We start from the raw sequence: 72089 nt of genomic DNA, 5'->3' as shown, positions 1-72089 counted from the left end.
TTTGCAGAACATTAATATGTTCACACAATTGTCCCGCCTTCTTTCCAGTTTGATCTAACAGGAAACCGGAAGTGGGAGTATGCTGCTGTCTTTCCGAAACCAATCGGTTCCCACCAAAATAGTGCTTTTCTGCTCAAGCTGTGCCCTGTCACCGGAGGAGGAGTGGAAGTAGACTGGAGTGAATATCATTGCCTTTGCCACAGGACACACGGTCTGTACTCACAACCGAGTAACCAAAGTACCACACACTTCAGTGGCTACAGTGCTACTAGGCCTTTTAATGACACAAGGCACAACATCTCATCCACAGATACACAGCGAGTGCGCATTTAGAATCTGTATTTTGTAGAGTAAAAGTATGTATTGTTCACTGTCTCCTGTTGCTGGTTTGCTTTTGTTAACCAGTCCTACGTTTTATAATGACTTAATTCAACTTCAAAACTAAATAAAATATATCAGTGTGACATCTTAAAAAACAACTCTCACAGATAACCTGCCTCATCCTTCCTGGTTTCAGCAGCTGACAACATGGAGTGTTCGTATGGAGTATATGCATATCTACGCGTTTAGCTGTGCAGTGTGCTCTGAATCTCCTATATGCCATGGAACAGAATCGTGTGGCTTTGGAGACAGTGCACACATAAATGCTGCTCCCTAGTGTCAAGGGCAGTCTGGGAAACATTCAGTTATGCTCACAAACCCCAACACTGTTTACCCTCCTTTGTCAATGTCCTCAGAAACAAACCCGTCATGACCTGGCTACATGGTGTCATTGTAAACAGAAGACACTTTTATTTATCTATGTAAAGAATGTTTTTATGTGTGTCAGATATTTGACATTATGTTTTTTTGTTGTTGTTTTTTGAAAGCGTGACATGGCACATAAAACATCAACATTCAGCTCATTCGTTTCAGACTGGATGCACTGCACAAATGTTAATTTCTAATCTATAATCCGACTTTTCTTTTTGTTTTAACCCATAAGCCTTTTTTTCTTAAGTGTGGGGAAAAAAAGGTGTGACGAGTGGGAAAAGATGCTCAGTCAATTAACTCAAATTAAACTACACGTTTCAATGTATTTTCCATAAAACTGCCGTCTGTTTAGGTTACAAGACACATGGGGAAACCTTGTGGACAATGGCAGTTTACCGCGCGAGTGAAAGCATTTTTGTGGCCATTATGTCCACCCTGCACAAAGGGTTTATACGCTTGTGCTGTGAGGTTAAGAGCTCTTTACGTTCACACATAATTTATAACACTAGAACAAATGCACAGCTGGTCCTGATGTGAATTCTCTGTCAAAGGCAAAGAAACCCATTCACAAAAAATTCCAGCAGATTCCCAGGGAGCTGTGGACAACAGCGAGAGATATAGGTTAGAACAACAGACATAAGGAAACATAGCGTCGTCATACAGACACTGGAGTGGGAAGAATAGGACCGTCCTCTCATATGAGGCTAACATGAGTGAGGTACTTCATCCGGCTTGCTCGTGTGGATGTGGTGTGTGACTTAGCGATGATGATTGGACAGGCCACTGATGCAGATATGGGAGAGATGTTTTGTGAAAAAAGTGATCAAGGACCGAGTTTGAGCATTAAAAATCTTAAAACATGAAGCTTTTGTTGTTTTGTATTTTAGAGCATTAAAATACTCTTTAAAGCTAAGTAACTTGTTTACCATAATAAAGCCTTTTCGTAGTTCCTCTGGGGGTAATACAAGTGTTGATGGGATGATTGGGGGGTTTCATCTCCCCTGGTGTCTGGCCAGAAAACCACAATTGCAACTTTCTTGCCACCGGGTCGGAGTCATCAATACACTCTAATGGAATCATGAAGAAGAAGCTAGCAGGCTAACGGGCAAAGCTAGCTGCGGGCTAGCGCCACTTTAGCAGTGTTTACAGGCAAGTTGGAGTGAATAAAATAAAATGATTGGTGTCACTTTATTTTTTATCAAAACTCTTCCTCACCCTCCGTGTGCGGTCTCTTTTTTCCTCCTGCTCGGGTCCTCTACCAGAGGCCTGGGAGCTTGAGGGTTCTGCGCAGTATCTTTGCTGTTCCTAGAACTGCACTTTTCTGGACCGAGATGTCTGATGTATTTCCTGGGATCTGCTGGAGCCACTCCTCCAGTTTGGGCGTCACTGCCCCGAGTGCCCCAACGACCACGGGCACCACTGATGCCTTCACCCTCCAGGTTTTTTCCAGCTCTTCTCTGAGCCCCTGGTATTTCTCTAGTTTCTCGTGTTCCTTTTTCCTGATGTTGAAGTTGCTTGGTATTGCTATGTCGACCACAACGGCTTTCCTCTGCTCTTTGTCCACCACCACAATGTCCGGTTGGTTCGCCATTACCATTCTGTCCGTCTGTATCTGGAAGTCCCACAGGATCTTGGCTCGGTCATTCTCTACCACCTTTGGAGGTGTTTCCCACTTTGACCTTGGGGTTTCCAGCCCATACTCTGCACAGATGTTCCTGTACACTATCTCAGCCACTTGGTTATGGCGCTCCATGTAAGCTTTCCCTGCCAGCATCTTACACCTTGCAGTTATGTGCTGGATTGTCTCATTGGCCTCTTTACACAGTCTACACCTGGGGTCTTGTCTGGTGTGGTAGATCTGGGCCTCTATTGCTCTGGTGCTCAAGGCCTGCTCCTGTGCAGCCATGATGAGTGCCTCTGTGCTGTCCTTTAGTCCGGCTCTGTCTAGCCATTGGTAGGATTTCTGTATATCCGCCACTTCAGTTTTGTTTCGGTGGTACATCCTGTGTAGGGGTTTGTCCTCCCATGCCGGGACCTCCAGCATCTCATCTTCTGTTCCCCATTGTCTGAGACATTCACTGAGCACGTCATCTGTTGGAGCCTTGTCCTTGATGTACTTATGGATCTTGGATGTTTCATCCTGGATAGTGGCTCTCACGCTCACTAGTCCTCGGCCTCCTTCCTTACAGCTAGCATACAGTCTCAGAGTGCTGGATTTGGGGTGGAACCCTCCGTGCATGGTTAGGACCTTTCGCGTTTTAACATCTGTGGTCTGTATCTCATCCTTTGGCCAGCTTATTATTCCTGCAGGGTATCTGATTACTGGCAGGGCGTAGTTGTTTATTGCCCGGGACTTGTTCTTGCCATTGAGCTGGCTTCTTAGGACCTGCCTTACTTGTTGTAGGTATTTGGCCGTAGCCGCTTTCCTTGTCACCTCTTCGAGGTTGCCATTTGCTTGTGGGATTCCGAGGTACTTGTAACTGTCCTCAATGTCTGCTATTGTTCCTTCTGGGAGTGAGACCCCTTCTGTGTGGACTACCTTCCCTCTCTGAGTCACCATCTGACCACACAATGACATCCAAATGTCTGCACTGTATATCCGGGTGGTATGGATCAGTGAGTCGATGTCTCGCTCATTCTTAGCGTACAGCTTGATGTCATCCATGTAGAGGAGGTGACTGATGGTCGCCCCGTTCCTGAGTCGGTATCCATAGCCAGTCTTGTTGATTATTTGGCTGAGGGGGTTCAGACCTATGCAGAACAGCAGTGGGGACAGGGCGTCTCCTTGGAATATGCCACATTTGATGGAGACTTGTGCAAGTGGCTTGCCATTGGCTTCAAGGGTGGTTTTCCACAACCTCATCGAGTTTGCAATGAAGGCTCTTAGAGTCCTGCTGATGTTGTATGGCTCCAGGCATTCAATGATCCAAGTATGTGGCATTGAGTCGTAGGCTTTCTTGTAATCAATCCAGGCAGTGCTCAGGTTAGTGTGTCGGGTTCTGCAGTCTCGAGCGACTGTTCTGTCTACCAGGAGCTGGTGTTTGGCACCTCTGGTATCTTTGCCGATTCCCTTCTGAGCTGTGCTCATGTATTGATCCATGTGCCTGCTTATCTTAGCCGCTATGGTGCCGGACATGAGCTTCCACGTTGTGGAGAGGCAGGTTATTGGGCGATAGTTGGAATGGGACTTTACCCTTTGAGGGATCCTTCAGGATCAGGATTGTGCGCCCTTCGGTTAACCATTCAGGGTGATTCCCATCTCTCAGCAGTTGGTTCATTTGTGCTGCCAAGCGCTCATGGAGTGCCGTGAGTTTCTTAAGCCAGTAGGCGTATATCATGTCAGGGCCTGGTGCTGTCCAATTTTTCATACCTGAGGCTCTTTCTTGGACGTCTGCCACTGTGATGGTAACTGGATTCTGTTCAGGGAGGTTGCTGTGGTCCTCTCTCAGAGCCACCAGCCACTCTGCATCACTGTTGTGTGCTGCCTCCTTCTCCCATATGCCTTACCAGTACTGTTCAGTTTCCAGCCTTGGTGGGTCTGCTCTTTTATTGCTACCCTTCCACTGAGCGTACATTTTCGCTGGTTGAGTTGCGAACAGACGATTTACTCGTCTGGCTTCGTTGTCTCTCGTGTATCTCAATATATATATACAGTATATATATATTGTACCTCAATTTAGTACGATGTAATGTGCTCTGTTTCAATCTGTAGTAACTTGCACCTATGGGCTACAGACACAATGGAATATCTTGTATTAGTACTTTGTAGGTACATAATGTATTAGGACACAAGACCCTTAGGGTTTGGGCTTACGGTTAGAGTTATGGCTTATATTACATGTACCTACAAACGACAGACATGTTACTCCATTGTGTATCTAACCCATAGGCACAAGCTATTACACATTGTTACAAAGCAGACTACATTGTACTAGATTTAGTTAGGTACAATGTATCAAGGGTACTGTAAAATAAAGTGTTACCAAATTATATCCATTGTGTAATTGGATGTACAACATCTTTTTCTCTCTTTGTCTTTTCTCTCAGTGTAGTATTTACTCTCACGGATTGTTAATGGGTTAAAAAACTGCAACATGCTATGACACCTGCAGTGCCGCTTATGGCCTCTAGAGGCATAAGTTACTTTGTTTTTTTTTTAAAGTGCAATTTTTGTAAAAAATAGTGTGCATCCTTAACTGATTACCAATCAGCAACCAGCAATTGCAAATGTGGCACATATTCCAACAAATTAGTGTGGGTTTGTTATGTATTTGAACTCAAAATAAACAATCACTCAATTATTGATGGGAGAGTGTGACACTGTGCAAAGCCCTCTCCAGCACATCCCAAAGATTCTCAATGGGGTTAAGATCTGGACTCTGTGGCGGTTTGTTTGTTGTCTCACGCTCCCGAACCCCTCTTTCACAATGTGAGTCCGATGAATCCTGGATTCGTCATCTTGAAGAAAGAAGAAATCCATTGATGGAATAACCTGGTCATTCAGGATGTTGTTGTCAGATGATCTCATTCCTTGGGCACATAGTGTTGCTGAAACTAGAAAGGACAAAGTGGAGAAACTCCACATCAGAGCAGTAAGATAAATCCAAGTGGTGACTTTTTTTGGTCAGGCAGTATCCAGATACAGTAGGTTCCATCTACAAGTGGTACATGCACAATTCCAGCTCAATTCGGACCATTTTTATACTTAAGTATTAGGATTTTTGTAGATGGTAAAGAATAGACCATTTGTGATGAACAAGCACCGCAGTAGCACACAGGACACACATGTGCACACAGGCACCCTCTCTCTCTCTCTGCAGGTTCCCACAAAGCTCTGCCCTCCTGAGGGACTGGATACACCTAATCCAGGGCAGCGGATTCTGATGCAGCAATTACACCGCAGCCAGTGGCTTGAGAACGTTCACTCACAAACATCCTTTTATGTGTCACAAAACAAACAGTCGCTTGGCTTTCCCTTTCGCCTATACCAAGACGAAAGGTACATATGCAAGCACATACATGAGAGCAGACCCGGTTCAGATGCACACACATGCAGCGCAGTAGCCATCCACCTGTCAACACCGCAGCAAATGAACTGACATCAAACACCAGCACACAGGCCGGGACATGTGGGACCGCGGAGGGGAGCAAGGAGGAGAGAGTGCACATGTTCAGAAATTATCAAGGGAAATAAATTAACAAACTGTGCTTTAAGGCTTGTGTTTAGTATAAGTGCGAGTAGTCCTATTTCAAAAAGTTACTGTGGTTTTAGGGCAGGGGTCTTCAACTAAAGCCGCTCAGTGCCCAGAAACTTAACCTTCCTTTACCAGGAGTCTGAGCTAAAGCCTCTATACGTCCAGATCTTTAGTCTTTTTTTTTGCTGATTAAAATTAGATTAAAAGTTGTTTGTTAGACAAAATCTATTATGACTAAAATGTCCAGATATTTCCGTCGACTAAAATATGACAAAATAAAAATGATTTTTTTTTTTTTTTTTTCAATGACGCAGTTTGAAAGAGCCTTATAACATTTACATTCACAGCCAAAGCGGGACAGGTCTGTGCTTTGTTCATTTGGGAAAACAAACATTAAGCAGAGGACCTTGATTATGTTATGATGAATATTAAGATAAAGTTGACTAAATTAATCTTGAAGCAGTACAAAGTAACTTGTTTACCTTTATAAATCCTTTTCGTTGTCCCTCTGGGTGTAATACAAGTGTTAATGGGATGATTGGGGTGTCTTTCATCTCCACCCTGGTGTCTCTGGCCAGAAAACTACCCTTGCAACTTTCCCTGCTCCAACCCGGAGGCCCCGATACACACTAATGGAATCACGGAGAAGAAGCTAACAGGCTAACGGGCAAAGCTAACTGCGGGCTAGCGCCACTTAAACAGTATTTACAGCCAAGTTTGAGTGACAAAAATTATCTCCATTGTGTGATTGGATGTACAATATCCCTCTCTCCCTTTGTCTTTTCTGTCAGCGTGTATTTACTCTCACGGACAATTAATAAGTTAAAAAACATGCTACGACACCTGCAATGGCGCTTATGGCCTCTAGGGGCATTCTTGGTTCGGCTTCAAATTTAGTCGACTAGATTTCCATGCAGTTTTAGTTGACTAAAACTAGGCTGGTTTCTTACTGTAAAGCGCTTTGGGCCTGATGAAGGAAAGCGCTATATAAGTTGAGTCCGTTTGTCATTTACCCTTTAAAATTGAAGAGAATTATTTGACTCTAAGATAAAAATATATAAAAAACAAAATAAAAATAATGCGGCAGAGTATAAGATTTTATAGTAGTAGTAGTATAGATAGACACTTGTTTTTTGGTTTTACTTAGTTGGCTGATAGGATTGAACACGCATTCATTTAGTAATTATTTTTCTTCGTTTGTTTTCTTTTTTCTGACAGTGTTTCAGAAGGGGAAAAAAAGGGTGTGTTACTCCTTTCCCTTTTTCACCCCGTAGGCTGACAATAAATCATAATATTGTAAACTTTTGTGCTGCTAAACCCACGCGCACTGATCGAGCCTGAACCGTGCCTGGATAGTGCTACCTGTTAGCGGCAGCGGTCCCAGGACACCAGCAGCCTCACTGTGGTGATTTGTGGAGCTAACAGCGCGCACTGACAGCTTTAATGTGTGTGTGTGTAATTAGCGCTCCTGACAGGTACATATTAGCTCTGTAACTGATCTGTGGGGCAGTTTTCCCTCTGTGTCGGGGGCTGGCTGCCCTCTCAACAAGTATACGGTCGAGCATAGGCTTAGAGCATTCACCCCATGATAAAAAATCAACTCTAAATAACTGTAGTTTTCAGGGCGCCCCTCTTCTCTTGGTGAGTCGATGTTGTTGATAGAGATTTATGAGAAGTGCAGATAAAAAGGAAATTTGGTAATTGTTGGTCTTCGGCAGGAAAGACCTATGTGTTTTCTAAATCATAGTCCTGTGCGTCTTCAAATATAAAGGTTTAAGGTAGTCATCAACTAATCACAGGGCTCTACGGACTCATGCAAAGCTCTCTTACATTAATCCCGTTATTAACATGTGGGGGGTTTCTTTCAAACTCCTTTTTATTGGAAAAAACAAACAAAAATAGACACCTGTGGGACCTTGAATATCAGCATTGGGTAATGTTGCAGTAATACACAGCGCAATGGGAGTTATTTAGATAAACACCAGGCAGCTGTGGAGTGTCTCCTCCTTATTTTCAGCTGAAGCTCTTTCCCACTGTTCCAGGCTGATAGAGGAAATGATTTAATAAGATTCATGGTCTATTCTCTGCTTAAAGGTGCATTATGCAAGTTTTTAATGCGGAGGGGGAAAAAAGTTGATATTTGTGCGTAGTTCCCCTTGTAGTGACCCAGTGGCTGTATAAGTGGTCAGCATGGCGCCTTTACTTTCTATCACTGTGCAAAAAAAAGGTTTTCTTTACACACAGCTTACTTATTATGTGAGATGTGGCCCAGTCATTTACAAGCAAAAAGAGTTTTTTTTTTTTTTTTTTCATCAATAGAAAGTTAACCAAACGCACAGCTGGTGATCAAATGACAACACATGTGAATAGCTGTATCTGTCTCAGACAGGAAAGGGACCCTGCACCACCGGGACAGCTGTAACGCCACTGGCCCTCAACAGCCTCTGATTGTGCCACACGTCTTTCTTCCTTGACAACACTGTCTTCTTGTGCTTCTCATGACAGCCTACGGTCGTGGAGAGAGGTGGCACAGAGGTGGCGAGTGCAGCAGCAGCAGCCCACAGTCGGGTCACCAAAGCCCTGTCTGTCTGTTCAACACCAGCCCAGCCCGTCCCAGCTCGGTACCAGCCAACCGGAAAATCTCCTTGTTGTCTTGATGGCCACTTCGCCTCGGCATGACATCCATTCTGATTATGATACAGCAGCAGAATTAACTAGAAAGGAGGAAAGATTGTGCTCTGGTTTAGACTATCAGTCAACAATCTATATGAATTGAAGGCTGTAAAAGTGAGGTAAAAGTGAAACATGGTGTTTGCATTTTTGGAGCGTTGACACGATCCAACGGCCTCAAAAAACATTTCACACAATGTCAATTCTGTTGTATATTATTCTCTGTCTGATGTGGGAAAGTAGACTAAATTGTTTGAGATAGACAAATGAGAATAATGAAAATCATTTACAAAGTACAAGCGTTTATACAAAATAATGACAGACATATATTTAGGTTTGACTAAAGTTTTTCTGATGTAACACAGAGTCCTTCATGGACTGTTGCCTCCACTTGTTGCTATGCAATTGTACAATACAGACAGGTTCACTTTAAGCCAGGTGTCCACTGCACAGTTATTATTTGATTCATTTATTTTTAGATTTGAAGTCTAGCTTCAGGGACAATGAATCCATGACAGTGATCAATCTATATGTTATACTTTTGACCACATTAACCCCTGTTTTTTGGAGACTCAGTGGAGGTAAAACTGTTGATGCTCTCGCGTCCGGATGTGTCAGTGTCTTAACCCAATTCCCTGAAGAGACAAGTGTTAATGACAGTTTTGCAGTGATGCAGATCTGTTATTAAAGTCAGATATTTTAGCTGAACGGGAAGCACTCACACAGTCACACTATATTACCCTATAGGCTCACAGACATCACAGCCTGGTTACGTGCAGAGGCCACCCGGGGAGCTGCTCTCTCCACAGCCAGGACACAAGTGGAGACTCAGCAGTCAAAACGGACGGATTACAAGAAAGTGCCAAGTACTTCCTGGTTTCTCTTTTTAATCATTTAAATGTTTATTCGCTGGTTAAATAGCGATATTTGAAGTGTGAGTCATTTATAGTACTTATTTACAGAGCACTAGTTTGGTTTAATTCTGTTTTATATTTTTTGTGAGCATCAAACAAAAGGTGAAAGTTGGGTCTGGATGCCTTACGCAGGAGAAGTCAAAAAGTGAGTTTTAGATAATGAAATTTCAAAACAGTGCTTGTTTTCCTTTTAACAGCCCAGAGCTGTTAAAGCTTGTTGTTTGTGAAGTACCGCACACATGTTCATCGGACGGATTACGGAGAGTGGATTTTTTTTCCTTGAAGTTAGACAAAGTTTACCTCTTCAGCAACATCTCCAGCAGCCTGACGATGGACAGATGGAGCCTGTTTATTGAACATGAAGATGAAACGTTGATTGCAGCTCCTCACATCAGGAGAACATCTGAGTGAAATGTTGCACAAAGTCTCCACATGGGGTTTAGAAGAGTCTAGGAAGAGGTTTGTTTTCCTCTTTTGCATGGCTTCTCTAATGATGATATATGATGTATGGTCACAGTAAGATGTGTTAGCATGGATGAACAGCACATTCTTGGAGCTTGTGTCCTCCGTTGCATCCTCTCTCTGACTGCTCTCTGGTCCGATGTGTCGTGCGCTGCATATTGTGGCCCATTAAAGAAAAAGTACCAGGCTCCTGGATAATGTTTTGAGCTGAGCCTGGTCACTCTCTGTCAGCCTGGAAACACTCCCATCATTGAACAAGGCCCGCTAATCCCTGGGCAGCGCATGAGGGCGAGAGACACTCAATCTGTGTGCTCCGTGGGAGAACCAGAGAGTGTGCCTCGGCCTCGGGACCACTGGGATTTCCCTTTTTAATTAATTCAGGATTTGTCGGGCCACAGGGTCAGCAGCGGAGACAGAAGCCAAGACATTTTCTCATGTAAGACCAGAAGAGCAGAGAGTATGTGCGTACAGGTACAGAGTGTTCAAGGCATCAGGGAGCAGCAGGAAGGAAAAGACTATTATTACCGTGTGAGCTGTGACTCGTCAGTACAGGGGCTATTCCTTTACTGTGGCAGTTTTTTTAATTTTTTTATGTACGCCACAGGATACAAAAACAACATCATTTTAACAGTTCAACAGTGTCACCGACTGCACGGTTCATGAAGTCAGTTTCTCATTCATTTCAGCATTGGGATTTAAAAGAAAAATAACATATGATAATTTATTACGTTTAAATCTTGTAAATAAAATAAATGTTTTGCCATGCCTTTCTTGTGTCTTGGGAAGTGACGTAATGTGTATGCGACAGGTCACGTTTTCAGCATGAGAAGCATCCATCCATCCTTTTTCTCCCACTTTTCTGTTTCCGGGTCATGGGGGCAGCTGTTGGAGCTGCCCAAATCACATTGCACCAGCCCCTTATGGCTCCTCCTGCAGGTGGTGGGTCCACGGGAGGACGGCCACATGTTTCTAACCGGGCCTATGGTCTCTCATAAGGGGCTTCTGAACCGCTGTTTGTCTGACCCGTCACCTAGGACCTGTTTGCCATGGGAGACGCTACCAGGGACACGAAGCCCCGGACAACAGAGCTCCCAGGATCATTCAGGTGCTCAAACCCTTCCACCACAATAAGGTGACGGTTCCAAGAGGGGTGTCAGTTCCAGAAGGGGTGCATGTGGACCACTCACAACAATGTCAACAGGAATAGGGGAAGAAAGAGACGTGCATTTTCTCGCTGGAAGTGCTAGTCACTATTTTGAGTTGTAATATTAAGGTCCATTGTACAGTCTGCACATTCAATTTGAAGAAACATTTGGAGTTGCAGCATGGCGCAGACAAACTGAAAGCAGAGAAAGTCTCATCGTTCTCATGCAGCAGGAGGCGGTCGAGGTTTTGTCGTTGTGATGATACGAGGTAAGGGTCATTACTTAGTGGAAGTGGCTTTAATTTAGCCACAGCTCGAGGTGAACATGAGCGACACAATGAACTCACAGGAATCATCAGATTCAATCAATAGCACTAATGTAGTGCCCTCTAGTGGTCACGATTACCAAACAATGATAGCTTCATCTGGACAAAAGACAGCTGCTAAATGTAATTACTAAAGTAACGTGTAATCTAACTTAGTTACTTTTAAAATCAAGGGGTCAGTAAAGTAACTAAAGTTACTTTTAAAGGAGTAATTTTAACTGTGACAACGCTGGTCATAGGACGACACACTGTTCCACGTGATCGTAAAGTTACTTGACAGTATAAACCTCTAATTATTGTTTTATCTTTTCCTCAAGTGACTTGTGACCTGTTATGACTGTATAAATTCCCTGTTAAACTGCCCAAGAGTGATATGTGATATGTTTGTGCGTGCATGTGTGTGTGTGTGTGTGTGTGTGTGTGTGCGTGTGTGCGTGTGTGTGTGTGTGTGTGTGTGTGTGTGTGTGTGTGTGTGTGTGTGTGTGTGCGTGCGTGTGTGTGCGTGTGTATGTGTGTGTGTGTGTGTGTGCGTATGTGTGCGTGTGCTCACTTTATGCTCTGTAACATTTCTTAGACCAACATGACTCACCTAGGAGGAATTCCGAAACTTTTTATGAGCATTCAAGATTCATTTTTACTCGTGCGATGGCTTTGGCGACGAGCGAAAGTGCCTGGTTCAGTTCAAGAGTGTGAGAAAAATGTGACAAGTGGGCTGTTCAAAGTGAAACACGTGAAATATGGAGAGGAGTTCAACAGTCCCTCATGTTTTGACAAAGCTATTTGTAATCTCCCTGACGTAGTGATTTATGGTGGTCTCTTTAATTGTGAGTGATGGTGCTTGAGCAGCAGTTGGGAGGGCCATGCTGGAGGTGACTCGCAGGTGTGCATGTGTGTGCTTAAGAATGTGCTTATAGAGAGATAAGATCAGCAGAAGGCCCAGGCGCTGACAGACAGACAGGAGCGATGAGCCTTAGTGACAATCCTCATATTCCTTCATCTTCACCATCAGCAAAAGTCAGGTGTGCTCCTGCTCAACCACGGGCGGATTTTCACATGCCTTGAACCTAACAGAGCAGACGTGAGGTGCATTTTCTCAAATAGATTTCCTTCCTTTAGAGGGGAAAAAAGGTGATATAAATCAGATTGTTTGTACTTCTAAATTACCGCAAAGATGACGGTTGTAGAAAGTTTGTTTAATCATCACATTATCTTTTTATCATTTTGGGGGAAGTGGTTTGTTTGTGGTACAAGAGTCAGGGTGATCCGGATCAGACAATTTCTTCCAAAACAATCTAGACAAAAACAATGTTCAGGGCAAGGCAACAAAATGTGAAGGCCTATAACCTTACAAGGCAAGGAGCATCAGAAAAAAACAAAAACATGTTCTCTCTAAACACCAATGGTGAGTAATTGAAACAAAATTAACAATAAAAAAAAAAATGGTTTGGGACTGCGCTGGAAAGGTTATGGTGAGTTTGCTGTTGAGCACTCCCCATGTTATTGGACCCACCAGTGTGTCCCGAGTGTGTGGGTGTGTGTAAATGTCCCTTGGAGCTGACCAAGGTCATACAGATTGAGCCTTATGAAACTTAATTCCTCTCATAAAACATCGCTTTCCCAATACAATACAGAACTCACACAAGAGGCAGCGAACGTGGTTATGAAAGAAACAAAAAATGAAGGCACTCTTCCAGTAAGAACGATGGCACGGTGGTACAAAGGCTAGTGCTTGTGCTTCACAGTGAGAAGGTCCTGGGTTCAGTCCTCGGAAGGAGGCGGCCGTTCTGTGTGGAGTCTGCATGTTCTCCCCGTGTCTGTTTTAGTGGTAGGTTTCCCCTACCACTAAAACATGTACAATAGTCCAGAATTTATGTAGTGGGCGTGGTTGGTGGTGGTCGGAAGGGCCTATTGCACAGACTGGTAGCCTCGCTTCAGTCAGTCTACCACAAGGGCAGCTGTGGCGCAGAGAGTTTAGCAAGTCGTCTTGTGATCGGAGGGTCGGCAGTTCGAATCCCGCAGGTGCACACTGTCGTTGTGTCCTTGCACAAGACACTTCACCAACCTTGCCTCCAGTGTCTGCATTCACTGGTGTGTGAATGGATGAGTGGATCCTTGATTTAAAGCGCTTTGAGTGCCTAAAGCAGGTGGAAAGTTGCAATATAAATGTGATAATTTACCATTTATTCATTTGTAACGTGCAACACAAGTGCAAGCCATTATTATTACTATTGATATTCTCTGATTAAATGCGAAAATATTTCAAACATTGCGTGCCTACGTGATGCATCTCAGAGGCAGTGGGAGCAGCGCTGCACATTCACTTCCACTTTGTGTCTTTCTCTCATGAAGTCTGAGTTAACTTCTGCTGATCTGCAGCGCTAAAAATAAACGCTATTGACCAACATTTGGCAGCTTGCTGGGCTCTGCACCTTTTACTAACAGAGCTTAGAGATCCATGCACTGTGGGAAAGAAGAGCTGTGGACTGGGGATACATGTGGGACTGAAATGCACAATCACTCTACACAGCGCACAGATACGGTCACTCTCTGAAGAGAGCGCACAGACAGATGTGTGTGCAGGTCCGACAGACACAGGCGCAGCTCATGTCACTGCCCGGGATGAGGCCGAGGACAGGTTCATTCTCTCTCAGTTGTGGACGCTGAATGATGCCGCGTCAGGCCACGGACAAGATAAAGGCAGCGGGTCCACATGGCGGTGGCATCACAATGTATTTAAGAATAATGCTTAGTGTACAGCAAGAACATCAAATTTTTTTTCATTTCATTTATTTCAAGGATAGCCCCGTTGAGATGAACCATCTCTTTTTCAAGGGGGTCCTGAACACAAAGTAACAAAACAAAACATAGCAAGTATTGACACATACATACAACAGTCACATACACATAACAACATAACATCACATCACAAGGTCTCATGTCTTGTTCCCATCCCCGCCCACCCCACCAGTGCCCCCACTTTCAATATAAAACAATATCTCTATAAAGAGAAAATAAATTAACATAAGAAGAGGGATAATAGAAAAGAAAAGAAATTGGACATTAGGAAAAATGCTAATAACATTGACATTGATATTTTAGATGATTGTACATGGATGTTTTGAATATATGTAAAGATGTCATTGATCTGAGTTCTATTGATAAGTGATTCCAGTCAGATGGGGCTTTATAACGAAAGGTTTTCCTGCCGGCCTCCTTTTTTACATGTGGTACTCGATAGAACGGTTGGTCCAGATCTCTAAGTGCATATGATGACGTGAAAAGAACCAGATGCTGTTTTAAATATGTGGGATAATCATATCGGATACATTTATAAACTAGAATAATCCAGTGGAGCCGTCTTCTGTCTTTGGGTTGTAGCCAGTCAAGTGTGTTATACATAGAACAGTGATGAATACAGAGTTAAAGACAGGTAATGGCAGGAGGAAAATACATAAAGCAGGGTCAGATTCAGGAGAACAAGGTGAGAGAGAGGAAGGCCTATAGACTGAAGAGGAATGCTGCATTAATCCATGGCAGCGGCTCAGTGTCCGGTGTCTGCAGTGAATGGGTCTATGTCACTGCTGCATCAGAGCCACTGGGAAACACGTTAATGAGCATGACCAACAAACACAGGGGAAAGGGCAACATGCGAGAGTCAGAAAGATATAACAAGCCCACATCATCTCAGCTCTAAAAGCAGGAGCCCTGCCTCTCTTTTTGATGCCTGAGGAGTCACAATACCACACACGTTACCATCCACACTAAAGACCCACCATGACTGACGAGTGAACACAACTTTCAACTTTAATTCAATCAGACGGACACCAGAATTCTTCATGTCAAACAGATATTTACGAGCAATTTGAGGAATGATTTGTCCATGATATTTATTCTTTGCGACATAGAGGCCTAGAGTTACTTAGTTCTGCTTTTTTTTAAAAACCTGAAAGAAAATCTTGAGGTCTACGTGAATTAATAATTAACTCAATATATCAAGGCAGAAACAAATCTAGCCTTAATGTTTGATATTTAGCAAATAATTCATGAACACACATTTCTATCTCATCATACTCAAATCAACTACTGGTTTTAATGTTTTAAAACACCAAAACATTTTACATTATGCAAAATACAATCCAAAAGGAGACTTTGGGTTGCAAAATCTGATATTAAAAACCCACTCAGGGACTTTCTCCTACTTCCTGATCAAGTCATTAATAGTGCATCCTCCAGTAGAGCCCTGACTGATCTCCGCAGGTTCTTTCAAATGAGGTATGGCATGTTTACATAAAACGTGTGCTTGTGTCCTATGTAGTTCAGTTGTAGTTATTATTACTATTAGCACATCCTACTACCATTACCTTTAAATATTGTTTTTATATATAGTGTCAATAAACAGTACTTTTTTGCCCTGTGTGTGGGACTCATTGCTCTATGTCAAACATGGTCGCAACTCTTTTACTAGACGCATACAAATTCCCACTTGACATGCATTTCCAGCTCTGTCTATTCTTTTACTAATGTTTTTGTGTCTCACCATAACACAGCGTTGTCCATCCGATCCGCCCGCTGTCTCAGGTGTCCCTCAGCGCTGCTCACAACACATCAGTCATTTTAAATCTGCCCTGGAGCCCCAAAACACACCACACACACAAGCAGCCATTCAATTCTTCATCTCACCAGCGCAGCTCCATGTTGTGTGGACCCCAAACATCCACAGCGCTCAGGGCCCGGGGCAGATTCCTCACTCTACGGGACGTCCTGGGTGGCGGGATGTGCACTGCGCTGGTGTAGATGTAGGTGATAGGGTGTAGAGGTGCAGACACATTGCACTGGGGCCATTAAACTGCAGTGCGAGATGGTAATAGTATCCAGGGTCCTGTTAGACACCCCCAAACACACAGAGAGCCCAGAGCCCGAGGCGCTCTGGACGGGGAATATTCATACATGTCCCTTCTCACCTCTCAAGTATGACGCTTGGTTATGGGTGGTCTCACTCGTGGTGACCTAACTTAGCCTAATAACTTCTATAAGGCCTGAAGTAAAATGGAAATTCTTAGTATTAACAAAGTTCTGTTAAATATTTTTGACATTTTTTTGCTGCTATTTTTTGTTAGAAGTATTGTGGCAGCTATTGACCAGCCATTCTCTTGGACCATGCCGACAGCTGATTTTTAATCAATCCAAGAACAGATGCACATTTGCCTCAATGAAATACGGACTCTCGAACCCTGAAAACTTCATTACATTTAATCCTTTCGTTTTCATGTTTTCATGTTCGGGTGAGCTGCAGAGTTTGTATCGGTATATGGACGGACCATGGGTTTCTCTGATTGGTTGATCCGCTTGTCAATTGCGGTGATAACATCGTGTCCCAAATCACAAGCCTGTGTAAAGAATTGTGCCAATAAGTTTACACACCTTGGTGGTTTATTTTTTTTATTCACTCATGGCCAGTGATGTTTTGTAGACATTTATTGTGAAAATGCGTGAACTCATTTGAAATCACCATAACAAAAAAAAATATCAAAATGACCCTGTTGAAAAGTTTACACACTCCAGTTCCTAATACCGTGTATTGCCCCCTTTAGCATCAATGACAGCTTGGAGTCTTTTGTGGTAGTGGTAGAGAAGGTTCGTTATATAATCTAATTGTAAAGCGGCCCATTCTTTTTGGCAAAAAGCCTCCACTTCCTGCAAGTTCCTGGGCGGTGGATTTGATATCACCAAGTAATTAAGAGTCCATGGCCAATGTAAAGTTGTTTGCCCAAGACAAATGTTACAGGCAGCCTAACCCGAACCCTAACATTGGTCCTGGGCAAACAACTTTGACATTGGCCCTGGACTCTTAATTACCTGGTGATGTCAGATTCGAGGGTTCGATTCCCACCAGGATGGGGCCTTTCTGTGTGGAGTTTGCATGTTCTCCCAGTGTCTGCGTAGGCTTCGTCTCTGGTTTCCCCTATACCACTAAAAACATGTACAATAGGTGAATCCTCCAGCCTGGCTCCACATCATGGAGATGGGTCCCCGGCTGTGCCACTGCCGTCGACCACTGCTCCTTACGGGTTGCCAATTTGGTTTGCAGCAGCAGAACATGTGCATCCAACACATTCACAATAACAATGATGGAAAAAATACAGATATTACAAATAAAATATCAATAGCAAGTTGGAAAAGGGAGTTCTTAAATGTATTTGTGCTACATTTGGGGACAGTGAATCACCGGCCGGATGGGAGCAACTTGAACTCAGTCCGTAGAGGACCGCACGGGTCTGGGGAGAGCTGTCTGGCCCGAGTGGGTGGAAATGGAAGGTAAATCCTGGAGTCAGGTCTGATCCTCGTCTTATTATCAGATAGCATGCAGAGCCACCCAGAGACTCAACTCCACACACACATCTGCGCGGCATATGACTGCACCGCTCTGCCATACTGTACCAAAGCCAGGCACGGCACCCATGCCAGCAGACTTTAGCGAGAAAAATGAGCCGGCGGGGAGGGAAGAGCAGACATGAGCACAGATGATGGTATATGGTGAGGGCGTCGAGAAGAGACAACATCCAGGCATTTATCAACTGTTGATTTGTGAGGAATATGTCTTGTGGGTGCAGTTTTAAGCCCAAACATGTGGTGTATGATGCGTTCCAGATGATGAGATACGAGCTGATCTTCCTGCTTGTTGATCATGTGACTTACAGGACCAGGAGTGGTGACCAAAAGGCCTTTTCACACGTCCCGTCTGGAGAGGTTGGGGAAGTTTTTGAGCATGGTAGGACACGCTACATTGATGAGAGCACTACCGGTGGTAGAAGGAGATCGGTGGAGCTAGTTTTTGGCCGATGGTCTTTGTAGAGTCTTTATCTTCTGTTGTCACACAAGCAGGGCTGAGATTGGCTGCATGCTCCATTCCCAAACTATCACTCTTCTACTGTATAATATACATTTTAATCAAGCAAACCTTACTGCATGCTGCATCTGTGATAATGGTGCACTACAGTGTGCTTGCTTTGGCTTTAGCTGTGTGGAGTTGAAAACATTAAATTCCGCCACTGGAAAACATCTGCAATGTAATGAGTGTAACATTCAGGCTTTGAGTTCATTGATAAAAATTTGAGAGACTCACAAGAGTAAAGCGTAGTTCCATCCATCCATCCATCCATTTTCTTCCGCTTTATCTGGGTCCAGGTCACAGAGGCTGCAGTGTGAGCAGAGGTGCCCACTTCCCTATCCACGCACACCTCATCCAGCTGTCCAGCTTGACGTGAAGGAGCAGCAAGACCCTGAGATACTTGAACTCCTCCGCTTGAGGCAAGGACTCTTCACCGACCTAAAGAGGGCAACGTAAAGCACCATTGTTGTGCATAAAAATGATTTACGTACACTTATCTGAGAAAACATGAGGGAACAAAAATGCCGACTTCCCCCCAAAATGACCCGACAAGCCACATCTGTGCCACCATTCCTACTGTTTTACATCATTGTGTCCACTGACATCCATATATCCTCCCATCGGTTTTCCCAAATCTACTCCCTGACCTCTCGGAACTTGTGTGAACACTACACCGCAGGGGGTCCAACCATCTTTTTGTGCATAAACACATACATGCGTTTTCCACTGCCAGTAAAACCTCATTAATCACCAGTGGAGTCACAGTGCGGACCCGGGCCAGCGGATGGGTCGGCCTGTCTGTAAGTCGAAACCACGGTGCCTCATTGCTTATGAACATTGTCCGTACGCCATCGATCACCCATCTGGATCCTATCGTGTCGTGCCCTGACATCAGACAGTCATCTGGAGAGAGGCAAAGGGAAGGGGATGAAGGGCCACTCTGATTACTGGTACAGTGATTAATCATACCCATATTGGAAGCAGAAACAGGCGCAGACAGAGGGACAGAGCCCACGGAGGATAAGTAATGGGTCTGAGGTGTCAGTAATGTAGTCTGAGAAAGCACGAGGCCAAGGGGCAGTGATGTCTGGATGAAGAGGTTAAGACTGTAATACCACATGCTGTCTTGAATATCTCTGCACTGTGTTAAAGCTTTGGAAGCGCCAAATATGATTCACTGTCGATGATTGAGGTCTCTTTAAATGATCCTTCTTAAAACATGAGCTATTGGGCCAAACAAGGGTAGACAATACTGTTTTTCAGTTCAACAACTCATTTTACCCAGTTCAAGCACTTTCTGTACAATACAATCTATACATTTCTTTCGATTTTGATGAAGAAAAACACAGTACCATTTATTAACCCATTCATTACTACAAAATCGAAATGCAGCTTAATGCCAAAACAGGCTGGGTTTTATAAAATGATCGAAATTTTAAGGTGTGGGTGCAGTGAAGAGGGAGCTGAGTCGGGGGGCAAATCTACGTTTCCCATGTGGATTAATGACATAAATATTCTGATAAAGCACATGGAATAAAATGCTTTGGTATATGGTTGATTTACCTCATTTTGTCAGACAAGAGAAACGTTTTTCCTATAGTGTACTTCAATATTCTGGAGAATAGGTTTGGATTTGTGTTGTGTTTTACCAGCTCAGCAACCACTTATTTTTTACTTTACTTGCCTATATCTTGGAAGAAATTTGATTCGGACTAAGGGATCAACTGTATTGAAAAACCTCTTCCCACTAGTACTACTGCTACTGCCATCGCTGCTGTTATGACTACTATTGCCTCTTTCAATGACAATAACAGTAACAGAAATTTGGAAATGGGTTCATTTTCACATCGCTTTCTTTATCACTATTTTCTTTCTCTTTTTTGTCTTTCATCTTACTTAGTCTTTTTTTTATTTTATTCTAAACATTTTGTCTGTTTGAAACCTATTTCCCATCAACCAGTGCTCCTCCTGTGACCAAAACAGTGAAGATGGCGGCCGCGACACAACGATCTTTCACCAAAGAAATAAAAAAAGAGTGGTGCGCACTGAATGGGTGCTGCTGCCGGATGCTCTCTCATCGAATGCAATTTCTCCATCTGTGAGATCAATAAAGTATCATCTTATCTTATCTTATTTTCTTGTTCCTATTGCTGTCCTGATAATATGCTGGGCATTCCTTGAATAACTATGCATATAAAAAACGATGAAAAATAACACAACATAGCAGAGTAGTGGTGCTACTCTGATATTACGTGCACTAGTGTAAACCTCAATCCAACTTTTGAGACAACCACCTAAGCCACATGTATTGTTACTGCTTGTTTACCATAATCTACTTCTGTAAAACTGTTCATCCATTGCCATGTATGCCAGTGTAATGTCAATCATTTTTGAAAGGTTGGCATTCAATTTGCGTGTTGAGTGCTCACATTAGACCCTAATCTAAGTTTAGAATTGTATGTGGGAAGTTCATCTTGACCTTTACAGACAACTGGGTGCTAAATTTGTGAAGACCAGAGCACACACCTGGACTGCACCTGCTGTGGAGCTCCATCTGACATGCAGGAGGTGGCCCCCGAGTCAGGATGGCTCCTGTCACCCTCACCTTCACTATTATAAGCTTATATCTCAGCAGAGCTGCAATCTGTGCCAATTGTCTTATAACGTGGCAGAGAGGCTGGACTGTTGAAAGGAGGAATGTTTGAAGAGGAAAATCAATAAAAGTGTCTTTGATTTGAGTGAAGTGCTCCAGATGCTGGACACAAAAGAAAATGATCCACTTTTGAGAACAACACCAGCCCATTCTTAGGAATTTACTGAAGTGATGGAGTGAGAGCTGCGACTGTCTGTCCAAGTCGCCTTCCAAATCCATGTGAAACCCTGAATACTCTGGATCTGTGAAAATATCCGCTGTGATGAAAGGTCTGCACATAGTAAAGGACCAAGGGGATTTTTGAGTGTCTCCATTTGCTTGGTAATTCTCCTTCACTATTCTTACTCACTTCTACTAAAAAGTTTCCCCCACAGGGACCTGGGTGCACCTTTAGAGATTGAGTGAGGAGCCTGGGATGAGCTTGGAGTAGAGCTGCTGCTCTTTTATGTCGAGAGAAGTACGCCGAGGTGGCGAAGGCATCACCTCCTGATATTTCCTTCAGAAATATTCAGGGCGTGTTCCATTAGGAAAAGGCCCTGGGGAAGACCAAGGACATGGAGTATGTCTCCTGGCTGTCTTGGAAACTTGCCTGGAATTATCCAGACTCAGCGCTAAACCAGCGATTGAGTGTGGTTAGAGTCGGCATCAACAGAGCGGAACATACGCAAGCAAACAGGAAGCGGAGAACAATCAGCGAAGGTGAGCGATGTTATTAGTGATTCTGCGTTAATATTCACACAGGATTAGGAGTCACAAAACTCACCTACTGTTGATGTGTTTTTGGTCATTTACCGCTGATTGAAAAAAAAGCGGTAGATTCTCTTCTTCTTATTGTCCGAAGATTGTTATTGATGGAACTTCTGCATCTCAAGAGTGACAAACAGGCCAAACAGGCATCCTGCCCAGACTGATATCCCTGGGGTGTCAATCTGGATTACTTGGAAACACTTCAATATCTCATATCTTTTGTTACCAAAAGTATAACAATAAAGTCAAACAATTAGAAATTAAACACCATGAAACAAGAGTAATGCTACTAACTACTAAATCACTTCCAATGGTCTTCAAATAGATGGCTCCATGTTATTTCACAGCTGATGTGCAGGAGACCAAAACATAACAAAGCTGACACGGATGCTCATTGCTGAGAAGAATTCGTCACTCAAATGACGGTCACACACACATCGCTCGATTGTTTAGTCAGACATGACCAATCTTACTTTGGCACCTCTGCTCTTACCCTGGTCTATGGTGATAAGCCCCAATTATGACTGGCCCTGTTCAGAGTTCACACACACGCGCACACACACACATTATAACCTCCATCCAGCAAATGCCACTGCCACTATTATGACACACATCTATATTCATATAATTGTTGTTGTAGCTTTTAATAATGAGTTCACATTGTCTCCATGAATGTGTGATTTTATGGTGGTATGCCCGAACTCTTGCCTGACTTTTCTAACACATTTGCACAAGGATGAGTAGACTGTATAGGCACATTGCACAACTTTCATGAAGCTTTACGGTCATGATAATGCAAACAACAAGCCTCCTGAACAGCTGGTGTTTATAACAAACAATAAAGAAAATCATGAAAGAATAAACAAAAGCGATCAGGTAGTCTTAACAGTTTAATACTCTGCCTTATAAGCGCATTTTGATCATTTAATATATGCGTTGATACATCCAGTTAGTGAGGTCCATTTCACCTTAGCACCTCACAGTCAGGTGGCCGGGGCAGTATTCCCCCGTGTCGTCAGGCTTAGTGAGCCATCTCCTCTGTCCAACTTGTCGCCAGTAGCTCTGCTGAGCCTTAACACCCACCGGGCAGCTCCACAGTCCTTGTGTGTGTGTGTGTGTGTGTGTGTGTGTGTGTGTATATGAGAGATGGCTTGTGTGTAAGTGAAAGGGCATGTGTGAGGATCCCCAGGTCCAGCCAGTTATGTGTCAAGTTTCCTTTTGGCATAGATGTCCAATGTGTGTGTGTCTGCTGTCTGCAGCCACTAAAGCTGTGTGGATTAGTGACAGGACCCCACCAGAGCATGACAAGACTTTTGTCTATGGAGCCTGTGGTTTTTATGGCTCAGCACGTTCCTCTGTACATTACCCGCCATCTATACCACTCAATATCCAATTGTACTATCCAGGAAATGCTGGCCTTTACTTATTGGAGTGATGCATTTTTTTTTATATTCAATAACATTTTTGCCATTTCATTATTGATCTTGGTAAAATAACGATGACATTTTAATTTGTTATAGTGGGATTGCCACATCATATGGACATTAACCATTGGAGAGGGTACTATTCTGACAGAGAGGATATAGAAAACATAATGTATATGTGCGAGTGCCTATGGAAGTGTGGTAATTGGGGATTGTGGATTCTGTGGTTTTCTGCAGAACTGTGATTCCGACGGCAAATACCAGAGCTTTGACCTCACACAGCAAAGATCTCCTACTTAAACCCTGTCTGCCATCCGAGACGCCGACACACACTGGGGACATGTGAACATGAGTCGGCCAGTGTAGAGAGTAAGCATGACGAGAGCCATGCCAACGTGCACCACTCTATTTCCTAACAACCTGTTTCCAATGTGGCCTTCATGTGTGTAGCCATCTCATTAAACTGTACTGCAGTAAGGTACTATTGTAGCCACAGCTGCCCTGGGGTGGACTGATGAATCTGATCTCTACCATTCACTCAGACACTATGAACATTAGAACACAGGCAAGGTGGGTGAAGTGTTGAATGTAAGGCAACCTGCTCCAGCACCCCACAGCCATTCAACATTACATTTTTTCCCAAAGACGGTTAAAATAAATATCTCCGACCTTATGTCCTCACTTTGTATAACTTTACGTGCTCTTAAATCAAACTACTCTCCGATTACGGCTTCATGCTAATAAACACATAAGCAAATAAGCAGGTAAATAAATAAATTCTTGTCATGGATTTCGGTGAGCCCTGGACCCTAAGTGCTTTGATAAATCGTGCATGACAATAAGCATGTGTCGGCCTCCTGTGTGGTGAACGCTCCTCTGACAGAGGGAGCTCTGTGCTGCAGGTGTGACGGTGAACAGGCCTCATTCTCCTGCTCTATGTCGCTTAGTGGGTTGTTTATATGAACTCCTTACATAAGTGGAGTGCAGGTGTTAGTCTGCAGCCCTGTCCTACTGTCACATGTCTGAACAGGGCAGTGACATTAAACACGACACGATCGCTGCTCTTTCACGCCCCATTTTCTTGTAGTGGAGTCAATTTATCTTTACCAAGATCTATTAATTATTTTTACTCAGTTGTTTTATTATTCTACTGTTTGCATGATTTTCAAGATTGATATTTAAGTATATTATTCAACTGCGGGACAACAATTCCACTTGTGGATCAATTAAGTTTGTCAAAGTGTCAAAAGGCTCCTTATTAAAGTGTTTTCACTGCCTAACAGAGCACTATAGAAATCAGTCTTTATGTTGACGTATTGTCATTTAGTTTTAGTCTTTTGACGAAATTGTCATTGAATTTTAATCCCCATTTCGGTAACACTTTAGAAAACGGCCCGGTAAGTCCATAGTACTTACAGTGGTAATTATTAGTAATTATGTGGTACATCTTAAGTAATATTAGTGGTACTTTTAGGTACATACAGTGGTAGCGAATAGATAAAAAGGTCTGTAAATCTGTGATACTTACAGTGGTAATTACTAGTAATTATATGGTACATATATGGTACGTATTGTGGTAATTCAAGGATATAGCAGCAATTCCTAGGTAGGAAATGTGGTTCTTGATACATTCAGAGGTAATTTCTAGAAATGTTGTATGACTTAGTTAGGATTGTATGACTATAAAACAACATAAAACAACATAAAGGAAACAATTTTCTTTATTATTAATATGAAATAAGTAGCACAAAAATTACTGTAGCAATACAGAGCTTGCCATTTCAAAACAAGTTTCAAGCACAAGGAACACACTGTAATCAAAATAAAGAGACTAGATTTCTTTTTTTTTATATATATCTATTATAGAAAACGCTATCTCAATGGCCGCCGCCTGGGCGACGCCATGTTTATTTCCCATACCGACTTTGAAGCTAAGCAGGAAAGTGCCTGGTTAGAACTGGGATGGGAGACCGTTTCTCGGATGCTAAGCAGGGAAGGGCCTGGTTAGGACTGGGATGGGAGACCGTTTGGGAACACCAGGAAGCCTGGCGACAGTACTGAGTGTGTGCGTGGTTGGTGGTGCTGCTGTCCGAGGACAACCCGCTGTCACAAAAACGCGAGTGCACGAGATCTGACTGCCGTGCGTGTGCGCGCATCCACACAGGGCGATGTGTGCGTGTGTGTGCGTATGTGTGTATGTGTGTGCGTGTGCGTGCGTGCCCAAAACCTGCTCAAACACGAGCCTCTAATCAAACGCGCTGCTCCGACTGATTTATCCTCCGTGTGAGTCAAAGCGAAAATGAAACTACTTAACGAGCGCATGGCCTGCACTGCGTAGTTTTTTTTCTTTCTTTTTTTTTCTTTGCTGCTGTACCATTTGTTTTCTATTTTGCTTTCACGTATTGTGAGCCCAGAGTTACATTTTCTTCTAAAGCAGCTTTGAACGCATTGCCAATTTTATTGTAAGGTTATAAATACTGTCTAATAACGATCATTAGGCTATTTCAGTTCAAAACCTACTCATTATTTCTTTTATTCTACACTACCGTGATGCACCAAACCACGGGTCCTGCACCGTGAACCAAACCATTAGAGCTGAACCCCTAATATTTATCCATAATTATTCCACTGTCTCTTGAATCCTGTTCCCCGAGTTTAGCGAAAATATTGTCGTAGTTTATAAGAGAGGAGCACGGGTGCATCAAACACTCCAATTGCAGTTTGTTTGAAATTGTTTTTTGCCTTCATTCTTTTACTCATTTGTAGTGGCCATAGTTTTTGGAATGGGTTGGGAACCACTGGTCTACAACTCAACTGTGTGACGGGTTGGACATTTCTTTGTAATCACTCATAATCTCAGAATATCAAATGTGGAGACTAGCGAGGCCCGGCCAAAGGCCGGGTCTCAGCTAGTATATATATAAAGTTGTCATATCAGTACCAGCTACCATAACCCACTTTTATGCCAATTCTACATATCACTGAATTTCTAGGACTTACCACTAAAAGTACCCAGTAACTACCATTTGTGTTTGGTAGTTTCAGTTCTAAGTATCCATTACCAGTACATAAACCGGTACTTACATTGTTATTACATAGAAACTACCACTTTAAGTATTTAGGAATTACTACTGAAGTTCAATCTGAAGTTCAACTGTATAGTTAACTAAACATACCACAGCAAGTACCTGGTCATTGCCTCTGTAAGCATTTAGAATCTTTATTATAATCATATTTAAGCAAGGTCATCATGGAGCTTCTACCACAAGAATAAAGCACAGACCTGTTCCTTTGGCAGTGAATTTAAATGATATGAAGCTCTTTCCAACTGGAAGTTAATTAAGAGCATTTTAGCCTCTTCTTTTCATTCACATTTTAGTCATAGTTTTAGTCTCATGAACAACAACATAAACAACTTTTAATTTAGTTTTAGACCGCAAAAACTATACATTGACTAAAATGATATATGAAATATTGTAGTCGATGACAATAAAGAAACTGTCCACCGTTTTTCCATACTGAGATATGTTCTTACCTGAGCTTAGATGAGTTGATGCGTACCTGTCTGGTCTTTACACGTGTGCTCAGACACGCAAAAAGACCAAAGATGTTGTTAGCATTTAGCTTCTCCTCCTCTCCTCTATGGGGCCAAACGGGGTGAAGTTAGAAGCGACCGAGCTCTTCCACATTTTCCCAGTTTTACTGCGCGGACGTCAAAGTGCTCCCAAGGTGTTATTACGCCTCACAATATAGAACCCCTTTTATCCGCTTAGGAAATCGACAATGTTTAATTCGATGTTTAATTTTAACCGTATTTAAATAGGGAAAACGTGGATGCATCAACTCATCTAAGCTCAGGTAAGAATCTCAGTATGGAAAAAACGGTGGCCTGTTCCTTTAACGCCGATATAAATGTGACCATGTATCGTTACCATTTACTACTTCCACACACGTATTCTACTCATGCAGACTTGCCCTGATTACTGTGCCTGACGTCTTTGCTCTGTTTTTGTAGGACGTGGGAGAATTCCTCACTCCCATCCATAAAGTGTGCTGCTGGACCGGCCAAAGCACTGCAATCATAACTGAAATAATGTGCATGCAGACTTTATGGTGTCGGTATGGTCAGAGGCCCTGCTCTGTGGCCTCTCTCTGCCCACAGCCCGGCGAGCGGCGGGGAGAATCTGCCGCTCCTGTTTCCAGTGCTCGTGCCAGCTCCTCTGCGGACGCCACCGAGCCGGAGTGTGTGGTCAGAAAGCCAAAGCTCTCCCAAAGCCACAGACAAAGCCACAGCAGGTGGATGGGAGGCAGGAGCCGCAGAGGTGGGGAAGGGGTGGGGGGGTGAATGGGTGACAGCGGGCTCAATGCCTCTCAAACATCACGCTGCTCAGCTCAGAAGAAAAGAGTCATTAATGGGATCCTAATAGGATGGAGGGGCCACATTCAGCCTTTGGGTCACCCCCCGGACACTTCACGAGACACAGGGGTGATGAAATGTTATCACTCACAACAAAGAGGAAAAGGGCTTCAACTTCAAGTGAGCCAGAAACTTTCAGTAACAGGTTTGAATTTGCTTGTATCTTCAGGAGCTTCGTGCTGGGATGTAAGACTGTTGTACTGAACACAGGAACAAAACGACCCCAACTCAACCAACACAGCCCAGTCGACAATATTTGGAAGATGTCCACTGAGATGAATACTTCGTGGTTGACTGAAACTGTGATAAAACATTGACTGTGATTGATTGCGTGTGCAGGTTGAGATCTTGACCTAAGAGTGTTTTTACGTCACAATAATAAAATATGAGGAATGTGCCAGGAACAGTGTCCTATCTGAGAGTTAACAATGTTCAAAGATACAATGTGATCTGTTGTTTTTATCCAGAACCAGTGGCGAACATAACACATTTCTTTATCCATCAAAACCACCAATCTAGTAGTGTTAATGTCAACTACACAACAACACAGTTTGTTCCTCCTGAGATTATGCTTATCTGAGGACAAACTGTTAGTTCTTCATGATGTCACGATATACCATATACAGTATATATATAACTATAATGGACGTATACTGCATATATTTTTTTCTTTTTGAGAAATCTAAATGAAATCTTTAAGTGAATTGCGTTATCATCTAGACAAAGTAAAAAAAAAAAAAAATGTTACAGTTCAAATTGTGATTTTGTGACAGGAGCGTGGCCTGGATGTGGAGAATGCTGACAGGTCATCCTGCATACGCGCTACAACTCAACTACTGTGTCCCACAGTTCTTGCCTGGAAAGATCCAGACCGACCGCTGTCCCAGTGACTGAGTCTGGGTAGAGTCGGCCTCAACTATATTTCTAGAGCTCAACATACACAAGCAAACAGGGAGTGAAGTAAACAGGCTTTGGAATCACAAAAGTCACTTTCTGTCGATGTGTTTTTCAATCAGTCAATCAATGGTTTTGTACAAACATTAAAACTATGAAACAACACAGTATACAAGACAATGGAAAGTTCAGGTAAATAAAAAAAGTTAAAGACCCAGTGGGAGAAAAAGTAAACCTTGGGGAGAACCACAGAAGGAGAGATCCACTCCCATGGAGGGACAAGCTATAGAGACCCACGGCCGAAGGGAGTCCCTCAGCAGATGGGCCAAGATCGCAGAACGTCTAGTTCTGGTTGGAGCTTCAGTTCTTCTTGTCCAATCCTTCTATAGGCAGGGTCCCTCTGTTTTTGGTAATTTCCCGCCGACTGGCAAAAAGCTCTCACTCTCCTGAGCATCATTAAGGGAGTGACGCTGCTCACAAGCAACACATGACCGCAAAAAAAACCTAATCTGATGACACGGATCCGTTTGGCAGCAGCCGCAAACAAAGGTGTCCTGCCCAGGCCCCAGACTGATATCCCCGTGTATAAAACATACAGAGGGGTATCATTCTGGATGCCAGGATACCACAGTTTAGTATCTGTAGTTTATTTGATCAAGCAAATAAAAAATAAAAAAACATAAACAAACTACTTTTTTCACTCCTGTACATTTGATTTCTGAAACAAGCAAACACACAACAGTGATGGGCATTTTGCTTGGAAAAACACTGCAGCACGCATTGGCCCACTCTCTGTTCTTGTGCCCCTAACAGGCTTAGCGATGGCTCCCCTCTGGCCCATTCACTGTTCCTGCCCGACCCCAGTGCTCAGGGTCCTGTGCTGTGTGCCATTGTAAGGCCGGTGCGGGTCTGTGTGTGTGTGTGTGTGTGTATCCAGAGGTCTTTTGGTTTGGGGGGCAGCGGTCTCCTCTTTGTCTCGACGTGGCCTGCTGTCACTGTGTCTTTGTTATGACAGTTGGGCGGCTTTTATACGCACTCAATCGCTGCTCTCAGCTGTTCATTTACCGGCCTAACCTCGTGACACCTCGCACGCACGCACACACACACATACACACACACACACACACACACACACACACACACACACACACACACACACAAACACACACCTAAACTGCTCTGACTCGGCCCCTAAACCTGCACTCTCCAGACAAGGGGAGCATGATGAAGGGAAACAAAGTGAAGGAGAAAGGGGTTAAAGGCCATTTGACCCCCCCAACAGCCCGAGCTAATCAGTAACTATCGATTTAGTGCCGAACTGATAATAACGCAAGGCGCTCTCTCTTCTCTCTTCTGCGCTCAGGGAGGTGCTTCTGCTGTCACTGCAGGGTAGCAATTAAACTGTGATTAAAAAGTGGTGCATGTGAGAGACCTTTCCGGGTCCATTATGTGGCTGTCACTGCTACAATAATTATGTTTAAACAGTTAGAAATGAAAAGATGGGTAAATGAGGTGTGACAAAGGGCTCTGTCAGATGGAAAGATTAGGTTGTGTCTGCGTTTTTGAAGTTCAATGAGAAAGAATTGCATTTGTAGAAGATAATGGAACAATCTTCACGACATCAAGACTTCCTGTAAGGTTTGCGTCCTTAGCTCTTATGTTATGTTTTTTGAGACTATGGGGGGAAATGCGGATCCCTTAGATCATGTAACTAGGAGGTTTCACTAAGGAGACATTGGTAACGCTTAAAGGCACTATAACTGATTTTATTTGTGTGTGTGTCCTCCTTTGATAGAGTAAACTCAGACATTTTGTGGGAAAACACTGTCCATCTAAATACAAAGCATTTGTATCAATTTCATGAACTCATGGGTGAGTGTTATAGCATTTCTGTGAAGGTCATCCTGAAAAGTGACCCTGCAAGTTGTGAAATGTGCCATAAAACGATATGAAGAATAGGAATATTACAAATACGTTTGGAATAATAAGGTAAATGTCAGGTAAATGAGATATAGGGCCATAAGTATTAATAAGCATTAGTAATTATTGGCTATGAATAACAGGCTTGTAAATGTATCAATAAGCTGCTTATTATACTATGATCTATACTAGTGGACCGTTAATGACATGCTTATTCATGGCCTTCCCCAAACCTTAACCCTAACCTAAAGCCTAACCCTAAAAAAAGACCATTTACATTTTGGAGGATGTCTTTTTTTGTTTGGTCATGTCATCTCCTGCTGGTTCCCAGAGCCAGGACTAAATACAGTGAGGCTGCGGGTCAGTTTTGTCCAGCTAAATTCAGGAACATACTTCAATTATGACAAGGTTCAAATCCAGGCTGAGAACGGTTAGTGATGACATCCGTAGGTGATTTATCTGCACTCATCGCTTTTAATTTACTGATTTTACATATTAGCCTTCTTCTAATGCATTCCTGTATTCTGTAAAGCACTTTGAGTGACCTTGTGTCCGAATAAAGTTCTTTAGTGTTAGGGTTAGGGCTAGGGTTATGATTAGGGTTAGGGTTAGGAACGGCAAATGTGATGTAAGTTGTGTTTCTCTCACTCAGATCTTGCACATAGTTTTCAAATCAGGCATCACGCTGGCATAAAGGCTGAAAGGTCTCAAGTCAATACGCTGGATATGCACAATTGCTAACCCTAACTCGAATCCTAAACCTAGCCCTAATGTGACAGGTTAAATGTTGCAATTTTATTATTAACATTATAATAATTATTTCAAGCTATAGCCTACCAGTGTTTTAAGATACAAGATAGATTAATTCTTCTTATAACCCATGTTGATTTTTCCACAGTTATAAAAACATTGCATGGTGTAAAAGTAGTTTGTTTTCAATTGTTTGTGTGCTGCTTAAAGGAACAGGCCACCGTTTTTACATACACGAGATATGTTCTTGCTGGGGGAGAGGCCAAATGCTAACAACATCTTTGGTCGTTTTGTGTGACTGAGGGCATGCACAAAGACAAGACAGGTGCGTATCAACTTGTCTAGGCTCAGGTAAGAACAAATCTCAGTATGAAAAAATGGTGGCCTGTTCCTTTAAGGATGAAGATATGTGCCCCACACTCTGGGTTGCTAAATTCTAGGGCAAAAACAAAGCAGTGTTCAGTTGCCATGAAATGATTGTCTTTGGTCAAAATCTGCTATACCAGATCCCAGCATCTCCCCCCAGTTAAGTTCAAATTAGCGTGAATGCAGCTTCTAATTCAAGATCAGTGACTAAATTGTAGGGCTTTCCATTTTGTGTCTTCAGTTTGTAGCTTAAAGCAAGCCAGGATGATTTGTGATTGCTGCACCTTTTAATTTTGACCACCATAGCACATAATGCACAAGTGACTTCTCCCACACTGCACAGACGTCTGAGTGTGGCTGAGAGAAAGAGTAAATGTTGCCGTGGCAATAGCGCAGCAATAAAAGTCATGCTTCCTGAGAACGACTTTGCTGTTGCTGTGGGGACACCGGGTCGCTGAGGTGGCGAGTCTCGAGTCAGGCTCTGGTGACCGTATAAATATAAAGGAAGCGGGATTAAAATATTGTGTATCTGCAAAGTTAGCAAGCTGGCTACTGCTGTACACTTATTCTGTAGCCCAGTCAACGTATTTTCGCAAAGCCGTCAGCATTAGACGTCAAACATTGTGAACTTTGAGTGATCAGGATTTACCCGATGATGTCGAAGCCTGGATGAATGTAGGCTATAGAGTGGACCTTGGAGATTTTATGTTGATTATTATTAGTGTGTAAAAGCGGCATCCGAGCGAATTGCTTAATAATAACCTCCTCTTTTACTCAATGAAGGAAAACCACATGAACTACATAAAGTGGTTAAGATTGGGATTAGCTTTTAACTGTAGATATTTCTATTAACCCGCTGAATTTTAGTATTAGTGTTTACATGTAGGCAGGCCAAATGTGGGGAAAGCTGGTGGACTGACAGGTTAACAGTTTCTTGGGTACAAGCCTGGACAATTACAAAAACAATGCCTGTAAAATCTCTTGTGATTTTTAGGATCATACCCAATATGATGCTGGACCACACAAGCAGTCCTTCTCTTTCTCAGTCAGGACATGGCGGCGACCCAACGAATAGAGTGCTGCTGCAGTTTTATATGCACTGACTTAGATGCAAACAAAAATCAAAACATGATAGTGACAAATATGACTACAATGGAATACCGTCTGGAGCTGCTGTGACAGTGCCTGTACGGACCAACCTAGCATGTTTTATGTCTCGTTTCCACTGACCCTCCCTATCCACCCTGTTACAGCATTGTTCCATATAGCGCAGATCTACCGCGCACGCCGTGATCTATGTGCACGTATCGACTCTACCCAGCACACGCTTCTGTTTCTACAAGACAACGCACCCGCATTTGTTGTGGGCAGAGCCCCCACAGAGGAGCATGCTGTACAGATCGTCACTAAAATGTTTGTAAGCCGCAATGAGAACAAATGTGGACAAATGCTGCCTTCTGGTGGGGGTCCTGGAATCATTCAGAGGTACCAAGCTGTAATAAAACAGAAGAGAAACTGCTAAAATACGAACTATGAATGTTATGCTAACACCAGCTAGAGTTGCGCTATCAGTGACTAAATGCTAATATCAGCAAAATCCCCTTTTAGAACAGCAGTATGATGTGAAATATTAAATCCGTATGACCTACGTGTTATAGTGAGGGCTGTTCACTCTCCTGTTTGCCTATCTGCAGCCAGTAGTCTGTTCACGTCACTTTAGTACGATTCAGCGTGCTTTGGCCACAGCCAGAGATCAGTCCCAAAACTTATACCTGGTCAGACCGGTTTGACCCTGACCTCCGTTGTAGAAAAGGGTTGACCAGGCATTTGGTTGAGTCGCACCTGCTTGTGGAAAGGCAGCTTTTAGCAAGCGTCCCCACTTCCCAGGTACACGTTTTGGGGCCGAGCTCACCCCTGGGTCAAAGAGCCGCTGAACTGATGCTAACGTGACGCGAACAGACTGCTGGTCTCGGATTGGCAAGAGGAGCCGAGAACGGGCACTAAAACAGGCAGCTCATCCAGATTTAATATTTCACAACATCAAAGCGCTGTTGAAAAAGGTGATTTTGCCGATGATAGCATTTAGCCGCTGTTAGTACAATTTTACCTTCACATAACGTCAGCACGTAGCTTACCTTCACAGCTCATCTTTCAGCAGATTCTTTTTCTTGTAGTTTTTGCCTTGGTGCCTCTGAATAATTCCATAAACCCAACCAAAAGGCATTATTTGTCACATTGTTCTCATCACAGCTTGCAAAACCTTTCATCACGATTCTGTTGTTCCTTCAGTCATGTGTATTCTAGCGTGCGCATCCGTGGGAACGCCCCCCACAATAACTGGGGTCCATTTGTAATGGACTACACGTGAAAAACCATACCGTGTCACGTATACCGCAACCAAACAGTGCTAGGAGTGGTAGAAGAAACTGGGTTGTTGTTGTCATTACCGTAATAAAGGCTATCGATCACTCATTCACTTCTATGACACTTCTCATATGACACTCCTCACAAACTGTGCATCAAAGCAGAAATTTGCCAAACAGAAAATTGACTGAATTGCTATTTGGATGGGCATTTTATAGGGAACTACTCCCACAAAGATGCTCTGTTGTATGTATTTTTCATTTATTTTGTTTTACCTCTAAGTTTCCAAGTGTAACATGTCATAATGCATTCGCTGCAGATGTGCTTCAGTGACCAGCTCGAACCTGACTGCTTGCCTCTACAATTTTCCCATTCGACACATTCAGTTTAAAAAGCCAAAATAAATGTGTTCTTACAGTAATGCGGCAGGGCACACTGTCACATTTATGTGCCTGATTGCTTCCTACATTGATCACTTGTATCCAAATGGATGTTGGCTTGTGTAGTCACCGGTAACGGCGGGAGAAAAGGAAAGAGCTGTTTTAAAATCGCTGCAATGCAAAATTCAACCACTTGAGTCTCGCTCAATTTCACTCAGGTTTGGCGGTGGCAATTTGCATGTGGTGGGAATTGTGTGCACTTTGAGATGTTAAGGGGGATTTGACACTTTGGAAAAATGAAAGGTTGAGCTGCTTTTTTGAATTGAATCTTCAGGTGAATAATGAAGAGGATTCCTCCGGCCACGAGGATTCCTCCGGCCAAGTATAAGTCCTCAGGTCCTTATACTTGGCATGAGTATCAGGACCTGAGGACCTTTTGTTTGTTGCCTCAGTAGTTTGGATTAAGCTGTTTATTTCATTCCTGCAAGTCTTCATCTTCTATTAATGTTATTTTAGCCTAGTTTATGTTTTGTCTCTGCCATATATTTATGTTGTGTTTGCCAGCCTTAGATTATGTTAGGTTTATGTATCTCGGCAGGGCTCCTTCATCTTTATCAATAGCCTAAATATACGACTTGACATTGAGGAGTGTGTTCCTTCAAATGTACCAAATGTAAGTACACAACATGATTTTCAGTATGTAACTGCTCCTATGTGTTATTTTATGATGATTTACAGAGTATTTGCTTGTCATTTTACCCAGTTCATTCAGGAAATTGACTCCTTATGGATCAATGTGCCTTATCTCATCTACTTCACCTACACCAAACAGAGCAAATGTGTGTTGGGGCCCAGGCTTCACTTCCTGCACATCTAGAAGTGTCCTGTCCCAGCAGCACAGATGCCTTTCCGTCAGATGACTTTTTCCTGTTATTGATGCCACTTTTTGAGGCCTTTCCCCATTCAAAAGGTAGTCATCACTGTCTCCGAAAACTATTGTGCTTTTATTGGATCTAGTATCTTTTTTTTTACTGTCTTATTTGGGAAATGGACTAACTAACTAACTGACTGACTGACTAAACAGGCACAAGTGAGCTTGGGGTTAGTACTCAACAATCAGATGGTTCAGAAACTGTTTTAACCTGGCAGCCATTTTCCTTCTCTGACTTTCGTTTAACTTGAATATATAGTGAGCACAGGTGGACAGACCCTTTAAGTTCAGTGTACCCAAAAGCAGAAATCTTCCATGCAAGTTTTCCATTAGCGTTCTGCATATAGTGTTTAAACCACCAAAAATGTCACATGAAAACTACGTATCTGTTGCTATGGCAACAATCCTAATTTTACAACACTGTGAAATCCATCCACTCTCAGTTCCCCAAAACCCAGTAAGTGAAATGATATCAGACTCAAGTGCAGCACTGTGTCTCTGCCTTCGAACAAGGCTTTGCACGTCAGACTATTGAATGAGAATATTTTGGGGGGAAATTTCAAAACATTTTAGAACAATCATCTTCTCCTTTTATTGGCAGGAAACTGCAGCTGAGCCGTGCCGCTGTGCATGGGCCTTAGGCGGGCTCTGGAGAGTGGCAATGAACGACGTGTAGCCTACATCAGTAAATGCAGGAGCTAACTTTATAAGATTGACCGATAATCAAGCCTATATGTGATTTTGTTGCACATTTGAAACTTGACTTGTTGACAGCCTTTTATCTAATTCCCTCAAAAGTGTCTCAAAACACTGCCTATCCAAATAAAGATCATGTGTTGTGTTGCGTTCAGTTGTGTTGGTTATGTAGCAAGGGAGTTCAGAACATCAGAACAGAAATATCTGCCTCTGTATTTGTCTGTATTGCCTACACATTTTGCCAATAATTCAGCCTGATACTACAGTATATTTTGTTTCAGGGAACATTTCTTGAGGTGGACAGTCCATTCTCATTATATGTGTCATGTCCATGTCCCTCCATCATTCAGCCGTGGCTCACATTTGGTATATTTCATGTGATTTGTTGCTATCTGCACACGTTTGGCAGGAGTCCTTTAAATAGCACCCTGACCGCAGAGTATTTGGCCTGTGTATGACAGCGGTGTGTAAGTAAGAGGGAGGAGGGAGGTGGAGGCCGGAGTGAATGGCTGTGCTATTGCATCCTCCCAGGGGGGCTCTAAAACACACACTGGCAGTGAGTACGGGGCATTGAACCCGCCTCCTCATCCCTGATCCTTCTCTGTGCCGTACCTCAGTGTCGTACCGCCCCTCGCTCAAGCTCTGCTAAAGGCTCACACACGCTCCTGCGTTGCCAGACGCACGGATAGCAGCGTGAGGCGCACAACTTTTGACAGGAATAGTTTCATTATTCACTGGGAGTGAATCCTGTACATAACAAGCGGGGGTCAATTCACAGTCAACAGGAGTGGACTGCCGTGCATCTCTGTAACCTCAGGAGGAAGCAACAAGTGTGCACACAAGCAAAGTCCGAGCGCATCCTTGCGCGTGGAGCGGTTTGGAGCTGAGTGCGAAGGAGGCGAAGCGCTTCCCCGTGCGTGTCCACTGCATGTCCACGGGACGTCCGTGGATGCGGGGTGATGGATTAACAGCCTTCCGTTGTTCTTTTTCTTTGGAGACCCTCTGTGCTGAGGATTATTCCGCGTGTGCCGACATGACCAGGGAATATGTGTTACGCTGCGTCCTGATGCTCTGCTTTGCGCTTCTGTCGGCCAACGCCAGCAACTGGCTGTAAGTTTGTCTACACTTCTCCCTCCTCTTCACCTGCCCCCTCCCGGTGTCACCCCTGACCTCCAGCGCAGTTAATGTTTAATCTCTACTTTCTCCAGACTTAGCGCTACAGCATCACTGAAGGAATCCCTAAACAAACCCTGTTGCATGCTTGTAATTATGTTTAAGGTTGTTGAAGAATGTTACAACATGTTGCAATGGTGTAAAGACTGTATTCTTTACCATGTTTTACGTTGTATCATCTTTAAAATTGCCATTGCCGCGTTGTGTTTTAAAAATCATTCAAAGTTCTATTAACCTCTTCTGCCCCAAAGGGAACTCAGTCCCTGAACTATAATCTACGAATATACATAAAACTACAAAGAGACCAGGACTGAAGGATGGCAACATTGTGCCACTTGTTATTTCAGCGTTATCTCAGTGCCTCCTGTGAGTCCTATCGGTGAGTCCTGGGCCGGGCACTGGCCACATGTGCGTGCCTGCTCTGCCGGCAGCCTGTGAGAGGCGGTTAGGTGAGTTTGCGCATTCCTTCGCGGGCTTCGCTCCACTTTGTGCCGCAGTTCATTTCTCAGACCTGTATAAAGTGACAAGCAGTGTCACTCCTATTGAGAGCGCTTCCCTCCTGCTGTATTCCAAAGATGCCAATGATGGTGCCAAAGTTGGATGGCGCAAGAGCAAAAGCTTAAACTAAATTGGCATTTTACTAGAGCTGTAGTTCTTAAACATCCTGTAGCCTACTGTTTTTGAGACGTGGCTCTTTTACGGCATTACGCGCGGATTACCTAATGTTTTTACACTGCAGTCTTGACTGATACACTGCTGACAGACTGATCAGAAGTGTACAGGGAGCGTTGCCATAGACTGTGCGTAGTGTGAACTGTCACTGAGTGCACTAATGGGGCTGTTTAGGGCTGAAGGCGTGGTGACAGCAGCAGCGCGCAACAGCAGGCATGTACGGGCAGGCTGTGAGCTGCCAGGCCGGTCAGGAGCACTGTACACAGAAGTACACTAAGTATTTTCCTCAAAATATGACAGTTGTTGTTAGAAAGAGAAATTGCTGCACGGCAGAGGGACCTTTAGAGCAAATGATGGACATCCTTTTCTTTTCCAAACTCTATTAGAGTCCCCTGTGTTCATAAACGTGGCCACATTCTGATACTAATATATTGTGGGGTTTTGTGGATTTTAATGCGTGTTTGCAGTATAGTGCATTGCAAATCACTTTTGTAACATGTTTTGTTGACATTTAGTGTTCACTTTGTGGGTTGGCCTGGATTAATTTGTGAGCTTGAATGCAAACAGGATAGGGTTCACTGATCATATATATACAGTAAAAAAACAAACAAGATGAATTACTTTGGCCCAGCTGAGTCATTCAACACATTTAAAAGGTGGCATGACACATGAGAACTGAAATAGGTGATGTGTTGTCATAGTCAAGGCCAGCTGTGATTTTTCCACAAGAACTAAATCAATATAGTAATTATGATTGTCCATATTCTGAATCTCTTTGATTAGAAGGACATTCCAACAAAGATATGCTATGACTGAAGAAAGTGGATGCAATTCACTTTCTTCAGAAATAGTAGAGAGATTTAATGTTGTGGTGTTCATTGTGATCGTGTGATTGTGTAATTGTGTGATTGCTTGTATCCACGATGCTGCAGGTTGACCTGGGGCAGCTGTGGCACAGAGTGAGAGGAGAGGAAGAGAAATGGATTCAAAATGGTTTGAGAAGCTTGTAAAGCGTTACTGTATCCTGTGCAATATAACAAGGGACTAATCTCAAGCAAACTGAAAACTGCAAAATGATTATTTATTTATTTTTGTAAACTTATGGAAACATAAGTTTTGAATTCAGATGATTTTTTTTTTTTTAATGTTTTTTTTTGTTTTAGTTTTTTGTTGTCTTTTTAAGATGACAAGGATACACATATATATTCTTGTTTTAGAAGAGGACATTTCAAGTGAATCTCTAAACGTCCAAGCTTAACAGGGCACCAACAAGTGGAAGGAACTAAGATAAAGGAACTAAGAGAGACGATGGCACAGTCAATGCATTTGTCCAAAACTATTTTGAAATCATTTCTTAGGTTTAACTGTTGCCCCAGTGCTGTGTGCTGAGTCGGTGCCCTGCTCTGACTGGTTAGGCAGCCTTCCTTCGCTCCTGTTATGTGCTGGTATGTGTTTGTTTATGCCGTCACTGGTGGAGCAGATTTAATAATTAGTTCTGTGGAAGGGAAGTGACGAACTGTAGCCCCACCCCCACGTATTGACTATAAAACAGAGGATGTTTTTGAGAAGTACAAGTACCTCCAATGGATATACACCTTTAGTTAAAGTACTCCAAAATACTGAAATATTGTCAATTCCTAAAAAAAAATATTGCAGTAGCATCCCTAGCCCCACCTTTCTATATGACATACAATCCTCATACTCAGTCTGAGTTTTGGCCACTGCAGGGAGGCTCAGCTCTCCATCTCTCGACCAGGGATGAAATCGGCTCGTGACAACACAAATCTTACTGCCCTGATGTATTAAGTAGTAGGGCTGGGAGAAAATATCGGATCGCAATACCAAGTATTGATACTTTATCAAGTATCACAATATTTTCAATATTATATACTATGTGTTTGGAGGCCTTTTTATCCTGCACTGCTTTGTTTTCCAGTAGCAGTTACACAGCACTTTGTTGTTTTTTGTGTCAATGCACTTTTCAATCTTAACACTTCATTTGATTTATAAACTTTGGACACATGACTTTGTACACATTCTAAGGTAAATATATTAACCCTATCAATAATTACTTCATCTATCGCAATACATATCGGATCTGGCCCTGAGTATCGTGATACGTATTGGATCAGCCCTAGAGTATCGCGATATGTATTGGATCAGCTCCTGAGTATCGTGATACGGATCGGATCGGATCCCAAGTATCGTGATACATATCGGATCGGACCCCGAGTATCGTGATACGTATCGGATCGGACCCCGAGTATCGTGATATGCATCGGATCGGCCTCCGAGTATCGTGATATGCGTCGGATCAGCCCCTGAGTATCGTGATACGTATCCCCTCTTGACAAAAGGGGATCACTCCAGCCCTATAAAGAATGCAAAGAGGCCTCACTTGTATCTGCTTTGTGAGAACAGGATTTGAATTCTCTGTCCCCTTTACCTCATCCAATATTTTCTAGAGCTGCCTTGTGGTGAAAATATCCCCACTGTTCCATATGCAAAGTGAAGAAATTAATCAGCAAATGCCAAAAGAGGTGAAGAGCCCATAAATGCAGCGCTGGACTGAACTTCACCGCTTCAGATTAGTGGTTGAATTGCAGCCCTCATAAACGGTGACGGCATCAGCGCGTAATTTGATATTCATCTTTGATACATCGCAATGTTTAAAATAAAAAAATGTGTAATATTCAAATATTTTTGATTTAATCTTAATGTAACCACATGAGTGTCTTAAAGGCATGTTTAAGGCTCTGAATAAGATGAGGTTGAAACAAACAACCCCCAGAGGATTATTTCAAATGAAAGAAATTACAAATAAATGCTTTTATGAGATGTTTGTTTAAAAAAAAAAAGTTTAGGAAAAAATACATATTGACCCAGACCATGTTTCAAACAGGACAGGCGCTGAACTTCATAACATGTAGTCCTAGCGATAAGGGCGTTGTAACAAATTTATACATTTGAGGTCACAAAAGAGTTCACACTTGGAAACGATGTCTGTAGATACAAGCATGTATGTGTGGGAACAAGCACCATGAAGTGGTGCTTGTTCCCACTCTTTGATTGTCCCCGTGGAGTGTGTGCTTGTGTATAGAAGGTGCAGTATATGTTATGAAGTCTGCTGTAGGGCAGCTGATGGGTAACCAGAGAGAGCAGACCTTGGCATCGCGCTGCACTGGCGCCTCTCACACTTTGCACACACAATGATGTAAAGCTGTTTTATTTCCAGCCTCTTTGTCATTGCTGTGTACAGTGAGCATGACACACTTGGAGCCACTGAGAATCCCAGGGATGACGGCTGTAGTATAGAGCACAGGCCGAGGTGAGGAGAAGGCAGCAGACCTGCCGACAGCTCTGACCCTGTCACACAGGCAGGGCTTTAACTCGGGCCAGTCTGCTGCCATGGCTGCATTCACATAAGCAGAAGGTTGTCAAGTGCCTTTTGATTTGAAACTAAATTATGTCACAGCTTATTTCATTCTATTTGCTTTTCTTTTCAAAATCACAACGTGTATTTTTTTAGGCCTATTGATGGCTTTTAGTCACATAACTTTACCTTATATAAACATTTCAGAAGTGAGAACAGAAATGCTTACTACTGTGGCAATGGCAACTAATTCTGCACCATCTAAAACCTATGAATATATAATGCAAAATGGTCAAGTTTAGTGATACTTCATTCTCTGATGCTGTTACAGGAGTGAAGGAAAGCTTGGTCCCACAAACCCCTGCCCTGCTCCAGGAAGAAATGACCAATCACAAAGCTGCTTACTTCCAGGTGGCCATTCAATTCCAAAAGTGGTGATCAGCTCTGATTCCTCACTGCCTTATCCTGGTTCAATATAGCATAAATAGCTCTATTAATTTCTTTTATTTTTCTTACTCAAATGCATTGTGCTGGTCTGTTCACCTGTTTCAGTATCAGCGGTGTATTTAACATCACCAAACCTAAGGACATTTTTCAGAAAGCACAAATATTGAACCTTTGAATGTTAAATGAATGCTCTGTCGTTCTTCTGGTGAGTTTTAAACAAATATTCATCACTTGTATTGTATTACAGTGATAGTCATCCTGCCAGTAAATAACACAATACGAGGCGAGCTGTTGCCAAATCTCGCCCCCAACACTCTTTACTGTCATACTTTCACTTTCACACTTAAGAGTTGTTTTGACTGGAGCCAGTGTGACTAACAAATTAGAGCATTATCATTCTCTATTTGGTTGTTTATTTGGTCAAGACAGTGCATATTAAGGTAACACACATTATAACATGCCTCGCCAATTGGGCAATTAGTAGTAGTAGGAGTAGTAGTAGTAGTAGTAGTTTATTATTTCATTCTTTTAAACATTAAACATTTCCATTATTTGTAGACAACACGACCCAAAGGGTTTAGGCTGAAGTATTCCCATTAGTTGTCCCACACACTCACTCACAAACACGCTCATTGATAATGGCCTATTGTGCTTTTAGTGGTTGGAGAAACCAGAGCAAACTCCTCTCAGAAAGGCCCGGGATCAAACCCAGAACCTTCTGGCTGTGTGGCAGGAGCCTTGACCTTATATTCAAAGACACAGCTGGTCACTTTAAAACAAAAAATGATACAGCTGTTCTTAGGAATTGTTGATGTGGACACTGCTTGGTTAGTCCAATGTGGGCAAATATAAAGAATTCCACAGGGTTTTCTCTCCTAAGCTTTAAAAGTCTATTTTCCGAACGCAACAACACTCATTTTGACACAATTACACACCGCTAAAATTACAGTTTACACCAACAAGTTCCACTTAGTTCAACAGAGCAGCACAATGCACTTTCATTGTTGTCCGCTACACCTGAGAGTTACAAACAAACCATCAATTTAATGATGTATTGACTTTTTTCTGGCATCTGCACAGTAATGTCAGACCAAAGATAAATGTCATGACTCTTGGTGAGTTTTGCCCGATTATGTGTTTGTGTGTCCGTGATGGCAGAGCGCGGCAGTGGTGTTGGCAGAGTGTGTTATTTTTAGGGGGAAATGAGCTCTAGTGGAGCCAGCAGCTTATAAATATACCCTGACACACAGGCACTGTATGCACAAGCCTTTACCTATATTCTCTGGAAATATGATGCACAAGGACCATGCTCATCTCTGCGCCTCCATGCTTGTGTAACTATTATTATGCTAACTTTTACTCATTCATCTAAAAAGAGATGCAGCAACATTTGCAAGGGGGGAGGGAGTACACTTCTAAGTAGGAGAGTGTGAGGACGCAGGATGCCCAGAGACAGCTACCCACCTGCTCCTTCACTGTCCACTGTAGCACTTTTCATTTTCTTCTCTGTTCGATAATTCGATTCATGTCTCTTAAAGCAGTACTATGTAACTCATGCTCCTTGAGGCCATAAGCGCCACTGCAGGTGTCGTAGCACGTTGCGATTTTTTATTCATTAATTGTCCGTGAGAGTAAACACTAAACTGACAGAAAAGACAATGGGAGAGAGGGATATTGTACATCCAATTACCCAATGGAGATTTTTTTTTTTTCACTCAAACGTGGCTGTAAATACTGTTTAAGTGGCACTAGCCCGCAGTTAGCTTTGCTTGCTAGCCTGCTAGCTTCTTCTTCGTGATTCTATTAGTGTGTATTGGGGCCTCTGACCCGGTGGGAGCGAAGTTGCAATTGTGGTTTTCGGGCCAGAGACACCAGGAGGAGATGAAAGACCTCCGAATCATCCCATTAACACTTGTATTACCCCCAGAGGGACTACGAAAACGATTTAATAAGGTAAACAAGTTACTTAGTACTGCTTTAAAACGTTTTTTTGTTGTTGTTTTTTTTGGGGGGGGGCTACGAAAAAGAAATTATTGATTGTTTTTCCAGTGAGATTAATCAAGGTAAATGAATGGTTTATTCATTGTATACTTATAGGTCTTCATCCATTTGATTTTTGTCAACCATTTTTTTATTGCATATTTTTTTCTTTTGTCTTAAAAGCCATGGCCACCCCCTAAGACTTAATAACACTTTGTCCACTGCACCTGTGCTTGATTTCTTGCTAAATAATGGAACATTTCCATTAAGAGAAATGCAGGATTTTCTTGTAGCATATCTAATTTTGAGTTGTTGCAATGAACAAATCTCAAACTCTGGGGTCATTTTCATAAACAGTTGGTTCATGGGTTAGCAGTTCTTTAAGTGTCAGTGATTTTGCATTCAGTCCAATAGCTGACAATACCTCAATGGTTAAAACTCAATAAGATCCATACTTATATAGTGAGTGCACAGGGCCCTCTACAGGCAGCCACAGGTATAACACAGAGGTGACCACAGCAGAGGGGCCGACAGGGTTAGGTTGGGTCACGCTTTATGAATGTGTTGAAAAGGTGCTGTGTGACTCCACATCACTGTCCTCTGTTTGTTCCTGTCAACCCTCACGACCGCCTCGCTTCCCTTTTAGTGGAAAGAAAAAAGCATTGTGCCTCAGGAGTGCAGGTCCTCCCCTGAGCTCTGCAGTGTCGCCTGTATCTGTCCTGTCCAGCGTTGACCGTGCGCGCTATATTTGCCCTCAGTGGGTGCTGCGGCTGTGGACTCGGAGTTGGAAAGGCAAACGGCAGGATATTTTCATATAAATAGTAAATACACACTGGATGATGGAAGCTGCCGCAGTTTATTGATGCTGACACACTTTCTCAAGCACATTACTGTCAGCTGCCTCCACTCAATGAGAGAAATGAAAATAGGCGTTGTACCACGGATGGAGCACTCAGGTTGGACTGGGGTCATCCGACAGATTTAGGACTTGGATATTGCAGTCATTATGTTCTCAAGAGCCAGTATTTTCTCCCAGGTCGGGACTCAAAGTCAAGTATTGGGTTTAGGCTCTCGAAAATGTGTGCTTCATCTGAAAGTGTCACTGTCATTGTAGGCCATTTTGAGTTGCCTTTAATAATTTAGAATATACAATTAATATTAGCACAGTCAAAAAGATCAAAAAAGAGAAGAGAAAGACACATAAAGTGAATCAAAAGCTCGGAGCATTGTGAGTCTATTGCTATTATTGTGAGGCCTACAATGGGAACAAACTGGAGAAGCCTCAGTGAGGTTCTAGGACAAACTCCGTTCCCTTTGACGAGCACTGATTTCACATGTGGCTGCAGACTAACGTGAGCAGATTACAAGCTGCACATTATTTATCCCAATGGTCCAACTGTGTAGTCTGTAAAATACCTACAGCCTCATTCCAGACCCCACAGTGACGTCTGAGGGTGCCTTGGTCCAACAAGAGTTCCAAGATAATTGTGCTGCGACTCGCGAGATAAAACTCGTGTGATGCTGAGAGTTGGTGCAGCTGAAATCCGGGATGTTTTGACCAAAGTAATGAGAATCACAAACATGTGTGACCTCTCTGCTGGGAAAGGAGAGGCGCTTGTTTTAGACAATGGTGATTTGTGTCAGTGAAGGCTACAAGTAAATACTCTGCCGCATGTTTGTCTGTAAACCAATCAGCTTATTATCTGCAGTACGGGACTCTTCTGACAATTTATCCACAGCAAACAGGACAATATTCTCTGTTCTTTACTTTGTCACGTTTAGATGCTATAGAAATGAATGAATTCATCTTGTTACTCAGTCCACTGGGTTTGTCTTTGTCGACTTTAACAATTTAACCATCACTTCAGATATATATCTTTATGCAAAAGCCCATTTGGAGACAACACAATGTTTTCTGATGTTCAATGAACAAACCAGCAATATGTATGAACCCAACCTGCTGTTTGTTCTGGTCTGACCATGTTGGACTGGTTTACGTAGAGAAGAGGGAAGGCTATGGTTTATTGTTTTATGTATTAATTTGCATCCACAACAGAGAACATTGTCACCATAATAATAATAATGTTTTGATTTTGAACTGAACTATTTACCAGCTTGGCCAGCTTCTCATCCACTTACTGTTGTACCCAGTGCTGCCCTGAGGCAGACTGACAGAAGTTGCGCCATCAGCCCCGGCCACCTCCATTATCCCGTCTCTCACTGCATTCATACATTGGCAGAGTGAGGAAAGTGTCTTGCCAAAGGACACACCACAGTAGCACCAGTCTGGTCCAGGATACTGTCTGTTTCTGTATTCTCAAGTGTGATCAAGAGAATGAGCTCCATATCGCACATTTTATGTGTTTACCCATTCTCTACTGTAATAGGCAATATTGTCTAGTATTACAAATGTATGTTTTCCTATTTCAGTGAACGTGTGGTGTATGTGTGAATTTACTGAAACATTGCTGTGTTTATGGAAAACATCTCTAAAATGATACCCTTACATCTCCTTATAGCCTCATTGTTGCAGCAGTCTCATCGCTGTTTGGAAAAGCCTTCCCTCTGAGCCCCCATGGTGCCGTGGGGGGGTCTGGCTGGGAGGTATAAGGAGCGTTCCACCTGGCCCGGGTTGAGTTTGCAGGCTGCTGTGTTATTGTTGCATTACACATGGCAGCCTTCACAACTCCACTGGCTCCAGCGGGCTTAGACCCCTGGGATTTAAGCACGCAATCATCAGGGGCCAGAGAGATGAGCGCCGCTATGTCCAATGTAGCTGAGGTATTTTTGTGAACCGCATCTGGGAAATGGAGAGAAATGCTGTGCCAGTCGAACAGATAAAACAACCTTGCCCAAGGTCCACAGAGTGTCTTTCCCATGCACACACCTGAATGAGTGCGTACTATCCGTTGTTTATGAGCAGTGTCCAGGGTCAGTGTTGGGCTCGTCAGTGGGACGCGCCCCGGCTGATTGTGCCATTGTTTGGAATACTGGCCAGTTGCTGTTTACCTATATCAAAGCATTTATAAAATCTCCCTGTTGGGCGGTTCAAAAGCGGCAAACTCCCAAGGTCACATTCAACAGCAAAGTAACTCTTCTCAGGCATGTACTGTATCAAGCCAGACAAAGGCCCTGCACTTCAGGGCTGCCCATGGAGACTATTAGAGGATCAAAAATGAATTTCACATGTTGATTGTGATGTATGTCTGTGCATGTGCTGTTTTTACCGGGTCCGAACTACACTTCCTCTGCAAGTGAAGTCCCTATTGGATAAATAAAGTGAATTTGAATATGCTAATGTCAGCCAGGGTTTATTGTTTACCTGCTTTATCTTTAAAGTATTTCCTATGCTGCTTGTGACACTTTGCCAGACACTTGAGAAAGCTTTCACTTTTCGTCTTACAAATGTTTTTCTTAAGGGATAATTGATGATGAACATTGAAGCATTATTGTCAACTACTATATCAACTATTTATGTATTACTACAGTTTCTGCCTGTTGAGATGAAACAAAGAAAACAACAAAACCTTTTGTGTGCTTTGCTTTGTTTTGCCTTTAGTTTGTGACATGTTTTAACATGCTACTAATGTGGATAATTGTGTCGAGGATCAAAGACTGTAAGTGGCTTAAGTAAAAATAATGAGACAGTGAGGTCACTGTGGATGTGTTCAACTCAGTGAGTGCCATAAAGGAGTGTTATCACAGCGATGAGTGATGAATAACCACACTGTCTGAGCGGGAAGTGCTTAAGGAGGCCAGTATCTAACGCTGAGAGCTGGAGATGAGAGGGTGCGAGGAAAGCAGAAGCTCTTTGACTCAGCACAACAGCGCTGGTGTGTCTGATTGTCTCCACAAGTCTACAACTTCTGGACAAATGCACTTTGGTATTCAACTGAGCAAGTGCTTTGGCATGTGTTTCTCAAAAGTCCACCTGTCCTGGTACAATAAGCAGGGATGGGGATGCTGATAGAAGAGATATGACTGAAGTGAGGTGAGCTGACCTGTCTGGCCCAGACGTGCTGTGTGATAAGAGCTTTTTCTGTCTCTCCAGAACATCCCCTACTCTTCGTCCTGAGAACCAGCCAGTGTGTGTGTGTGTGTCTGTCTGTATATTTTGTATCAACTCTTCCAATTGAATTTGCTTTTGTAGCCCAATATCACAACAGCATTTGCCTCACGGTGCCTCTTCACAGTCACTAACATCAGACATGTGTCACAACTCTTGTTTGTCCCAACATTTCCAAAGCAGCAGAACTAAATCAGACACATCAGGAACTCCGTCCCTTCTCAGCACATGTTCAAGCCCTGGGAGCCCACTGTAATGTGATCACAAAGCTGGCAGTTCAACCACCCATGTGATTCATTAATTAAGCCCACGTTGTCTCTGTGTTTCTGCAGGTACCTCGCCAAACTGTCGTCAGTGGGAAGCATCAGGGACGAAGAGACGTGTGAGAGGTTACGAGGCCTGATACAGAGACAGGTACCAACTTATAACCACTTATTCACTCAAGGCAAGCCACTAAGCCACTCAAATACACATTTATTTTTACATTGTTCTGTTCGATTCAATGCTGCCCCTTGAGGTATTGGGATTGGAGGTAATTCGTTTGGTCGTAATGACAGCCGTGTAACTTACCTGCTGCCCCCTGTTGGCCAGGTGCAGATCTGTAAGCGCAGTGTGGAGGTGATGGACGCGGTGAGGCGAGGAGCACAGCTGGCCATCGACGAGTGCCAGTATCAGTTCCGAAACCGCAGGTGGAACTGCTCCACCCTGGAGAGCATGCCCGTGTTCGGCAAAGTGGTCACACAAGGTAAGATAAAAAGATGCTCCTAAGGGAAGGTCCTCACCGTTTAGCCCAGAAATGGTTTCTGAGTGCGATCCGGAGGTGGATAGTGAGATACTGATGGGAAGTCACTGGCTGCGTGTTAAAAACATTACGTCGGATGTAAATACTCGAAGGCAGGAAACGTCTGTGTTCATTGAGGAAGACTAGGAATAAAAAAAAAACACACAAAAATTCAACAACTAAAAAGTATTAAAGACAGGCCCATTATGTTTGAGCATGTTAAAATATTAATGCTATGCTAATTTTTATAAATGTTTATTTTATTTATTTATTTTTCAGAGACAATACAATCAACATAGCTACAATTCCATAGTTACCATGGAGATACGCCATCTTTGCAGCTGTTAGCATACATTGCCATTGACTTACATTAGCTAAAAACAGTATAAAAAGTGGAGAAAAAAGCAGTGGAACAACGGCGTTAGCTGCTGAGTTACTGCTGGTAAATACATCTAACACACTGTGGTGTCCAAGTGTTTGAATGTGAAGAATAACTCCAGTATTTTAACTTTTAAAATCTCCATTAGTTTACAATTGCTGCTAATCCCATAATGCTTAGCGATATGACGTCGCATTCCCAAACTCTATTTGCAGCTTATGCGATGCATGAAGAGCTTTTAGCTAGTGCTAATTTGCAGCTCATTTACCGTTAGCTGTTAGCTTCAAGACAAAAACATGTGATGAGCAGGAAGTTTCCTCCAGTGAATTGTTTGCTCCTGACGCAATGTATTTAAAGTGATGCTGGTGTCTGTCCACCAGTAACTCCCTACCACCATGTAATCTTGAGCTTTATTTTTTTCGGACAAGATAATGATGTCCCAAATAATGGGACAGGGAGAGCAGCGCCTCCTGAGGATACACTTGGAAGTCACGTGACGCTCATGTGCATATAGCCCTTTGAAACCATCTAAGAATTCATAAAATTGAACTAGATTTAAAAAAAAAAAAAGGATAAAGGACAAACCCGAAGGAGAACAAAAAACAATAATAACTCATAAATTAAACAATGATCAGGAGCACCCTCCGTTACACCAGTGGTCCCCGGACCCCCATTTGAGAACCACCTGGTGAAATTGAGATTATTACGGTGAATAATCCACTTAGCCTGATTATGAAGTGATCATGCAATTTAAAAGTTTAAAAGATTCCGGCTAAATTATTTAAATCAAAGGTAAATAAAAATGGTACTTTCCAGGCAAAATGGTTGTGAACTATTCTTTTCCCACAATATCACTCAATGTTCTGAAGACTTTTAATAGTATCGTCAATCTCCGCTGCAGTTAGAAAGCGTTTGACATAAACCGTCCCTTATTAAACCTCCCCTGAATAAACATTGGGATCTTATTTGCCTGACCCCGGAGCTTAATGCACTCTTTATGAGCCTCACTGTATGTTGCTGTTCATGTTGTCTGCTTGTGCCATGTGTGTGTTAGGCACCCGAGAGGCAGCCTTTGTGTATGCCATCTCAGCAGCCAGTGTGGCGTTTGCGGTCACCCGGGCCTGCAGCAGTGGGGAGCTGGAAAAATGCGGCTGTGACCACAATGTGCACGGAGTCAGTCCAGAGGGTACGTCTGCGCCACACTTTACACACAGAGCACAGTCAAGCTCACACAAGTGTCACCACGGCGTGTCTCCCACAGGCTTCCAGTGGTCCGGCTGCAGTGACAACATCGCCTACGGAGTGGCCTTCTCGCAGTCCTTCGTGGATGTGAGGGAGAGGGGTAAAGGCCAGTCATCTAGTCGGGCTCTCATGAACCTGCACAACAATGAGGCTGGGAGAAAGGTAAACCATGTTGTCACCCACTTCTGTCAAAATCATGTGCCACACTTTAGGAAATGTGTTGTAATGTCCATCATAATACAACTGTTTAAGTGTATTTAATCTTTACTTTTGTGACAACAAAAGACAATAATAATCCTACTCCATGATCTAAATTAGAGTAAGGAGTATATACAATGTAATAATAATAATAATAATAATAATAATAATAATGCATTGGTTTTATATAGCGCTTTTCTGGACACTCAAAGAAGCTTTTACATTGCATTATTCATCCACTCCATACTCAGTGGTGGCAAGCTAGTATTGTAGCCACAGCTGCCCTGGAGTAGACGGAAGCGAGGCAACCAGTCTGCGCCAGTGGCCCCTCCAACCACCTCCAACCACTCACTCACTACATTCACCCAGGCTTCCTGGTGTTTCCAAACGGTCTGTCATCCAAGTACCGGACAGGCCGTTCCCTGCTTAGCTTCCCAGGTCTGACAGGATCAGGCGTAGCAAAGGCAGTATGGCCTTTAGTGTGTGTACTTTAGTGTTGTTGTTGATAACCGTGTGTCTTCTCTCCAGGCCATCCTGTCCCACATGCGAGTGGAGTGCAAATGCCACGGCGTGTCTGGCTCCTGTGAGGTCAAGACCTGCTGGAAGGCCATGCCCCCATTCCGAAAAGTGGGCAACATTATTAAAGAGAAGTTCGATGGGGCCACTGAGGTGGAGCAACGCAAAGTGGGCTCTGCAAAGGTCCTGATGCCACGGAACACCCAGTTCAAACCTCACACAGATGAGGACCTGGTCTACCTAGAGCCCAGTCCAGACTTCTGCGACTATGACCCGCGCACGCCAGGCATGCTGGGTACTGTGGGCCGCCAGTGCAACAGAACGTCCAAAGCCATTGATGGCTGTGAACTCATGTGTTGTGGGCGGGGCTTCCAGACTCAGGAGGTGGAGGTGGTGGACAGGTGCAGCTGTAAATTTCACTGGTGCTGTTATGTCAAGTGCAAACAGTGTCGCAGAACGGTGGAGGTTCACACATGTCGGTGATAGAAGGAGACAGCGTTCATGAGCAAACCAAACGCCACACAGCCCCGCTCCTTTACAGGCAAAGAGAGCGGGCAGCATGTGTGGAAATGCACTCCCCCTCTGCACACAGACCCAGACCAGCCTATCGCTCTGCCTGGAATCGCATGTGGTTTGTCTGACGCAACTCGAACATTGTTTCTCCTGAGCTTCACTCATGTTGTGTCTTCCACCACTCTCACATTGGTGTGTCATTGATGATGCTACGTATTTTTGTATTGTTTAACTTATTCGTGGAGAGTGAGGAAGGACACAGACACACGGCCCTGATAAGGGATAGACAGAACATGTTGGGGGCGCCGGGGGAGGTATGAGAGGATGGTCTGTCGCCCTCTATGCTGCTGCTTTGGGATGTTCGAAAGGGAGCACTGAGTCTGAACCATACAGGCTCTGACGACGAGGAGCAACTGAATGCCATTTGCATCCAGTTTCATGACTGACTGATGAATGAGTTTGTTCAAGTGTTTATTTTTTTTGTCCCATTTGCCCTGATGCTGCTCCACTTTTTTTTTAATACAAACACACACACACACACACAAGGTTTGGCATCTACACCTAAGACAAAAAGCCAGAACTCCACTACATATAATAGCTACAAATCCAATTAAAAAAGTTGGGAAAATAGTGAGGAGTAGGTGTAGTTAGTCACAGAGACGCAAAACATGTGTCTTTAGTTGATCTAAATAAGACGCTTCTGAAAACAACAAAGACAATGAAACGTTTTACAGGATGAGTTAGATTGATGGAAAGCTGAGAGACTCTGGTACAACTTGGGCATTGGCCAGTTTTCGTCCGGTCAAACCAATAGAGACACTAATTAATAACAATTTACTCTTTTGCTGAGTGTCAAAATCTGCATTTGACAGAATACTAAGGCAGAATTTGCATCAGCCTCCTTATAGGTATAACTGACAAAGACTGAAGAGGTTTCTTTTGTTCATTCAGTTAGCTGAGGACAGAGCCAATGACACCCAAACATGCTGAAGTAGAATAAAATAAAAATCTGATTTAGGTCATGACTGAGGCAGTTATGCTTGGAGACTGACAATATTACAGCTGCTTAGAGATGTTTCATGTCTCTGTAAATAAGTGACAACGTTTTTAACAACAACAAAACACTATTAACAACTGTGGCATGACGCAGTGTTGTCATTTGAAAGGACTTTAAGCCACAGGGATAATTTGGTGGACCCAACCCCTCCCTAATAACTAAATGATAAGGTTCAATATTTTTGGATGTTCTGTTCAGAGATATTTTCCCCCCCTAAAAATAGAGTTGTTCAGCTCCCTTTCCCCCTGTCCGATGCAATAAAATCTAATTCTAGACCGCCATGAACACGAGCTTTTACTCAAATCACAAAGTAAAGTTGAAGAAAAGTGAATGCAATCCAGTGGGTATAAAGTTTATAGACCGAACCATGAAACTTCACTATGAACATTTCGATTGGTCCCGCTTCCTCTTGCATGTGCCAAGGCTTATAGCAAACAGGGGTAAACATAGACATGCATGAGGAGGTCTGTCAGGGGATTCCCAGCCTGAGCAGCGAGCATGACGACTGAAGCACTTTGTCTCCGAGCGCACATACTACAACAGAGCCCTGGTCCCATAGATGAAGCATCCAAATACACACGCACACATGCCTGCCACTGTTGGGACTGCATTGTTTTCTGAGCTAACCTGTACCACCACCATAAACCATTGTACCATTATAGAGTCATACTGTAGAGCTGTATACACTGAAGACTATACTGCCTATGAATGTACGTTGATATGGATATATGCTGTGTCGAGATAAACGGTTGTTGTCACACTCTCTTTGTGTTGGTGATTGTGGAGGAGGGAATGGGGTCGATCTCTTTTTATCAACTGTTTAAACAAATGCATTCAAGACAATGGCAATAAAATGGTTTATTTCGATAGCCAAAATGATAATGTCCCATCAATATAAACAAGTTGTTAGAGCAAAAATGTAATTTACCCTCAATGGAGCACTTCCAGAGACAATTTAGGTTTTAGGTTAAGGTTAAGGTTAAGGTTAAGGTTAAGGTTAAGGTTAAGGTTAAGGTTAAGGTTAAGGTTAAGGTTAAGGTTAAGGTTAAGGTTAAGGTTAAGGTTTAGGTTTAGGTTTAGGTTTAGGTTTAGGTTTAGGTTAAGGTTAAGTTTAAGGTTAAGGTTAAGGTGTACTTTGTTGTTAAAGGTCAGAATCACCTGGCTGGAGGATTAGCCCATGTTTGTAGGCAGACACAGAGAAAACATGCAAACTCCCTCAGAAAGGCGCCGCCCGGCCTGGGATCGAACCTGTGACCGTCTGAAAAAAAGGCCAGGCAAACATGCATTATAGTGCAAAGTCCTAAATAAAAATACAGTATGTTATCATGTCAGTATAGTATCAGGACATGGGAGGGAAATCTATTCTGTCGTTTACACGCCTGGGGTCACTGCCAGATCATGTTGCATAAGTCGAAACTAGGAAAGGTTATGAACCCCCACTGTAAAAGGTAAATGCTGCTTTTAATCATTTCAAGCAGTCAAATATTGATCATTTGGTTTAATTATATTTGTTTAAGTAGTTCATTTTGGTATTTGTCCTCACTTTATAAATATTATGCCATTTTCAATTAAAAATCATATTAAATACAGTGTCAGGAGGATTTTTTTAATGTCTTATTATCTTGGGACCCCAAGGACAGTCCCTCATGACCCCTACTTTGGGAACCAACATTCAGCTCCATTATTATGTGCACTAATGGACGCCACACTGCGGTGTGTTACACCCTGAGGTCCTCCTCTAGACCCTTGACACCATAAAGATATTTTATGCTCCGTTTATCATTGACAGGACTGTATGAATAGAGAGAGCACGATGAGATTCCCACGGCATCGGGACCTGGGCGTTCTGTTTGGGGAAAAGAGCTAGAAAGGCTGAAGAGGAGAAACAAGTTAGGAACACTGGCCTAAAAAGTGGGATTACAGCAAAATGCAGACCACATGGCACGGGCTTTTTCTGAACCTATCAATATCATCGTGCCCCCCTGCTCCAGCGCAGTAATATCTTTGACTTACACCCCTTCTCAGAGGATCTGTGCTTAATCAAGGCTCCAAGAGGGACCCGTGAGGTGGGTGCTATGGGTGCCCTGGATTATCTATAGTGCCTTTGCGGTTGGCCTCGACTGTGGTCGAGAAGAGAGGCTGACAGCAGGTCTAGGAGTCAAAATGAAATTATACCAAATTGCAGACTGGGAACTAAATGTGCGTGACCACACATGGCACTTTATGTTCAAGTTTTGAAAAAAAGTAATTTTCAATTATGTTCATTGCCAAAAAATAGTTTTCATTCTAATATCTAAAGTACTAAGCACAGATTTGTGTCAGAGCCCACGGACAGTCCCTAGTCGAATGCTGCCCCCATTTGGAGATAAGGGGTATTCATTTATCATAAGGGTACATTGCAGCCTCATTTTAAAAGGTTTACACCTTCAATTTTGGACATAATTTTAATGGCAAGAATCTCTACGTGTACCCTATTCGTTCTGGAGCCACTGTTTTTCATGCCTGGTTATATATTGAACAATACCTGAGATGCAACATTTATCCATATACATTTTGTGGGGGGTAATTAAAACAATCATTGAAGAAGAAGAAGAAGAAGAAGAAGAAGAAGAAGAAGAAGAAGAAGAAGAAGAAGAAGAAGAAGAAGAAGAAGAAGAAGAAGAAGAAGAAGAAGAAGAAGAAGAAGAAGAAGAAGAAGAAGAAGAAGAAGAAGAAGAAGAAGAAGAAGAAGAAGAAGAAGAAGAAGAAGAAACAAATGGTGCTGACTTGAGTCTATTCTCACACTTCTGTCAATAGTCAGCCCTTCTTTGTCTCTGGGCGCTGAAAGCTCAAAGTATGATAATGAATGGACTGTTGCCTTAAATCACACTGGGCTCATCCCATTGGGCCCTGCTGTTCAGGTGGGACCTCTGCTGATGGTGCATACCTGAAATTGCAGTGTCGTGGTGTGTGGTTTTGCAGTACATGGGGTTAACTTGTGCGCAGGTCTGTGAGATCTTAATGCCATGTCTCACTGAGAGCAGAAGGAAGCGGCTTTAGCCCATGGCCCAGCCCTCCCAGGCCTCTCACAAACTCCCAGATCTCCTCAGCATACTTCTCATATTAAAAGAAAACAAGTTACTCAAGTGAGACAGATGGTTTGTGTTTGTAATGACAGTTCTCTGTCCTCCACCCCCCCTCGTCTGTTTAGGCTTTTACTACTGTCTCTGATGGTTTAGCCCATGGGAGCAGCCATCATCAGAACCAGAAAAACATCACCTCAGGTTAATGACTTTTACAGTCCACCATGAGCCACGCAGATGGTCATCCCCAGAAAAAACGTGCATTTGACAGGTTTTCACGTTGTTGTTTTTTGTTATGATGACTTAGATTGATGGAACAATGCGGTGAAGTGACAATTTTATAAAGAAGCAAAATGTTTATGTACAAAAAATATTAATATAACAGTGACTCGCTAATGCCCCATTGGTACAGTGGCGTGGCAATGGAAAGTGTCCATGTCCAGTATATTTTTTAGACAAAATCATAAATAAAAAACACATGTTTGTTTGTACATTTATGAGGCATTTTTCCAATGATGAAATTATCGATCATAAAATAAATGCTAGTATTTCAATTATATTTATAAGTAAAATTCTACGCAGTGTGCCTTTAAGTACTAGGGCTGGGACAATCCACTTTTCTCATGATGAGATACGTATCATGATACTCAGGGGCCGATCTGATACGTATTGTGATAGTGTAAGTAATTATGATAAGCATGATAATTAAATTGTCAAAAAAAAAAGAAAATGCCACTATGTTTTCCAAAGTTTAAAGACCAAATGCCATTTGACATCTATTGAAATGAATGAAGGTTTATTCAGTAACAAAACATAGGTCAAAATGCACGTACAGCAAATTCTCTGCAAACAAGGAGGGTAACTGGAAAGGTGTAGGCTGAAGCCGTGGCCTATTATGCCTATCCTAGTTACAGAACAACAATCTACAATCTACCCATCAACAATGAAACAAAAATGAAAAGTGCATTAACACAAAATGTAACAAAGTGCTGTTTCTGTACCAAAAAGGCAAATGAAAGTCACATAAGCCACAAGTTATATTTATTTCAGTGCCTATTTCTCAGAGTAGTTTTATTTCTTTATCATGATTCATGCACTGATTCATGTTTTTCTTGAGCCATGATGATAATGTTTCCTGTTTGAGTAATCATTTGGATTACAACTTTTATAAAAGCGATTCATGAGCAACAGCACAATACAGAGCCGTCACAATAGGGGAGACGAACCAGACAATTACCCAGGGCCCCTAAGCTGAAGGGGGTCCCACGGCTGCCATATCCAATAGGCTTGTAAATGCAACAGTAAAGAGAAAATGTTTACAATTAAGTGACATCTGTAGAAATCCTTTGTGGAGCCAAAGAGCAACTGGTTGGAGAAACTAAACTTTTTTTGGCTTTTAATCTGTAGATTATGACCTAACCAAAGAATGATGATATTTACAAAATAGATCTTGTCCCTGGCGGTGCCGAGTTGCTGATGGCTACTTTAACTGAGTGTGGACAGATCAGATAAGGCGGATCAGCGCAGAAGGTAAAGTGTCGACATACCCAGTGATATATGAGTGTGTTGATGCGGGTCCATGCTGCTGCCTCTGCCCCATGCAGTGTACGCAGCCATGGGCAGGTCGTCCACCGTCCAGCGTCTGTCAGCGGAGAGATTTGTGCAGATCTGAAGGTGTGGAGAACTGTGCCTTCACACCTGGATGTCTGTGTGCATGCGGGGGAACGGCTGAAAGCACTGGCAACATGTATCGATTAAACACTGTCTAAATACCTGCAGTGGACAGAGGTGCCTCTGACGCTCCACTGGCTGTGAGCTAAACACCAGCTCTGCTCACATGTCTGATCGCCGGCCTGATAGTGACAAACTTTGAGAAGAAAGTGGGGCTTTTTTTTTTTTTTTTTTTTTTTGACAATTCCATTGACGTGTAATAACCATAAATTCTATATAACAACAACAAAAAAACACAATTTAGAAGTGCTACCTCAAATTCTATTTACATGTGTATGCGTGCGTGCGTGCGTGTGCACATGTGTGTGTGTGTGTGTGTGAAAAATACTACTAATAATAATAATAGTAATAGTCATACAACTAGAATAAAGAATAGTAAAATCAATCAAATAGAAGACATTTCTTTCCAATTATACAATGCTTATAATTTTATTTTATTTATTTATTAATCGTTTTATATTTATAGAAGTTCAATACCCTTTTTGAAGTGGATGTAAAACCAGGGGCTTAAACTCTGCTGCTGCCCGACCCTGGGGAGGCAGCTCGCAGAGCAAGGACTACTCCATCACCTCAGAGCAACCCACTGACCAGATGAGGAGAGGGTCTGCTCACTTGATCCAGTAGTGTTTTTACCTGTGTAATATCCACCTCTACATTTATCGTTAATTTTATTTTTATTAGTTTTTTTTTTTTTGCATTCTTTAATTTTGAGGTGGGGTAAGACCATGGAGCTTAAACTCTGCTGCGTGTTTTTTTTAACTCAGGTGGGAGGGAATTTAAAAATGTTGAAATTATGTATTTTCCACCCCCATTCTCCAGCAATGTCCTAATGAGTAGACTTTTCATTGTTTTTAATTTATGACACAATACAAGAAAGAAGTCACAAAAACATAGATTTTATTATATGGGAGATTATAAAATATTTACAAATTCATATTTATTCCCTTAGGAGCTCAAGGCTGCAGAGAATGTTCAGGTTTTTAAGAGCAGGCTCAAGGCCCACCTTTTTAGCTTAGCTTTTAACTGACTAATCTATTCATAATTAGCAATTAGCTAATCTACTTATAATTAGGATTATAAATAGATTAGTCAGTTAAAAGCTAATATATAATAATACATATATATATATATATATATATATATATATATATGGGAGGTTGTGCCAGGCGTATTGTTTTAAATGTTGTAATCTGTAAAGCACTTTGTGATACCTTTCGGTATGAAAACCGCTTTATAAATAAAGTTTGATTGATTGATTATTATAAAATCTATATTTCTGTATCTTCTTTCTTGAGTCATAAATTAAAAACAATTAAAAAAAAACATAAATCAGCCATGCAGAGGACAGGGGCGGTCCTTCCTTACAGTCTGAGAAGCCACCATGTCTCCCCAGGTTTTAAAATGAGCCCTTGGGGCCTGAAGATTGAAGGCTGCACCCAGAGAAGGGGCACAGCAAGTCCGCAATATTTGTACCATGTGGTAATGGTGCTGTAATAATACATCAAACAAAAAATCATGTTCATGATAGTAGTTTTAGGGGGTGGAGGAGCTGACCAGTGCAGGACACCATGCAGGATCAGAGCAGCACTGAAGTCAGCCAGCCAGGTTTCCCCTTCCTCCAAAAATATTCTGGTCAGGTTGGCCCACAGGTGGCGCGGCTCAGTCGCAGCGGCTCAGGACTAACACTTGACTTCGTTGTACAGTTGTAAAATGAAAAATAAAGCACTTACTTACTATTAGTAGGAAACAAAAGTATAAAATACAGTGGAAATGTTTTTTTTTTTTTTATGATTTTGATGGTGTAATATGAGAAACAAATCTCTTTACAGTCAAACTTGACCATTGTTGCAATATTGTGAAATGGTGACTCCATTGGCATTAGGCACTTGTCTCAGCAGGTCATCATGGTCATTGTTTTGCATCTGCAGTCGTTCCAGAAGCGCTCACTGGAGGACAGAGATACAAAAGCACAATGTGTGACCAGGCTTGAGCTGCTGGGCATCCTCCAATGTGCAGCAGAAGATCAACAACCGGGACGTTACCTCGTCCTTTATTGTTTGGCCTACTTTAAAACTCTGAAATAATAAACTGGGAGCAAATGTGAATCACTGAAGTGAAATTGGTCATTTGTTCGAGGCACATCGTTTAAATATGAAGTAGATGTAATTCACTGTTTTGAGCATCTTATACATTTCCATGTTACCAATACATACTCTCTCATTTCATATTCTTACCTGAAAGTGCTTTGAAACAACATCAATAGTATAATAATAATTTTAATAATGCATTAATCTTATAAAGTGCTTTTCCGGGTGCTCATTTTCACTTTACAAATTAGTGCATTCATTCACTCCATACTTGGTGGTGGCAAGCTGCTATTGTAGCCACAGCTGCCCTGGGGTAGATTGACAGAAGCGAGGCTACCAGTCAAACGGTCTCAACTGAGAATTATTACTTATTGGGGCAGTTTAGAACACCCCCTACTGGTTGTAGTGGGTAGTGTTAAAATACATTTATTTTACTTGGGACATTTTTCCTTCAACTCTGAAAGGCTCACGTATGAAATCAACTTTTAGATAACAAAAGCATAGGCTACGTTTATGAGAAAAGGTTTTTTTCAATACACAGAAACGACGTCAAATAAAAAAGCATGACAACAAAGGTAGTAAAGGCAATTAAGGTATAAGTTTAATTTTTGAAAAGAATGCATATATAAAGAACAAAGACTTTTGACAAAGCATTTGGTTTTCACCAAAAACAGTTACTTGTTAAAATTATACTGCCTTGGGCTGGATGTCAACCCAACTCAAGCCACCAGTAAAGAAAACTAGAAGCATCCAATCTCTACCAAACAGTCTTTCTGCCACTGGAGGTTTTGACTGAACCAATCAGAGGTTGTATAAACTGGCAGATTAGAGTTTAGATGAGATCCTATCCCTAAAATTAAAAGGAGTCAAAGTAACCTTTTATATATATTTATATATATTTATAAAATAAAATAAAAAACAGCACAACCAAAATGAAGAAAAAAAAGATTTGGTAAAAACACAGCCTACGTCAACATTGTGTGCCAGCTTACATTATACTTACATCTGTAAATCTTATCATGAACTGAGACCAAGGCAGCGCTCTTCAATGTGTGAAAGGGACAACAGGGCAGACGGTCACTCTAAAACAAGACACCACATTCTGAGCTGGCACAGAAATGTGGTGGCGTTTAATTCATATAAAAAGCCACTAAACAATTGGTGGCCGTCTGCTTGTGCCATGTTTATTCTTAGATCTTCCCATTGTGCCCCTTCTATCTGCAATATGAGGCCAATGTGTAGAAGGAAAATTGCCTTACTCCTTGGTCCTTGGCGATCATGAAGAACACACCACTTGGTCTGCTAACACTGTTTGAAGTTCCCTGCAGCTAAAAGGCCAAATTTGTGGTCACCACATGAACCTAACTTTAAGATGCATTTAGATGAAGAGCACACTCTACTTAAGAGACAGTCTGTGCTATTCTACCACCACACTAAGAGAAAAAGGACTGTGTGTGTGTGTATAGCAATGTCAGGGCACACAGCTGTGATCAACCTGACACGCAGCAACAGTCACATTGTAGTGTAGAGTATGAAGTCAAAGAAAATTGGCAAACAATAAATGTAAGCAGGTGGGAGCAGCGCATGACCAAAGGGAGGCAGGACTAACAGCATGATGGAAAGCAGGAGGGCAGGAGAAGGGTTAACTCTTTACAGTGGCAAAAAAAACTAAAATAAAACGACTGGTGTCCTTCCGTTAATTACTCCACACATAATCTAGACTCATTGTTAGCTTTCTGTAAGCTAGGCATAGATCCCAGATGTGTCATCGCAAGAGACTGGGGCTCTATACCACACTTACAAATACAAATGTATTATTGCAGAGAATCCTTGGTACGGGTGTTTTCTCAGTGTTATCAACAAGCCTTAGCAGAGCAAGAGAGGGCTGGGGGGCAGTGGCAGGGGCATGGATGTCATGTGTTTGGATGTGTGTTCTGTGGTGTCGAGGATGTAAAAAGGTGGGAGCCTCTCATAGCAGCACACACTTGCGTTTCTTCTTGGGCTCTGGGGGCTCCAGTGCAGCCAATATCGCCTCATCAAACACATTCTTTAGGCCTTTCTGTGGACACAAACACACAAACACAGGCTCAATACAGTGCGGGACAACTCAAAAGGGCATTAACACAAATGAAAAGGCTGGGGGGTAGAGGGACGGCAGCAGCTTTAACAGAGATATGGCATGAGTGAACAGCGGTGAGCATCATCAGGGGTGACAAATAAATAGAACAGTCTGAGGGGATGAACTGAAAACAAAACATTGGCTTCATTTCAAAGTGCAGAGCAATCCGGTCAGACAGAAAAGAAAAAAAAACAGCCATACAAACAATCGTCTCAGCAGGTGTAATGATTGTTACTGTACTGCAGCGACTGTAGCCTCTTTTCTGCCAACAGGCGGTGTGTGTCCCAAAGTGGAGCAGCTTATACGTAAGGCCTGTCATGTGAAATCACTGGAACAATGCAGCACTGTGCAGAAAAACAAGGAAAGCCCGTCGGCTCTGGCCAAGTCGCGGCGCCAAGTGAATCATAGTAAGTACTGGACTAGTAAGCAAAGTTAAACACATTCATTATTTATTTGTTATTTCATACGGTTTTGACACAGGATTTCAAAGGTGTGTGCACCAACAGCGCAAGACTGGCACATAAGAGAACATTTTAATGAACTACCAAAACGAAAGAATCAAGCGTACAGGCAGAAAAGGTGATTTGGAGAATGGTTCAAATCAACGTATAGATGTCTTAAACTTGACAATCTTGCGTACATTTGTAACTTTCTGTGTTCTCCAAAACTAGGATAAAAAAAAAGCAGATGGGAAACAATGGCTGCATCGCAAGTTGTATCCTATGGTCAATTTGAACACTGACATCAGCTGTAAGTCCTGCTTTGAAAGTCTCTGGGCATAGCTTCAGTTTGAATAGCAGCACATTCAAAGAGTGAGAAAGGGGAATGTGTGGGAAGAGTTCCAACATTTCAAAATATACAACATTTCTTCTGTCTCTGCGTCTCTGGTGGCTCAAGAGCAGCCAGGATGGCTTCATCAAATACATTCTTCAGCCCTCGCTACAGCAGCAGGAGAGGAAACAACAAATGCAGTTAGCGCAGAAGAAACACAGACAGAGCAGAAATCAAGGCCAATCCGTAGATTTGGAGAAATATGTGTGCGACAGTTGAGCAAGAGAGGTGCGAATCCTGAAAAGGAAACAGGAAGTGACATCACCAGCTCTGTGAAGGAGGGGACAGGAAGGGGAAGGAAGAAGCAGACGCGGAATACTTCAGTTCCGTTAGTGCTATTGTTCAGAGATGTCCAGGCGAGCAGCAAGCGTCATTCTCTACACTTTACAACTTAATCATTTAGTACCATAAACTTAAATATCTCCAACTACGGTTTCCACTCACATAAACACACATTCCATCCATTCTTCCCATCTGTGTCCAGCAGGACACTCATAGTAAAGACCAGTGAACTCATGTTGGAGAGAGAGGAGAGTTTTGCTAAAGGCAGGACATGTCCAGATCAGACGGGCACCACATCTGCTCCTCAGCCCTAAGCCCATTTAAAAATAATGTGCATGAACTACGCCGTAGGCACAATGTTTTCTACCCAACAATCCACAACTCTGCACTGACACAGGGACTGTACAAAGACAATGAGCATCCATCCGATAAATAATTAATCAATAGCACTGGGAGCTACTGCACGTTTGCTCACTCCTGCTCTAAATTCTATTAAAAATGACCTGGTTCCCTGCACAGCGGTTAAGGACACTGCTTGGAACAGAGCAACACTGTTCCCAACTCAAGTTGTTGTCCTGTATTAAAGCACAAGTACAAAAAATATTAAAAACTTAATGTGACAGGGCATAAAATCAGTCACTTAAAGTCATCTCACCGCACTATTAGCCAATATGTCTGTTTGGTCTGCTTTTAGAAGAAATCAAAAATAGTGCTCCCCGTGGGCTGTGTGCGGTTTTCATATCTGTGGGTTTCTCTCAGGTGCTCCTGTTTGCCCCACCACTATAAACATGTACAATAGGCCAGGATGGGCATGTGGGGAGGTTTTTTTTCCAGTCGCCTTCAGACAGTAAAAACAGACTGTGACAACCCCCGCTAAGCTAGTCACGAATGAACAGAAACCCCCAAAATGATTACTTTGACAGAATAATGTCCTGTAAGAAGTCAGACTCTCCCACTCTGTTATTTTTTCAAAGTTATTTTTCTCACACCTCATTTCACATGAGGTAGTGAGACAGAAACAAAGTCTCTGTATGACTGGAATTAAAAAGTTTGCTCACAATGCAAGTATATGTATTCTTGCATCCTTGTGCATTTGTATGAAATGGGTGAAAATACATCAAATAACATGAGCAGCAGTGTCTGTGTTGTACCTGTGTAAGGGCTGAGCACTCCACATATTTGACTGCCTTCAGGTCTCTGGCCAGCTTCTCTGCCGTCTCCGGAGTGATGGGCTTCTGCTTGTTCTTGGCGAGCTTCTCTATAGTGGAGGGGTCGTCCCGCAGGTCAATCTGTGTCCCCACCAACAGGAAGGGTGTCTTTGGACAATGGTGAGTGATTTCTGGAACCCACTGTTTCACAAGGCACAGTGTTACATTGTACTGAAGTACTAATATGTATTTATTACAAGTGAAATGAACGTGTTTTAAAAACCACAAATTACCTTTTCTTTTACATTTTCGAAGGAGGAGGGAGAAACAACAGAAAAACAGACAAGAAAGACGTCGGTCTGAGGATAACTCAGAGGCCGTAGTCTGTCGTAGTCTTCCTGACCTGAAATGGAAGACATATATAATGAGCAACACGATAACACTTTATCAGAGTCTTGTCATTTAATAACTCCCATTTGTTGAATAATAAACAGTTGATTAGAAGATCACAATCAGAATGAAACTGAAAATATACCTGCAGTATCAAATAAGCCCAGAGTGTAGGGCTCTCCCCCTATCATTACAGTTACAGCATAGTTATCGAAGACCTGTAGCACAGACACGTGTTAAGTTGATTTTAGCCGCCGAAGAGAACACACAATGATGCACATGTGAATAACAAGGACTCACCGTAGGAACGTACTCCGAGGGGAACTTGTTTGTGGTATAAGAGATGAGCAGGCAGGTTTTACCTACAGCACCGTCTCCCACGACAACACACTTGATGGTCTGCATAGCTGCGGGTCTTACTACTCATTCAAGATCTACATGAGGGAACAATAAACAGGCACAGATAAACCAGTGGTTCTTTCTGCTGGACCTGCTGGCACTGAACATCATTATGGGGAAAAATATTTAATCACTAAATTATAACAATAAATATTTCATATGACTGGTATGTATTTTATATTTTATGGGGACAATACATGATTAATCGCAAGAGCAGATTCTAGTTTTGGGAACTTATTTCTATCCCCAGTCCTCGACCTTGTGGTAATACCTCTTTTTGTGAAAAAGAAAAATATGTGAAATGGTAATAGCAGTACTAGAAACTGACAACCCATAAATTAGCAGTTTTGCTCCACAGCTTTGCTCCACAGTCAAACAAGTGAGATTTGGATTGACTGTTTGCAAAAACCATAACAAATACAGCCAAGACATTGCTGTTCAGAGACATTGGATGGCTCAAGTGGTTTAGTTTGAACTCTATCGAACCATGTCAAAGGCTATTATTTAGTTTCTGTGCAATAGCACTGGAAGCAAGTACAGATTTGAGGGGGGAAAAAACAGGCAGCAGCCAAGGCCCCTCAGTGCAGCAGACCACAGGCAGGATACAGCTGCAGTAACGGTGCCAGACTTAATCCACGCATTTGTGTTTGTAGGGCAGGCCAGCTTAGAGCAGCCAGAAAAAAAGCTGATATCGTGTCTGAAGCATCACTTTGTTGACCTTAAATCACTGAACGGATGGTTGTTCTCAGTCGACCCAACACTATGGTGTGATGCTCTTCACTGGTGGAATAGAAATCAATTACAAGGCACAGTTTTCCTTTAGAGCTGTGCCTAACTACATATGACGCATATCAAGCTAGTCATTCACAACTCGCCAAACAACACTATTTTTAACATCTAAAACATACATTTAAAAAAATCGACTTTCTCCGTAGCCTGTTCTCAAAAAAGCCCCGGGTAGAATAGCCCCTCGGTTTTGTAACATTATTTAGCAGTTTAGACACAAACGGAACGATCCAGAGTTCGGATGGTGGGATACTGTCAAGCTAAAATTCAGATATCGAAATAATAATAGCAATGCTGCTTATATCAGTCGGTTTGATCGTTTGGCTAGCCTGTTTGGATGAATAAGCACGGCGTAATTACTAAGTATTTGCTCCTCTGTTTAAAGTATGAGGGGGGTGTTGGTGGGCTATGATGCATTTTCTTCAGATGATTATTTTTCCGGCTCGGCCTCCTTTTGGCCTTATTTCCTGCCGCCTGTTAAACCGATACAAATGGTGATATAAATGACATATCGTGCCACATATTCACAGTATTATTTCAGAGATTAAGTGTTCATATTATCACTGATGATGACGAAGTAGTGATTTGAAGTGTTTTATTTTGATCGTAAATTTGCTGTAGGTTCGACTGGTCCGTTGTACCAGAAAAAAAAACGGTCCATTCCATTAAATACAAAGAAGGTAAATGGATCATGTTATAAACCAGACTTACAACACACCCGTGACAAGTTATTTACCACATCGTATCATTTGTAAACGCTAGCTAATGCCCTAAACCGATAGCATACATGCTAACCAGTTTAGCTAGCAACTCGGAGGATGCGGTCATTACAAATTCAAACGCATTTTTCCCAATCCCAACATGAATCTCGCAAATATACAACTCAGACTGTTCATAATATGATCATTAACCTTGATGCATAAGCACCGTAAGCCTAAAAATGTGATTAAATCCTTACCGTATCCTGTGTTTTGTGTCTTTACGCCGGGCGTTGGCAGCTCCGCGCAAGGGGCTTCCTAGGCAGCACAACAGGGACACGTTGCGTGCAATGGAGGAGGACGTAATGACGCCCATGCCCATACTTTAATCAGACATCCTCTTGTACTCATTGATCCGAGTGTTGCTTGAATTTGGAGTTTCATGCCCGCACTGTTAGGTTAAATAAAAGGTGGCCGTTTGCCTTATTTCCATGTATATGATTGGCACACGAAAAAGAACTGGTGACTTATTGATAATGGTACAAATGAATTCAAGCACGATTTTATTAACTAAATTGAAGGATCTTCATTTGTATTAGAGCCACAGAAATATCATCCAATTAGTGTGGTAACATTTCACAAGCAAAGTAAAATTATAGTCGGTGCAGTTACCTGACCTACATTCTAGGATCGCAATGACATCATATTGCCACTAGATGGAAGTACAACAAAATGACCCACTTTTGCAACTTCATCAAAGTTCTTAGAAATCCAATTTATTTTCACAATGAGGAATTAAGCAACAAAAATTCATGTCACCAAAAAAAAAAAATCAAATGCAAAGGATAATAAAAAGACAGGAGCTGAAGATCGGGTGGAGGTCAGATTAGGTGGTTACACTTTGGAGCAGGGTTATGTTGTCTCCTTTCAACATGATCCTCCCTGTTAAGAGCAAATCAGCAAAAATGTTACACAGATGATCACTCAAACTTACCAACATTAGTGGTAAGGGAAATCACAGTACTGAGGAAACATTGAAACTTTCCAAACCAAACCCTCCTCCCACCACTGATTCCTCAATAAAAGGAACCTTCAGCAGTAATCTCATTATTGCAGAAAAGACAGAATCTACATGAAATCACTCTTCCTTCTGTTCATTTTGTTCTAATAGTGAATATATAATTTGTTTTTACTTTACAACATAGCATATTATTTATACAGCAAATGAAGTATATACAATTTTTTTTTTTTTTAGCCACGCAACCTACATTGTCATCTTTACTGTAAAATGTCTATACATTTTAATTTCATCCTCACAGAAACCAAACTAAACTGTTTATAATTATGGATTGCAAATTGCAATGTTATTCTTCACAAATCATATTATTTATATACTTTCTTGTATATGCTTTTCCACAGCCAATGAAGACGGGGGAGATTTCATTTCCACCTTTTGGATTTTTGATAAAGCCTCGCTGCTTGGTCTGTTTCAGACAGCACTTCCCTTCGCGGGAACGCGCATCTCGAGTGTTGGTGCTTAGGGTGAGGGAAGAGGAAGCGGTTTTGGAGAGGGGCATAGCCAGGCCCAACTCGGTTTGGGAATTGAACAAAGGACTTTTTAGCTGTGAGGACATACAAACCACTGTGCTGCTGTATATAATGTAATGGATGGAACACTAATCAACGACTTAAGTAGAAACACTCAGCAAATGACATTTGTCTGAATTATCATTTGGTTGGATATCAAAATGCCTTTCCCCATAATTGTGAATGGCTGTTAATTGTGCCGGCTAAAGGGGCACATCGGGTTTCACTACTGGCACCTTCTAAAAACTTTTTTTTTTAAAAGGTCACTTTATATGTGGCATAGAAATTACTTAAAAATACCCAAAACTTACCCAGTGGCTTCCTGTTCTTAGTTTTCATGTGGATTTCTTCTGAATCATCTAAAACAAGGTTCATGTACTCATCAAATCCCTAGAAAGAGAATCAGTGTGATTGCAGTGATTGACATTCTTAACATTAAATATAAAAAAATAATCAAATAGCCCTTTGCCACGGGCTCAAACCACGTGAACAGATGCTGGCCTCCGATTTGCCAGAGGAAAGAGCATTTCATTAAATTATACTGCAAGAGGTTTTAAGTAGTAACAGGTGATTCTCCCCATTCAGCAGCACTAGTCACTGTTAGTTTACCTTTATGGTTGTTTAACAGCAGCTTTGTGCCTCTAGTTTCTGGCTTGGCACTTCTAAATAACTTCCAACTCCATAAAAAGATGGCATTTTCCACTGTGTGAACCAAGCGACAAACTTCAGTGTGAGCATTTAGCCACCTCCAAGACATCGGAGATGAAAATATCTAAACTGATCACCAAACAGGCTTGTATTCACCGTTATGCGGGCTGGTTTCAGCAAACACAAGGTTTTTTAAACCCTTGAGTAGAAATCCATAGCCAACACGGTTAAAATTCCTTCAAACTTGCACAATCACAATAAATGCATATCTTCAGTTTAAAAAGGGGCAGCTCCAAAGGCTTGGGGTGCAGTCCAAAAGATAGGATTGATTCTGGTTTGCGGTGCCTGGCCACTTTCAACCACAATGGAAGCCAACTAAATGCGGGAAAATCATGCAAAAACAAGCCTTGAGCGTGTACTTCACCCTAAACCGTGTCGGGATGAAGCGTGGAAAAACAGCAACCGTGCATTGACCAGAGCAATCATTTTCTGAATTTAACAGCTTTTATTTTGCTGTATTTGTGCACTTAATATCTGGTGCACAGCACATTGACAAACAAACTTACTCATTTGTGTACCACCTCATTGGCTGAATTCACGGGACATTACAATATTCTGAAGAGCCAAGAAATCCATGGTGGCAACTAACCTGGCTAACGCCATGCTGCTGTGTGCGCTCGAATCATTTCAAACTGCACAACAGCGTGGGGACCATGGCCGAAATTTTCGCAGGATGTGGGAACCAATTACAGAACGAGAAGGGACGGCAAGATGACGCGCTATTCGATATACGGAAGCTTGTAGTTTATTTACTGATAAAAAAATTAAAAAAAAGTTTATCTACGTATCAAACATGACAGCAGCAGACGCAACGCTATTTTTCGATCAAGTTTTAGGCCGTGTTCTAAATAGTTTAGCTCGAACATTTACAGCGGGTACGTCATACGTCATCGGATACGATGATACGATTGGCTGTGGCTACTTGCAGACGCACGATAGACATTCGTAGCGCCCCGTAAACCACCAACGAGAAAATGAATTGGTGGTCCCCAGACTAAATATCACTTGTGATTTTAGTCTCGTGGTAGCCAGGCTAGGTGGCAACTATGGTAACCGTCATAATATTGTTTGTTTGACTATCTGCAATGTTATTCCCTCAATTTAACGTTCCAGTTTGATTTGTTCATTCATTTGCGTTTCCACTATTTAGATTTAAATAGAAACACTATGCATAACCTCAATAGAGTTCTACAGTACCCTCCATCTGAGACATCAAAGTTTACAATATGAACGCAACCCATAATATACAAATAATATATATTGTATGTTTCAGGAAGAAAAAAACAAAACAAATAAGCAACTAACTAAAAAAGAAAAAAAGAAAACATCAACAAAAACAATCTCGTCATAGATGGCTCATTTCAGTTTACAGTAGGTGGTTACTTTATCCACAATAGGTTAAAAAAGTGATATAAACCACATAAAAGAATAAAACTCTGCATTGTATCAGAAAACGCAAATTTGACCATAGACTTCGGATTCTCAGATGTCACGTTCACAACCTTTTAAAAAGTTGACCTGTTAGGGCCAGATTTAGAATAAAGTACTTACAATAATGCATCCTTCTATCCGCATGTTGACTTGCTCATACAACCAGACCTGGATGCGTGAACGCTGCACAGGACAACAGCCACAAATTATACACACTCTTGAATACTCCTATTATATTATCTTGCAGAAAACACACAAAGATACTTACATTTTGCAGATACCGGAAAATAAGGTTCTGGTGAAGTAGGTCAAGGATATTACAAGCAATGAAATGGAATAAAGACACGATGGGCCTATATCATATCCACACATGTAGCATACACTAGGGCGCGTGTCACTTTGTATAACAACACACTTACAAATTATGAGCTAGATAAAAAAACACACAATCAAGTACACATTTAGCTCCTTTCACAGTCCGAACAGTGCATTCAAGTAGCTACTCACTCAATGCTACTTCAATGAATGATGTTAGCATGTAGCAACACCGATAGCTTACATGCTAATCATGATTTTCATTTGTTTGGCTAATAAGCACTTCCGGAAAAAGGATACAATGGGCTGCACCATAACCTTCTGCACCTTCTGCCCTTGCCCCCTGTACGCCATCTTCAAAGTAGATACCAATAATAGATGGTACGAAATCTAAAAAAAAATTGCACGTTAAATCAATGCTTTTCAACGAAGACCTCACGTTGTTTGCTTCAATGGCGCCTTTCCTTGGAGGAGAAAAACACTTCCGCTTTAAAGATTTGAGAACGAAACAGCGCCCCCAGCACATGGGAGGGAGACAAGTCACGTTAAGGCAACATGAACCTGCCTGAAAATAATCATTTACGAAAAGTAAGTGATAAACGTTTAATAGTTATTTTTCTGATCTAAGCCTATGAAAAAGTTGGTGCTGGAATTTACTATTGCGATTGAAGCCGATAATGAATAGAATAAGACTCACGCTGATTATTTCTTTGATGTTGTTGTTTATTATATCTGAACAGTCAAATAAAAACTAAATACTGAAGAGACGTCATATGAATTCAAACAAAAAAACAGATTGGGGGGTTTGGGCCTGGAGAAAAATAAATGGCCCAAAAGGCATCAGAATACAGGAATTAAACTTTTCCAGGGGGAGTTGAAAATCATTGATAAATGTAGCTAAATTCAACTAATCTCAGATATTTTGATCATATCACACCATACTGGTCCCGTTGTATTAATCAATTTGATAGGTGTCACATGACTTGCCTTGACATCACTTGTGTAGAAGCAGCCACTAATCACATGACTGCAAAAGTTGAGTCATAGTGAAATAGCCCGTATCATAAAGTTTACAATAACTTTTTTTTTAACTTTCTTTGTGAAAAAGGCAAATTACAGTGCATCCAGAAAGTATTAGCACCCTACACTTTGTTTACATTTTGTTATGTTACAGTACCATTCCAAAATGTATTACATTTTTTCCCTCATTGATCTACAGTACCCCAATGATCTCAAAAACAAGCTCAGGTGCATCCTTTTTCCACTGAATAATAGAATAATATATTTCAAGATATTTGTATAGCCTATTTCAAGTAAATCCTCATTGTGTATGAAAAAAATAATAATTTGATAAGAAAAGCATTTCTGCAGAAAATCCAGTCAAAGTGTAATTTTCTCTCTGATCCGATGTTTAAAAAGAGCCAGTAGTAGTCAGCTCAAAAGCAGGTTAGAATCTGCTAAACCCTAGTGAATAAAGTTCTGTTGGATCCGGGAGTAGAGTGATGACATCATCACTTAACAAACATGTACATTTTAGAGCCGGCCCGTCCAAACTATAAACGGTTGCCCGGACAACCATCTCTGCAGACAGAAAACCATCTCTGCACCACTGGTTCTGAACTTCTTCCATTTACGAATGATGTGGAGGCCACTTTGCTCTTCGTGACCTTCTACTGAAACAATTTTACTGAATTCTTCCCCAGATCTGTGCATCGATACAGTCTCAAAGTCCTGGTGACAGTCTCAGGTGAATCTTCCCTAAGTGGAAGTTTGCTAACTCCTTCCTTATTTGATTTAAAAGTTTTAAGTATAACCTGTTGCACAAAATGTAGCCAAATGAATATGCTTTTCTAATGTTTGTAATGTTTGTTCTTATGTCTTTGAGCTCTAGATGGAGCTGTGCCATATCAATCTTTGCTGTCCCTGAAGCCCATGGCAGAAGACTGATGTGAAACACATCTAGGTTTATAATTGTTTACTGATTATATGATCGGTCTGACCCATCTTGGAGTCCTTATCCAGACCAATGACAATTGGCCTTTACCATAGTTGGCCAAAGCATCCCCCCCGTTATTAATAGATAGTCTTATATAAAACAGCATTGGCTATTTGTCTGTTGCGCACAATATATCTGTAACACGATGAGCTGAGTCAGGGAGGCCAGCCTTGAGTGTGCAGTTAACAATAGTATTAATAACACAACACAGACTTGTCCCACTGCTC

General features: G+C 42.2%; 3 protein-coding genes across 5 annotated transcripts; 1 reads left to right on the top strand and 2 right to left on the bottom strand.

The window, feature by feature from the left end:
* Positions 1-36527: 36527 nt before the first annotated feature.
* wnt4 (wingless-type MMTV integration site family, member 4) lies at positions 36528-51762 on the top strand. Of its 2 annotated transcripts, XM_079579319.1 has the most exons (6): positions 36528-37005; positions 47939-48020; positions 48198-48351; positions 49821-49952; positions 50028-50170; positions 50735-51762. In XM_079579319.1, exons 1-6 carry the CDS (start codon positions 36824-36826, stop codon positions 51203-51205), a joined length of 1164 nt encoding a protein of 387 aa, XP_079435445.1. In that variant the 5' UTR covers positions 36528-36823; the 3' UTR covers positions 51206-51762. The 2 variants fall into 2 exon arrangements, with proteins under 2 accessions (XP_079435445.1, XP_079435444.1); XM_079579318.1 differs by having other exon boundaries at positions 49821-50170.
* A 9079-nt stretch (positions 51763-60841) lies between these two features.
* On the bottom strand, positions 60842-66222 carry cdc42 (cell division cycle 42). 2 transcript variants are annotated; one of them, XM_079578678.1, is made up of 6 exons: positions 66086-66222; positions 64243-64376; positions 64088-64160; positions 63846-63955; positions 63556-63753; positions 60842-61231 (listed from the first exon to the last, which is right to left on the bottom strand). In XM_079578678.1, exons 2-6 carry the CDS (start codon positions 64345-64347, stop codon positions 61142-61144), a joined length of 576 nt encoding a protein of 191 aa, XP_079434804.1. In that variant the 5' UTR covers positions 64348-64376; positions 66086-66222; the 3' UTR covers positions 60842-61141. The 2 variants fall into 2 exon arrangements, with proteins under 2 accessions (XP_079434804.1, XP_079434805.1); XM_079578679.1 differs by lacking the exon at positions 60842-61231 and adding an exon at positions 61999-62230.
* A 389-nt stretch (positions 66223-66611) lies between these two features.
* Positions 66612-70350, bottom strand: snrpe (small nuclear ribonucleoprotein polypeptide E). Its single transcript, XM_079579169.1, has 5 exons — positions 70167-70350; positions 69820-69846; positions 69672-69734; positions 67724-67802; positions 66612-66767 (listed from the first exon to the last, which is right to left on the bottom strand). Exons 1-5 carry the CDS (start codon positions 70218-70220, stop codon positions 66712-66714), a joined length of 279 nt encoding a protein of 92 aa, XP_079435295.1. The 5' UTR covers positions 70221-70350; the 3' UTR covers positions 66612-66711.
* Between the last annotated feature and the right edge of the window lie 1739 nt (positions 70351-72089).

This window comes from Gobius niger (genome assembly GCF_951799975.1).
Source record: "Gobius niger genome assembly, chromosome: 20".
Classification (NCBI taxonomy): domain Eukaryota; kingdom Metazoa; phylum Chordata; class Actinopteri; order Gobiiformes; family Gobiidae; genus Gobius; species Gobius niger.
The sequence above is the reverse complement of the archived record's forward strand: the minus strand, read 5'-3'. Positions and strand labels throughout refer to the sequence as shown.

Bases quoted from the DNA above. Each gene is read 5' to 3' on its own strand.
- wnt4 (XM_079579318.1), top strand. From the start codon at position 36,824: ATGTCCACGGGACGTCCGTGGATGCGGGGTGATGGATTAACAGCCTTC. The intron at 48,021-48,197 runs GTACCAACTTAT...CCTGTTGGCCAG, and splicing joins GAGGCCTGATACAGAGACAG to GTGCAGATCTGTAAGCGCAG. The intron at 48,352-49,820 runs GTAAGATAAAAA...TGTGTGTGTTAG, and splicing joins CGGCAAAGTGGTCACACAAG to GCACCCGAGAGGCAGCCTTT.
- cdc42 (XM_079578678.1), bottom strand. From the start codon at position 64,347: ATGCAGACCATCAAGTGTGTTGTCGTGGGAGACGGTGCTGTAGGTAAA. The intron at 63,956-64,087 runs GTATATTTTCAG...CTTCCATTTCAG, and splicing joins GGGCTTATTTGATACTGCAG to GTCAGGAAGACTACGACAGA. The intron at 63,754-63,845 runs GTAATTTGTGGT...CTTGTGAAACAG, and splicing joins TCGAAAATGTAAAAGAAAAG to TGGGTTCCAGAAATCACTCA.
- snrpe (XM_079579169.1), bottom strand. From the start codon at position 70,220: ATGGCGTACAGGGGGCAAGGGCAGAAGGTGCAGAAGGTTATGGTGCAG. The intron at 69,847-70,166 runs GTATCCTTTTTC...CTACTTCACCAG, and splicing joins AGGTTATGGTGCAGCCCATT to AACCTTATTTTCCGGTATCT. The intron at 66,768-67,723 runs GTAAGTTTTGGG...TGCTCTTAACAG, and splicing joins TAAGAACAGGAAGCCACTGG to GGAGGATCATGTTGAAAGGA.